Source organism: Dictyostelium purpureum (genome assembly GCF_000190715.1).
Source record: "Dictyostelium purpureum unplaced genomic scaffold DICPUscaffold_200, whole genome shotgun sequence".
Lineage (NCBI taxonomy): Eukaryota > Evosea > Eumycetozoa > Dictyosteliales > Dictyosteliaceae > Dictyostelium > Dictyostelium purpureum.
In genome coordinates this window covers 1-57,960 of record NW_003519536.1, presented here as the reverse complement: position 1 = coordinate 57,960, position 57,960 = coordinate 1, and the positions used below count along the sequence as shown (strand labels likewise).

The window sequence follows — 57,960 nt, the reverse complement described above, 5'->3', positions numbered from 1 at the left end:
TAATTGATAAAGCAAAATTAACTTTTAAAACAAAAATAATATTTATTTTGCTAAACAATAATAATTTATTTGTAAATTAATAGTTTCATTTTTTAAATAATATAATAATAATAATAACAATTATAATATAATTTAAAACAATTAATAATATTCAAATAATTTGTGTTCTCTTCATTTTCACTCAAACATAAACAAACAAACAAACAAACAAATACACCACCACTGCATATACAAATATTACTTATTTACATTTTCCTTTTTTCCTTTTTTTTTTTTTGTTTGTTTGTTTCATTTTTTTTTTTATTAGATTTTACATTCCCATGTTACACTTAATTTAAAAAATTAAATATTTATTTGTTATAAAAATAAAAAATATAAATATAAAATATATATTTTTTTTAAATATTATATTTATGAAAAAATAATAAATAATTTAATAAAATAGTAATACTACTACACGAAGATTAAAAACTCAAAAATAGATTGTTATACAAAGTGCTCACAAAACTAAACACCACACTTTTTTCAGCAACACAAAACAACAAAAGCATTGCAAAGCTTAATTAATTCCATATTTGTATATAACAAAAAAAATAATACATCAAAATTTTATATATATATATTTAAAAAGTTTTACACAAATATAATAAAGTCAAATAATATAAATAAACACCCACACAGATAGATATCACAAATTCATTCAACCCCAAACCCACAAATTAATATTTTAATTTTATTTTTTTTTTTTAAATAAAATTTTAAAAAAAAAAAAAAAATACCACATAGCACACAATAATACATAATTATACAAACATACATTTATAAAACTTCAACCAATTAAATATATATAAAATTAAGCGGAAATAATTTTTTAAAATAAATAAAAAATATCAAATTTGTTTTTAAAATAATAAATAGTTTATTATTATATATTCTATTTTTTTTTTATTAGCCCATACACACAATAATATAACAAATACACAAATAGTTTTTAAATATATATAACTTATAAAAATGAATAATAATAATAATAACAATAATAATAGTAATAATGAGCTAGAGGAACAATTAGCAAGTTTAATTATTGAAAATCATAAAACAAATAATATTTCAGTTGGTATGGCCAATAACTCATCAAGACCTCAATTAAACAACTGTAGACTTGGAGTTAATTCTTCATTGGGTGTACCATCCTCATCATCATCATATTGCGGTAATCAATTAGTCCCAGGCCCACGTTTTAGTAGTGATATAAAAACAAGTATTGGTAATTCATTGACCGTACCAAGCATTGTAGTAAGCTCAGATGAGGAAAGTAATGATAAAATGGATATTTCAACTATCAAATCATCATATATAAATTGTAATAGTAAACCAAATAGTTCAAGTAACATTGGTAGTTGTAATATACAACAGCAACAAGATTGTGGAATGACTGAAAAAGAAATACTTTTAAATCAAATGAAACAAAAGAAGATTCAATCACTTGAAAGAAGAGATCCATCAAATGTTTTAGTTATGGAAAATATTGATGAACATAGAGCGCAGTTGGTTCAAGCTTTGGTACAAAATCAAAATTTAAACTTTTCTTTTTCTGTTCAAATGGTTAGATATCTTTCAATTTTTAAATCTTTAATTTTAGTTTTCACTCACAGAAATGAGGCTGAATTATGCAAATTATTAGTAACAAGACAGGATGATATTAAATTAGATAGTGAAACTAAAGTTTATTTTGGAAAAGTAAGTAGTTAATAATAATAGTAACTAATATGAAAATAACATTTGATATTAATTGTTTTTATTATTAATTTTTAGGAAATGCCACTCACATCATTAAATAAGTATCAATTAGCAACACCATTCCCTTCAAGACAATATTTAATTTCACCACCATTAAGTCCACCAAATGAATGGGCTCCACCTGGTGATGGTATGGAATCTGCACCAAATGATAGTCATGACCCATTTGCAGTAGTTTCAAGAGTTACCATTGATAGTAGCAGTATTGTAAGCGACAGTAACAGCAGTCACGAAACCCCATCATCTTTATCACCACCCCATTCAGTGGACCAAGATCAATTAAATGATAGATTAAAGAAAATAATTTTTCAAGATACAACAAATAATAATTTACCTTCCATCACTCTTGAATTTTGTACATAAATCAATATAAATCCGAATAATTAACAAAAATAATAATAATAATAATTAATAATAATTAATAATAATAATAGTAATAAGAATTTTATCAAAAAAAAACCAACTACGTACGATCATTGAAATTTTTATGTGTTTAGTTAGCATACTTTGGATAGACTGGAGTATCAAATTTTTTTCTTTAGAAGGAAAAGAGTTATAACTCTTTATAAAAGATTTAAATCTTTTTTTTTTTACAAATTGTATAGATAATAAAATTTTTTTGTACATTACAAATTTATCCTCAATTTTTTTTTCACTTTATTTGTTATATTCATTTTCATTAATAAAAATTTAAAATCCACAACAAAAAATAGAGAGGAGCCATCTGATGAGAACGTTATAATTTCCAATCGTAGTCATAATCATCAAACTCCAACCTCTCCACCACAAATATATATATATACAATTAAACCATTTTAATTTTATTAGTTTTAATTGTTTTTCAGTTATTGATTTATATTATTTTATTTTTTTATATCATCATCAAAAGCATCATATGGAATGTTATCACACGCATCTTCGTATCTTGTATTATAATATATATTATTGTAGTCTGGGGTTTCCATTTCTGATGGGGAAGTTTGATGATCTAAACTAGTTTCTGGTGGATACAAATTGGAAAAAGAATGAAATTCAATTCCAATACTTGATGGTTGTGGTTCCTTTTGTGATTGATGTGTAGTTAAATTTTGGACATTGCGATAGTTTATATTAATTCTAGTTAATCTTTCGATTTTTTCACTTGAAAGGTAAAAATCCCTGCCAGTATATAGTAAATTTAATTTTTTGATTGTATTTTTTATTAAGAGACGAGAAAGCTGTAAAAAAAATTAGTATTTTTTTTTAAAAAAAATAGTGTAAATACTTACTAAAAAGAAAGTAAAAATTACAATAAAAGCTAAAACAGCTAAACTACATAAAATAATGAATACAAAAAGTCCAATTTCTAATTGTTTTTTCAAAACCTTAGGTAAAGCTAAAGCTATAACTATTATTACTATAAGAAAAATTAAAAAAGAAAAATATCTTTTGTTATAAGTACTTTTAAATTTTTTTACAATAAACAAATATTCTTCGAAAGTTAAAACATTATTCAGTTCTGGTGGTAAATTTTTTGGTATAAGTAACTTTGTGGTATTAGTACCGTTACAACCTGTTACATCCACTTGTAGTTGAAAACTACTATACATTGTATATTTATTTATTTATAAATATATGATTATTATAAAATATTATTTTTTGCTATCTAAATATATTATATTATTTTATAAAATAATTTTAATTTTCTCAAAACAATATTTTTTTTTTAAAAAAAGAATCTTGGGAATTTAGGAAAACACTCAACGCCCACCCTTTTTTTTTGACATTTTTTATAATTTCAAAAAAAAAATCAACAACCCAAACATCACTTTGTTATTAATATTATAATAATAAAAGTTATTTTTATAATAATAATAATTTAATTAATCATTCTGAAAAAAAAAAATTAAAAAAAAAATTGATTCATTTATATTTTTCCTTTTTATAAAGGGAAATTATATTTGAAATTAAGAAATTTTTGAGCTATGGATTTTTTTTATTATCTATTCTTAATAAACATTCTTTATTTCTAAACTACAGTATCAATTTTTTTTTTATTGATATTCTGATAGAAAATTATAATTTCATATCATGTTTAAAATTTATAATTAAAAATTAATATTTAATTTGATACTATATAAAAGCAATAGAGTCTTTCAATAAAAAATAGTTTTTAATCAAATGAAATCGTCTATAATGTAAATTCAAATGCATTTTATTTAGAGGGAAGAGGAATATTTTGAAAGTTTCAATTTTCAAAATAAAAATATATCAATATTAAAAAAAAAAAAACTTAAAAAAAACCAAAAAACATCGATAAATTTTTTTTTTTTTCTCTAATATTATTTAAAAACAAAAAATAAAAATAATAATGAAAAAGATAATAATTGTTTTTTTAATTTTTATTATTGGTTTATCACTTCAATATACACCAGAAGAAGGTTTGTTTTTATATTTTGGTCCCCCAAAAAAAAATATTAATATTATTTTTAATAATAGGTACTTGTTTTTCAAAATTATTAACTAAAGCCGGTATTACACCCCTTTCTGCAAATTTTTGTTCAGACATTTATTTTACATGCGATTCAAATCAAAATATAATTCAATATCTTGGAACACAAACTTCAAGCCAAGTAATACAGAATAGTGATGTAAATTGCTTGGGTCCTTCACTTAAAGTGTTAATTCTACATAGATTTATATTGGACAATGACTTTTTTAATTTTCCAACCTCAAACTTTGATAATATGTAAGTTTAATAATAACTCTAAAAAAACATAACAATAACAATAACAATAATAATAATAATGATTTTTGTTTTATAGAAATATTATATTATCACCAACTATAAGTTTCGAATACCCAATTTATTCAAATAGTCTTTCAGTCACTTTGGCATCAAAGCTTGAAACACCACTTTTATTATCAAAAATTGAAAAACCTTTAAAAAAAAATGTTAAAATGATTGTATCCGACCTTGTTACAGACTATAATTACAATAGTGTATATTTAAATAATGATTTAAAAAGTACCCCAGAAAACCCTTTAGAAATAAAAAATTTTGAATTTCCAACAAGAAATATTCCTTCAATGGCTAATGTTTATTCAGATGGCCCTGCAAATTATTATTTAACACAAGATTTCGATTTCAATTCTTTCAGTAATTTATCAACACACAACGCATTTTCCAGTATCATTTTAAAAGGTACAACACATCCACTATTACCATTATCAATATTGTTGGAATTAGAATATCCAAATAATGGCGCACCAACATCACTTACAAAACTGTTTGTATTAATTTAAAAGTTATTAAATATTTTTTATTAATATTTACAAATTATAATTTCTTTAAAAAACTCCCAGTGATATATCTTATGACGTTATGGCCCCAACCAATTATTTAGATTTTTCGGGAAAAACCATCATAGATGCCATGTATGTATTATTATTAATTAAAATTTAAAATCATGTCCAAAGTATTAATCTTTTTAATTAAATTAGATCCTTTTCATCAACAAAAAATTTCCATATAAAAGGCCAATTTCCTTTTTCAAAACTTCCAAATGGTATTATGCAATTGTTTGTATTAATTAAATTATTCGGAAAAGCCAAAATCTTTAGAATTTTATTCTAATTTCTTTTTCTATTTTAAATAAGCGAGTTTATTTCTGGGGGTCTAACAATTTTACCAGACAATAAAGTTTTTGATGGAACAGATATTAGCAAAACTTCATTTAAGGCAAACAAAATTGGTGAAGATCTACCAAAATGGGATGGCTCAAATAATAGAATTACAACACTAGATTTAAGTTTTAACTCAATTACTGGTACCATAGATGAATCATATTGCTCCGTATTATTAATGATAAATAATAATAAAATGACAGGTAAAATTCCAGAATGTTTTACATGCCACTTTAATGATGCTTACATGAAAGGTTATTTTATTGGAAATCAATTTGATAATTTAGATTCGATTGGAACATGTAGTAAGTTTATAAAGATTATAATTAGTTTAAAAACCATTTTATATCCTAATATTTTTTTTTCTTATAAATAGAAACTATTCCAAAACTAAAATACTTTATCCAAACTTTTTGGGATAAAGGTAAAGTTGTAACAAAACCAGCACTTTCAATTATAGGTCAAAACATAGGGTATGATGTTTCTGATATATATTCAAACCCCCAAATTTCTTTTGAACTTTTAATTGAAGGAAATTCAAATATTATTGCATTTAACTACAAACTAAATAGAATTATTCACAATATAAAATTCAAAAGTACTGATCAAGAATTTACATTAACTCCAGATCCATACCCCCCATTATTATCAAATATAACATCAAATAATCAGATTTTATTATTCAAAGGTTTATATTATTCATACGATATCGCTGAAATAACAATTACAATTGGTGGTAAATCTTGTGATGTAACCGATTCAACATTTTATCAAATTACATGTACTTTAACAACATATCCAAATCAACTGAATAATGTACTAGGTATAATCAGAGTAGATCAATTACAAACAAAATTCAATCTAAATTTAGATAAACGTGATGGTAACGAAGTATTCAACAATTATACATCATGTTTAGATAATTGTGAATCATATAGCGGTAATAAATGCAACTATAATACTGGTATTTGTGAATGCCCACAGTGTTTTAGTCCAAATCACTATGTGTCATCAATTTCACCAACATACGAAGATGGCGGATTGGTAATAATGAATGGATGGTTTGGAGATATAAATCAAGATTTAAATATAACAATAGGTAATCAAGAATGCAAAATAGAAACCATATCACCAAACACAATTACATGCAACATTGGGGCAGGTACAGGTAAAAAAGATGTAACAGTATTTCAAAATGGAATCACATGGAAATCATTCAACTTTTTTATTTACCAATTAAAACAACAAATATGTTTAAACAAATGTACTGATACAAGTCATGGTATTTGCGATACATCAAATGGTATTTGTGAATGTAAATCAGGATGGATTGGATTCGATTGTAGTTCACCTTCAAATTATAATAATGATGGCAATACCAACAGTACAGTTCATCCAGACGGTTCAACAACAATTATTAACCATCAAACAATATACAATATATTAATCACATCATTATTAGAGTTAGATATTAACAGTGACACAGTTAAACAATATCCACTTCAAAACAATTGGAACATAACTTCAAAAGATAAAAACGGAAAAAATGTAATATTCACACAAATATTAAACGAAACTGAATGTCAAATCATATTATCGATCCAAGAAATTGAAAATGATATTCAATATTCATTCGCAGGTTTAGATTTCAAATTGGATAAAGGTTCAATTAAAGTATCAGTATCAATTCACAACTACAACTATCAAAGTCCACTCAATACATTACAATTACATATGATATCAAATATATCAGATACTACATCGAACGACTGTAACAGTAAACCAGCATCAACATCAACATCAATATTTGATAATCAAGTATTAAACTATATCTTGATCAATAAAGACAACAAGATTCTATATGGTAGATTTATAAACAGAGCAATATCAGATGGACATACAACATTAATCACCACATCATTAATATCAAGTCAAAATGAATCAGTAACCATTGGTATTAACATTCCACATTGCGAAACATCATGCTATATCGATCCAGACTTTTCAGTATTGATTAATTCCAATTTTAAAACAAACTGTGACAAATCCAAAAACCATACTACTCTGATTGCAATTCTTGTAAGCTGTATCGGTGTAGCTACTATTATCATCTTAGCAGGTGCTTTTTATAAAAAAAGTACCAAATCTAAAGTTATAGTTTTTAAACTTAAAAAAAAAATTAAAATGGCTAAATAAAAACCTTTTTTTCTATTAAATTGGTTCGATCTAATTTTGCAAAATATTCTGCCGGAATATATATGAAGTCCCTTAATTTTATAAAATTATAAATAAAATATCATTTACCAATAATATTAATATGAATAGCCTTACTTTAATTAATAGTAGGTTTTTATAAATAAAAAAAAAAGGGTCTTATTTATTATTAATTAATAATAAATAAAAAGTTATAGTGCGCATTTCTTTTTATTTTTTTTTTTTAAAATTTTTTTTTTAATTTTTTTATTTTTTTTCGTTTTTTTATTTTTAAATTTTATTTATTTTAATTTTAATTTTTAATTTAATTGTGTTAATAAAATGGTATATTTCCTTAAACATTTGTTATATATAATAACCATCACTTTTAAATCATCCTATTTGTTTACATATAAAATGATGTTATAAACTATATATAAAAATTATAAACAATTATATTAATTTTAATACATATTTATAAATATTATATATATATAGAGTAAATTATCATATATTTCACCAGAAGGTTTAAGAATTGATGGTAGAAGAGCAAATGAATTAAGAAGAATTAATATTCAAATGGGTGTTTCAAATAGAGCAGATGGATCAGCATATTATGAACAAGGTAATACTAAAATTATAGCGGCAGTTTATGGGCCAAGAGAGATATCGGTCAGTGGTCAATCTATTTTTGATAGAGCAATCGTAAAATGTGAATTTGCAACTAGCAGTTTTAGCACAACAGAAAGAAAACCACAACAAAAAACCAAAGGTGATAGAGCGACCACAGAAATTTCAAATCTAGTAAAACAAGCATTCGAATCAACTATACAAACTCATTTATATCCACGTTCACAAATTAATATTTATATACAGGTTTTACAATCGGATGGTGGCCTTAAGGCTGCTGCTATCAATGCTTCCACATTGGCATTGATCGATGCAGGTATTTCAATGAAGGATTTTGTATGTGCTGTTAGTACAAGTTGTATCGATGGTGTTGCCGTTTTAGATTTAAATCATATTGAAGAGCGTTCAGGTGGACCTGACTGTCTTTTATCTATTCAACCTCAAATTGGTGGTGTTATCTCTTTAAATATGGATTCAAAAGTCCCACAAGATTTATTTGAATCAGTTTTAGAATTAGGTGAAAAGGGTTGTAAAAAAATATTTTCAATTTTATCAGATCAAGTTAAAAAATATTCAACTGATTTAATTTCAAATCAATTAAAAATATAAAATAAAATAAAACAATAAATAAAAAAAATTAAAAAAATTAAAAAGGAAATATAAAAAAAATATTCAAAAAAAAAAATTTGGTACAGTTTATTTATTTGATTTGTTTAATATTGTAGAATATATATAATATACATTTTTATTATACTATGCATTATTTTATATTACAATGTTAAATATAAATTATTTTATTTATATTTTATTATATTTTATTATATTATAAATTGAATATTGGATTATTACTATTACATTTTATTTTGATTTTATAAATAATTTCTTTTCTTTTTTTTTTCTTTTTTTTTTATTATTATTGTTCATTTAAAAATTTAGTAGATAGTCTATCAACTATTTCATAAGATTCTATCCATATTTCACTGCCATCATCTTTATCTTTATGTTCATCCTATAGATAGATAGATATATGAAAATTATTAATTTTATTAGTTAATGATTGATTGATTGATTGATTGATTGATCGATTGAATGATAATGTATACTTACTAAAAACTCGCCTAATGAAACAATATAGGATGTAACTCTTGAAACTGAATCAATAATCATTCTTTTGGTTTCATCTAAAATTTCTTCTTGTTTTTTAACATCGTAAATATCTTTTGTAGGGTCTGATTTAAATCTTTCAACTTTTTGATATTGTGAAATCTCTTCTTGTTTATATAATGTATAGTCTTTTTCTAATCTAATTAAATTTAATAATTATTAATAAAATGATTATTATAATAATCATCATTTTGTAATAACTGATATTGTGAAATAAATTACCTTTTAAGTGCATCTACTTTTATTTTTAATAATCTTTTAATGTCTTGATTCATATTTGGTATATTTTTTTTTATTTTTTGAAAAAAGAAACAAAATGAATTGAAAATGAAAAAATTAAAAAATAAATAAAAAAAAATAAAATTTAAAAAAAATTTAAATTTAAAAATAAAAAAAAAAAAAAAAAAAACGAAATCTAAAATTTTTTTTTATCATTTTTTTTAAACCCCATTACTTATAAACTACTATAAATAAATAAAACATGGCCGACGACGATGATGGATTACAACTCAATATTTGTTATTTAAATAAAGCACCACCAAAAAAGAAATCAGATATTGATGAAGATGCATTTTTTAAAGAAAATATTAGTAATAATAGTAGATTTTCAACAAATAAACTTTATAAAGGAAAACAAACAAATGAAATAAATAATAATAATAAAAATAATAATACCCAAAATAATAATTATAGAAATAATAATAATAATAATAATAATAATAATAATAATAATAATAATAATAATAATAATAATAATAATAATCAAAACAACAATTATAGAAATAATAATCAAAATAATAATCAAAATAATAATAATAATCAAAATAATAATCAAAATAATCAAAATAATCAAAATAATAATAAAAAACCAACATATTTAGAAAAAAGAATTGCACTTGAACAAAAGCAAAAAGAATTAAAAGAATCAAAAGGACCACAAGTTCATAGATATAACAGTAATAATAATAATAATAGTAATAATAACGAATCAAATAATATAAATACTACAAATTCAAAAAATGATACTATAAATAAATTTAAATTAGCAGAAAAAAATGCTGAAAAAGACGAATTAAATAGACCAATTTTAGAAAATATTGAACCAGCTATATCAAAATTAGAATCATTTGAAACTTTTAGTTCAATGAATTTTGGTTCATTACAATTATCAGAAACTTTAGTTAGAAATTTACAAGGTCATATGAAATTAGTGAAACCAACACATATTCAAGAGGCATCCATCCCAACAATTCTTAAGGGCAGTGATGCATTAGTCAAAGCTCAAACTGGTAGTGGTAAAACATTAGCATATTTAATACCAGTAGTACAAAAATTAACTGAACAACGTGTTTCTCGTGCTGATGGTTGTTATTGTGTTGTAATTTCACCAACTAGAGAATTAGCATTACAAATTTTTGATGAGCTCCAAAAACTTTTAAAACCATTCTATTGGATAGTTCCAGGTTTAATTATGGGTGGTGAAAATAGATCTGCAGAGAAAGCTCGTATTCGTAAAGGTATAAATATATTGGTTGCAACTCCTGGTAGATTATTAGATCATCTTCAAAATACCAAAACTTTCCCAACTCATAATATCAAGTGGTGTATATTGGATGAAGCTGATAAGTTATTAGATTTAGGTTTTGAAAAAGATATTACCACAATTATCAATATTTTAGATGAAAAAAAGAAATCAAATGGTGTACCAAGACAAAATGTATTAGTTTCCGCTACTCTTAGTGATGGTATTTCAAGATTAGCTTCCATCTCTTTAAAGAATCCGGTTTACATTGGTTTAGATCAAAGAGCATTGGAATCTGGAGAAAATCCATTCGATGCTGCAATGAAAGAAGAACTTTTAGCACCAAAACAGTTAGATCAATATTTTGTTGAAGTCGAATCAAAGGAACGTTTAACTTCGTTGGTTTCATTTATTAGATGGAAAACTTCAAATATCAATACCGATGGTTCAAAGAGTGTCAATAACGAGCAACAAAAAATGATTGTTTTCTTTTCTTCATGTGATTCAGTAGATTTCCATTTTTATGCTTTCACACATTTAAAAATGGACAAAGAAAGAGGTTTATCAAAGAGCATTAAAGAAAAATTAAGAGATGAACGTAAGAAACAACAAGCTAAACAACAAAGTTCAAAGATTTTCCATACTGGTAATAGTGATGATGAAGAAAGTGATGCCGAAAGTGATGGTGGTAATGATAATGGTAGTGATAGCGATAACACCGATGATGAAAAAGAAAAAATCAATACAGATTCAGTAAGAAATACAAGATCAAAAACAAGTGTATTCTCAGTACCAGTATTTAAATTACATGGTGAATTAGATCAACAAACTAGAACCAAAACATTCTTTGATTTTAAAAATTCATCCAATGGTATTTTATTAACAACAGATGTTTCAGCTAGAGGTTTAGATTTACCATCAGTCAGTTGGATTGTTCAATACGATCCATGTTCAGACACCAAAGATTATATCCACAGAATTGGTAGAACTGCTCGTCTTGGTAATGCCGGTAGTTCATTATTATTCCTTTTACCAAGCGAAAAGAAGTATATTCAACATTTAGAGAATTATAAATTACAAATTAGAGAAATGAAGGTTACATCCATTCTTCAATCATTGTTCTACACATCAGAGGGCCAATTAAAAAAGAATTCAAAAGCATCACAGTTAGAATCTATTGTTCACGATCTTCAATTACTCTTTGAAAGATTTTTAATTTATGATTCAAAAGCTAAAGAATTAGCCCGTTGTGCCTATCAATCCTCATTAAGAGCCTATGCAACCCACAAAGGTGACGTTAAATCAATTTTCCATATTTCTCATCTTCATTTAGGTCATGTTTCAAAAAGTTTTGCTTTAAGAGAAACCCCAACCGAATTAAACAAGATGTCTGCTGGTATTAAAGGTGCCAAAGCTGCAAAGAAAGGTGATGAAAGTACTCTTCAAAAGCAAACCATTGATTTCAAAATGAAAAGTTATAAATCAGTAAATGAGTTTAGTGATGGTTTAAATGACCAACCTTTACAAAAGAGCAATTTCCATTATCAATCCGAAAGTGGTACAATTCATAATATTTTCCAACGTCATTTTGATAGAAATAAACAAAATGATGATTCAGATAATGAAGACAATGATTCAAAACAAAAGAAAAGAAGACTATATGATAAAAAAATTAAAGATAATTCTAAAAAATTTAAATCTAAATAAAATCTAAATTTAATTAATTGTATATATATTTAAAATATATATTTTTATTTTTTTTTTATAATTTATTTATTAAAAATATATTTTTTTTTAAAATGTGTAAAATTTACCAACATCCATTCAAAAACTCAAATTTTTTTTTTTTTTAATCAAAAAAAAAAAAAAAAAAAAAAAAAACAAATACAAATAAAAGATATGAAATCAAATAACAACAAAAAACCATTAAAAGTAGAGAAATCTTTAAAAAAAACTCATATTTCTGCATGTGGTGTTACAACATTAAAAGGTAATAAAATTATTTTTTTTATTGTGAAATTGTTTTTTTAATTTAATTATAAATAAATTCACAGGTACAAGATGTATAAAGGAAAAATTGTTTGGTTTAAATACATGTGCAACTCATGATCCAAGTTGTTTTTGTGGAAAAGAAAATTTTAAAGGTAATTAAAAATTAGATGATTTTTAATAATGTTTATTTAAAATATAATATTAAAATATTTTATAGGTGAGTTATGTAAAGCAAGAAAAGGAAAATGTAAAACCCATGATAACTATGTTTCAGAAAAAAAATCAGACATTGTTTGTTTAGGATCTTATTCGAATGGTGAAGAATGTATTAATAAAGCTTTGAGGGGTTCTTATTATTGTGGTATTCATAATAAAGAGGAGTTAGGTTTGATTTGTGGAAGTACTCATACTGCTTCAAAAAAAGGATGTAAATCAAAAGTTGTAAGTTCCTTTTTATTTAATAAAATAAAACAATATTTATAATTTTAATTTAATTATAATTTTTATATTATCAAGGTCCCAGGTGAAACAAGATGCAGAGTCCATTTGCAATATCATTTAGATGAAAAAAAAGGAAAAGAAAAAGAAACTAAAGAAAAGCATTGTTTTGAGTCTTCTAATGATGAATTTAGTGATTAGTATATCCGCCAAACAAAAGCAACAAAGAAAATAATAAATGTTATAGTTTATTTATATTAAAATAGTTTATTTATTATAATTTAAAAACATCATATTTTTCTTCTGATGATTCTATTTTTACATTGCCAATATAAAAATAAGCTGGATTTTGGAATGAAAATTCGTTTTTTCTACCTTCAATATCTGTATAAATATCTAAACCTGTAGTAACATGGCTACCAATATCATGAGCAAAATATTTTTTATGATAAGGATTACCATCTTTGAAGGCGCCATCATATGGAACAAAACCTAAACCTTCAACATAAAATTGATTTTTAATATGAATTTGCTTATCTCCTGGTTTATCCAATAAACCTCCACGACCATATAATAAACGTACTGGTATGTTATTATAACGTAAAATACTTCCAAACAACCATGAATGGCAACCGCACTAAGTAAAATTAATAATTTATTTATTAGTATGATGATTTAAAATAAATATATTTCAATAAACTTACATCTCCATGACCTGCTTTAAATGTTGAAATTGGATCACCATTGTGTGAATATGGATTCTTGTATTGAATGTTTTTATAAATGAATAATGAAACTCTGTATGCGAAGCATAATACACTTTCCATGGTACCATCATCAAATTGTTTTGGATATAAGTTATTTTCGAATATAAATTGTTCAAACTCTGGTGTGTCGAATTTCATTTTATCGGATGGTCTTAAGTATAAATCGATTTCTTTTTCTGAAATAGGATCAAAGTCAATTTGTTCATTTGGATTTGTGACTTCTTCTGCCGTGACTGTGTAAAAATCGACATCAACTCTATATTTCCATGTTAATTCCCTATCAACTTGGCCAGGATTTGGTTTATAAGCTAAAAGATAGCAATCATGAACTAGTGACTTGACAATTGAAGCTTGACTTATACATTGGTCATTGCTATCATGAAGTGTGAATGATGAATATCGAACCTGTTGATTATTAATATTTAATGGTATACCCATATAAAATTTAATTTCATTTAGTTTGGAATCTGGGCTAAATATAATTTTTTTTGTATATAAAGTTGATACTGAATAGTTATATTTTTTGACTAATTTAAATCTTTTATCCCATACTGAAAAAAAAAAATTAATTGATTTAGTAAAAGAAAATAATTAATTTATAAATGATAAAATAATACTTACACTTTTTATGTAGATTATGATCATTAATTAATTGGTCAACATGGATTTTACTTGGCAACCCATTGTTACTAATGTTTAAAGATTTTGTGGCATTTGAAAGGAATGATGATATAGAGTTAGAAAAGCTACTATCTTTTTCCTGTGGTCTTTGGGAAACTGGTTGTTGTTGAGTAGGTACTGTTCTATTTGGAACTGGTTGTTGTTGATGGAATGAAACAGGTCTTTGTGAAGCTGGTTGTGGTGTTGATCGTTGTTGTTGTTGTTGTTGTTGTTGTTGTTGTTGGGGTTGTTGTTGTTGTTGTAAAACTGTGGGTTGAGATTTTTGGCCAATTGTTTGTATATGTAATTGTTGATATTGGCTTTGATTAATATGGCTAAATTGATCTTGTTTGGTTGGTGCTGTTAATTGAGATAGTTTTGAAGTATGCGATGTTGATTCGAGTTCTACATTATGGCCAAAGTGTATCATATTCATTAATTGGAAACTTGGGAATGGAGAATATTTCGATAGATCTTGAATATCAGTGAGGTAATCCATACCAAATGTAATATGGTCACCACTATCATTACCAATAAGGTGAGTATGTGGACCATTAAAGTCTTTACATGTTACATCCATTGGTACCCAACCAACCTGATCTAAATATATATCTGTTTTTACATGCCATTGTGGGTCACTGTTGTTGTTTAAATTTGCACCACGCCCAAATAATAATCTGGTTGGAATGTTGTTATATCTCATGATACTTGTAAAAAAGAATGAATGACATCCGCACTATTAAAAAAATATTATGTTAGAATTTGTATTTAAACTATATAAATTCGAGTAAATATGTATACCTACATCACCATATTTTGCTTTAAATGTTTCAATTGGTTTACCAGATAATGTATGTGGATATTTGTATGTAAAATTCTTTAATTGGAAAAGATAAATTCTGTATGCAAAGCATAAAACACTTTCCATTGATCCGTCTTCGAATTGTTTTGGATAAAAGCCATTCTCTTGAATAAACTGTTCAAACTCTGGAGTATCATAGTTAAGTTTTTCAGTTGGACGTAAATAAATATCGATATCTCTTTGGCTAATTGGTTCAAATTGGACAACTTCGTTTGGATCTGTAACTTCAACTAAATTAACTTTATATAAATCAACTTCAAAATTGGCTCTACAAATGAAATGAAGTTTGTTTGGGTGCTGAAAAGGGTTATATTTAAAACAAAATAGCTTTTGATGAGATGAATCTACTATAGATGGTAAATCAATTATTGAATTATTATTGCCATCTAAAACTGTAAATGTTGCTTTTCTGATAAATTGATTTTGAATAGTCTCTGGTATTGTCTGCCAAACTTGGAGCGTACTTAGCTTTGTATTTGGTTTATACTTTAATGTAAAGTCATAGTTTACGCTAACTGACCCATTATAAGTCTTGACCAATTTATATCTTTTGTTATCCCAAAAGAATTTATGATATTCATGATGATCGACTAATTGGTCCAATGGTGGTATTTTGTGAAACTTTAGTTTTTGAATACTTTCAGCTGATTTTTTAAATAATGAGAATCCACTCTTTGTTTCAGATGCTGCTGGTTTTGAAGGTGCTGAAACTGGTCTTTGTTGTTGTTGTTGTAATGGTGGTTTTTGTATAGGTGATGTTTTTAATTGTTGTTGAATTGGTGATTTGTTAATCTGTTGTAATGGTTTTGGTGGGTTAAGTTGCTGTGGTTGATTTTGATATTGGGATCGATTGATGTGATGAAGTTGCTCTTGTTTGGTTGGTGCTGTTAATTGAGATAGTTTTGAAGTATGCGATGTTGATTCGAATTCTACATTTTGACCATAATGTAACAAACCCATTAATTGGAAACTACAAAATTGTGAAACTTTACTTAGATCTTTAATATCAGTGAGGTAATCCATACCAAATGTAATATGGTCACCACTATCGTTACCAATAAGTTGAGTATGTGGACCACTAAGGTCTTTACATGTTACATCCATTGGTACCCAACCAACTTGATCTAAATATATATCTGTTTTTACATGCCATTGTGGGTCACTGTTGTTGTTTAAATTTGCACCACGCCCAAATAATAATCTGGTTGGAATGTTGTTATATCTCATGATACTTGCAAAAAAGAATGAATGACATCCGCACTATTAAAAATTATTATGTTAGAATTTTAGAACTTTCAACTATTTATAAAATTTGGGTATATATATGTATACCTACATCACCATATTTTGCTTTAAATGTTTCAATTGGTTTACCAGATAATGTATGTGGATATTTGTATGTAAAATTCTTTAATTGGAAAAGATAAATTCTGTATGCAAAGCATAAAACACTTTCCATTGATCCATCTTCGAATTGTTTTGGATAAAAGCCATTCTCTTGAATAAACTGTTCAAACTCTGGAGTGTCAAAGTTAAGTTTATCAGTTGGACGTAAATAAATATCGATATCTCTTTGGCTAATTGGTTCAAATTGGACAACTTCGTTTGGATCTGTAACTTCAACTAAATTAACTTTATATAAATCAACTTCAAAATTGGCTCTACAAATGAAATGAAGTTTGTTTGAATATTTTGGTATTTCATATTGAAATAACCAGAGTTTTTGGTGAGATGAATCTACTATAAATGGTTGTGGATCTGTAAAAATTGAATTATTACTACCATCTAAAGCTGTAAATGTTGCTTTTCTGATAAATTGATTTTGAATATTCTCTGGTATTGTCTGCCAAACCTGGAGCTTATTCAGTTTTGTATTTGGTTTATACTTTATTGTAAAGTCATAGTTTACGCTAACCGACCCATTATAAGTCTTGACCAATTTATATCTTTTGTTATCCCACAGGTGTTTATGATATTCATGGTCGTTGATTAATTGATCTAATGGTGGTACCTTAGCAAATTTTGATTTTTGATTAAATTGTTCAGATTTTTTAAATAATGAAAATCCCTTCTTTATCTCTGAAGGCTCTGGTGCTGCAGGTTTTAAAATAATTGAAACTGGTCTCTGCTGTTGTTGTTGTCGCTGTGGTGGTTGTTGTTGGATTGGTGATGATATTGGAGGATTTGGTCTTAATGGTTGTTTAACTAAAGATGGGGATGGTTGTTGTGTTATTGTTGAAGGGCCATCAAGATGGTTGTGTACAGGTTTATTTAAAAAGTCATTATTTGGGTATAAATTTAATATGTGATTATTTTGATTATTGATATGGGTTTGTAATAATGGTGAAGAGTTATTTAATATAGAATGAACTGATTGAATTAAGTTATTGAATGAGAGCTGTATATTTATTAATGGTTTTTCGAAACATTCTGCTTTATTATCAAATAACTGAGAAGTTTCATTAAAAAGGGACGATTTTAAATGTATATATTCACTTTTTTTTTGTTCATTATTTACTTCGCTGGATAATCTATCAACTTTCTGTATTGTTGAATGAATCTGATCTATTGATAAAGAATAGTCTAATATCTTTTGATAATGTCCATTAAATTCATTTATTTCCCAATTCTTTATTTGAGCATCTATCAATTGAAGTATAGAACTACTGTATTTTGATAATGGATGTTGATTATCATAAAATTGTGTTAAACTATTATAAATACTATTTGGTGATAAATATAATTCTGATTTAAAAAAAATATTAGTACATAATTATTACTATTATGATTTTAAAATAATAAAAACCCCACCTTTAATATAGGATGTGTAAGAAAGCAATGAGTTTTTAACACTATTACAATTTTCATATAATCTCTTGAATTCTCTTTTTAAAGTTTCATAATTTGGATCCTGTATCTGTTATATATTTACAATAAAAAAAATGTTAGTTATTTTATAAATTTGTGTGCATATATTATAAACAAAATTTTTAGTTATAATATATTCGATGTTACACACATTAGATATCATTATGATTTTTTTTTAATTGAGGTTTAAAGAAAATTTTATTGTTTTTTAAAATTATTATAAATTATTATTACAATGATTAATACTGTTCGATACAACAATTAATTAATTGTTGTAAACACAACTAAAAAAAAATTTTATTTTTTTTTATAAAAATTTTAAAAAAAATAAAAATAAAAAAATATAATTTTATAAAAAAAAAATATTTTAATACTTATAAGTATAGAATTTTTTATTATTAAATTTTAAACTGAAAGTGATTAAAAAAAATAATTATTTGTTATAAATATTTATAAATATGACAGATAATCTTAAAATTATTCATTTTCATAGAAATTAAAAAAAATAAAAAAAAAATAAAAAAAAAATAATAAATAAATAAAAATAAAAATTATTTTAGTTACCCCATTAACAAAAAAAAATAATTAATACAAGATTATTATTTCATTCCATTATATTATGCATTATATTTTATATAAAAAATAATTAGATAAAGTAAGTTACTATTTTAGATAAATGCGTATAATACCAGTACAACCTTTCACCTCGGAAAATAAAAATCTAAAAAAAACCATTTTTTTTATTTTATTTTTTTTTTAATTTTTTCGTAATTTATTAATCAACTTTTTTTTTTTAAACATATCATTAATAAATTAAAATTAAAAAAAAACCTTTTTTATAAAACATATATAAATAAAATATGACAATAATTGAAACTATTTCAATTAATAATACAGATGCAAATATTGAAAGTGTGCCAAAAGATATTGCAGTATTGTTTAGACCAATGCATATAAATGATATTAGAACCATTTACGAGATTCAAAAAGAGATGTTCCCAACTGATGATTTATACGAGGAATATGAAGCATTCAAAAGCAAATTTACAGTTTTCCCACAAGGATGTTGGTGTGTCGATTTAATTTTAGATAACGAAAACAGCGATGACATTAAATTCTTTCAAAATTATGAACCATCCGATGACTTGGAATTAAATAAAAAGAAATTATTAGGTCACTTTTTTTCTCACCCATGGTTTAAAGATCAATTCCCACCACTCAATAACCCAGTAGCAGTTAAAGCAGGTGTTAGTAAAATTGTAAATCCAGAAACTGGTGAATTTTATAGTGACTCTGGCGAAATCATGTTATATTTAAATGAAATTGCAGTTAGACCAAGAGTAAAAGGTTTCAATTTAGCCCGTATTTTAACCAGAAGAGTTTTACATCATCTCTATCAAAACAACCCATTATTTGACCACATGGGTTTGGTTTCAGTTCAAGGTTCATTCAAAGTTTGGGGTTCAGTAGGTTTTAGTATTGATAATAATTTACCGGAAGAAAAAAAGAAATATTTAATCAAGTCTTATGGTGATGAAGCATGCTATATGAAAATGAAATACACTTTATCTGACCTCTATATAAAAAATAAAAAAATTGAAGAAGAAAAAATTTTAATTTTATTAAACCAAAATAATAATAATCATAATAATAAAAACAACAACTTGGTTATAAATAATAATGTTTTTAATTATGGCAATTTATTTAAAGAAATCAGAAAAATATCAAAATTATAAAATAAATCATATTTTTTTAAAATAGTTTTTTATATTTCTTATTTCATTTTTTCATTTGTTTTTTTAAAATAGTTTATTTTTTATATCGTTCAATTACTTACAGATTAAAACAAGTTTACACCAATATCATAAACACAATCATTAAATATTACCATGGATAATTAACATCTGTTATTATTACCTTTACAAATTCAACAACTGAATTTTATGTTGTCTAAATATAGGTATTAAGAATTATCAAAAACTAAAAATACAATAGTTTTATTTTTGTTTAACCAATTTAAATTGGAATAATTAATATTACTACTAATTCATAAAAATTTTAAAACAAAATAAAAATTAAAAGATTAAATTATTTAAAGAATTGGTTATTGAAAAATTTAATTTTTATTTTAGACAGAGTTCGTTTAATTACTATTTTTGTGAATTTGATCATTTTTTGGTTTTATTTGACTTTTCATTTGCCTATTTTTTAATAATCCTCTTGTTTATTTTCAGCATTTTATTCATCATATCTATCTGAGTTATCACTGATATCATCATCATCTGATATATAAAAACGATGAAATCCCCCATTTGAGTAGAAAGTTACTCTGAAATTTCCTTTTTCTTTATAGTATTTACGCAAAAAATCTATGTATTTGGTAACTTTTTTATTTTTTTTAATTTTTAAATTCTGGTCGATTATTCCTAATTGCTCTGAAGTTTCATAATATTCACTAATTTTTTTAATTTTGTTTTTTTCAAAAATTTGGGAAATTTCCATTTTCCACTTTTATTGTACTGCATACCTTTTGATGTTCATAACCTGGGTATCTTTGATCATTTACATTTATTCTTTTTTCTAAAATATAACCAGAAATGAATGGCCCTTCAATAATATTATAAACTTTTGCTTGTTGAAATTCTTTATGGTAGTTACCAAATTCTTTATTTTGAGAGATTACTATATGTATCCTATCATTTAGATTTTGAAGTTCTCTTGCAGACAAGCAAAAATCCCTTATTAGAGTTGGTAAACTATTATTCTGATACCTTTCTCCATCATGTGGCATTACCCAATAGATTTTAGAATATTTTTTTTTTTTAGTTTTTGAACATCCAGATAAATTGGTTGCATTTAAGCCCAAAATAATTTCACAATTATTTTTGATCAACCAATCAATATTTTCTATTGTTTTAGCACAGTTGTTACATTTAGATTTAACATTATTATTATTATTATTTTCTTCAATACTCATCGAAGCTACAGAATTGATAATATCATTGACACTATTGTCAGAATCGTCACTATTGTCAGAATCGTCACTATTGTCACAATTACTACCGTCACACTTGTAAATATTACGATCTTCATGTATATGGATATTTTCATTTCTTTTATAATTATTGAAAACAGCTTTAGTAATATTCAAATCTGATGCAGTAACTTTTAAACTATTATCACACTTTTCATTGTGCTTTTCTACCAATGATTTGCAAAATGAAAAATTACCTTCACCTACAAACAAAATGTTTTTATGATTTCCATTACATTCCATAGCCATTTCAATTTTATTTAATTTAATAAACTATATTTATTTAAAATATTGAAAGTTTTTCACTTTATTTAATTATTTAAATTGATAAAGTTATGGAATAAATAAAAAAATTTTTAAAAAAAAAAAACAAAAATTTTTTTTAAAAATCAGATCCAAAAAAAAAAATTTTGATATAGTTTTCAAAATTTTTTTTAAATTTTAGTAATACAGATTAAATCTAACCGGAATTTGTATAAAATTTCTTTTTTATTTCAAACCCCAAAAAATAAACTTTTTTAGCTCTAATAAAATCAAAACCAAACACTGGTCATTTTCCATTTCAACTGAATGCTGCTTTATTGTAGTTGAAATTTTAACTTGCTATATTACAATATAACTTTATCTACCTAACAATTTATTTTAAATAAAATAACATAACAAAAACTATTAATGTTTAATTAAAATTAATTTTTATTTTTATTGGTTTTAGATTTTAGATTTTAAAGAATATTATTTTTTTTTATTCAGTTTAATGGTGTGTATATTATTTCTTTTTCTAAAGATCCAAAAAATTTAAAACATCACAAAACAATATTTTATTTTATTACAATATATCTTCAAAATTTCATTGAATTTTTAATTATCTTTAAAAAATAATTTTTTTTTTTTTTCAGATTTTTTTTAATTTTTTTTAATTTTTTTTTTTAATATTTTGTTATTAAAATGTTAAAAAAAATAAATAATGTTGGTATTATTGGTGGAGGTGTGTCAGGTTTATCAAGCTATTATTATTTAAGAAATGGTTTATATTTATCAGACAATCCAAATAGAGAAATAAAAATAAATATTTATGAAAAATCCAATAAACTAGGAGGTAATATCCAAACCAATATATTCAATAGCAATAATAATAATAATAATAAAACCAATAATGACACAAGCAATAATAATATTGTTGTTGAAAAGGGTCCAAGATCATTAAGAGCTGCAGGTAAAGGTTTAAATACACTAGAGTTGGTCAAACGTTTAGGTATATCAAACGATATTATATTCAGCAGTAAAAAAAGTAATGGTAAATTTTTATTAATTGATGGAAAGGTTCAAGAGGTACCAATGGGATCATTGTTCAAGATAGCACTATTCTCGTTAAAATATGGTCTTATTAGTGCAATTTTAAAAGAGCCATTCCAAAAGATACCAAAAGCAGTTAAAGAAAGAGATCCAAATTATGATGAGTCGATATTTGATTTCTTTTCAAGAAGATTGGGAAAAAGTGTTACACAGAGATTTATAGAGCCATTTTGTTTAGGTATTTATGCTGGTGACTTTAAGAAGCTTTCAATTAAATCATGTTTCCCAGCAGTTTGCAAAGTTGAGCCATTCAATGGTCTTATCCTTGGTAACATTTTCACATCAGCTGAAGAAAAAGCAAAATACGAAACTGCAAAAGAAAAGTTTGAAAAATCATTGATCCCAACAAAACTTTCGCTCAAAGAGGTCCTCGATAAAGATATCGATAAAACTGGTGTTTTTTCGTTCAAGGAGAATGGTTTATCGCAATTAATTCAAAAGTTTAGAAAAAATATTGAAAGTGATGGTCGTACCAAACTACACTTCTCTAGTACTATTAAGGAAATTTCAAAGACCAATAGCGGTGCCATCAAAATTATAGATGAATCTGGTGCAGCCCAAGAATTTGATAGATTAATTACTACAATTCCATTTGTCGAACTTGCACCAATGTTTAAAGAATCTGACCCCACTCTTTCAAAACTTTTAGAGGCCATGAATTATTCCTCAATTGCAGTTGTTAATTTTATTTATAAATCAAATGAAAAAGTTTCAAATAAAATTCAAGATAAAGGTTTTGGTTATTTAATATCATCAAAAGAAAATAACCCTGTTATTGGTGTTTGTTTTGACTCAAATACTTTTCCAGAATTTGTAAATAACAATAATAACAATAGTACTGCAAATGAATCAATTATCACTATAATGATTGGCGGTAATAAAGGAATCTCTGAAAGAAACGATAAATGGGTAGATGTCACCAAATCAACATCTGAAGAGTTAATCAATATAGCATCAAAACATTTAGATAAATATTTAGATATAGAAAGTAAACCAGACTTTACAAATGTTCAAATCTACAATAATGGTATACCTCATTACGAAGTTGGTCATCAAAAATTAATAGACGAAATTAATAAGCACATATACTCTAATTATTCAAATACTCTTCTTTTAGGTGGAAATTCATTAGAAGGTGTCGGTATCAATGATGCAATTTTTAAATCAAAAACCTTAATTCATTCATTAGGTTTATATAAAAAAGTTAAATAAATAATCATAATAATAATTTATAATAATAAAAATAATAATAATAATAATAATAATAAAATAATTAATAATAATAATGGAAATAATAACAATAGCAGTAATATCAATTGAATATGGATAATAAAATAATAATTAAAATAATATATTTTTATACAAATTATAATAATAAATAGTTAATAATTTAAAAAACTAAAATTAAAATTTAGCGGATATATTATTTTTCATAATACAGAAATATTGTCATATTTTTTTATAATAGTTTATGATTATTCTTTTTTTGTAAATCTTCATATTGTTATTTTGGTCATCTTGATATCATTTTTTTTTGTAATTATAAATTTTAATATGATATTTATTTTTAATTATACTTTGAAAAAATAAAATAAAAAAAAAACCCCACACACCCACACTATAATAAAGATTTAAATTAAATTTTTTTTTATTTTTATAATTTTCTATTTATTTATATTTATATTTTTTTTTTAATACTATAGTATTTTATTTTTTTTACATCTATGTTCAATAATTTGATTATTTTTATAAATTAAATTACAATACTATAATAAAGATTTAAATTTAAATTTTAATTTTTATTTTTAACGATATCATTATATATTAAAATAATAATAATAATAATAATAATAATATTTAAAATAATATAAAAACTATTTTAAATATATAAAATAGTTTTTTAAGAAATAAAAAAATGAAATTAATTTTCACTTTTTATTTTTTTTTAATTTATTTTAATTTTTTTTATCATTGTTCCTCAAAACAGCTAAACTATTATTCGTTATCCAATGAGGGAAGGCCCTATCCTCAGCCTAGGGAATGGAAAACAATAAACAGCAATGATGGTTACTCAAGTGTAGATTTGATCAAGTTTCAAAGCTATCCTAACCAAGTAGAGGAATTTAGATTAGAAATCAATGAAGATCTTTATTATAAAGATATTAATATCAATATTGCCTCCCATGACCCAAAAGTTCAAAGCAAAATTAAACTAGAGTTTGGTGAAAACAAATACATTACAGGTAAAACACCATGGTTGGTACAGGTTTGCGGGGTAGAGTCGATAAACTTTAATATTACATGCATTAATAAAATGGAAAATGAACCATGCTCATTAACAATTCTAATAAATTCAACTTCCACCATAGACCTATGCTCAAACGGTGTCGAGTTTAACTATGTAGCAATACTAAATGACTGGTTTGATTCCTTGGTAAAAACTGGAGATGTTATTTATTATATTTTAGAAAAGTTTATCCCAATAACAAAATAAAGAGTAAAAAATTTAAACTATATTTTTATTATTTTTTTATTTTGTTAAAACTTTTGTACAATTTAACGAAAATTTTAAAACACATTTACCCTTTATGCATAAATGTGAATATGGGCACATGGAGTCTTTCGTACATTCTTTGTTTAGGTCATATTTAGTGCAACTTGAATTCCTAAGGTTACATTATTGGTTAAAGGGACACTCTGAATCTGATTTACATCCACATTTCAATTTACAAAAACCATTAATACAAACAGTACCATTTGTGCAAAATGTATGATCCATTCCACACTTTTCACCGTTTTTTAGTTCTAACTGACACATATTACCCACAGATAATTTAAAACCATAGTTACCATAACACTGACTGTCCTTTTTACATTTTCCCCCCAGTTCTAATTGCTGTTGACATTTATTTTTAGAGTTGCAAAACATTGTATAGTCACATTTGAAATCATAAAATTTGCATTTCCCACCTAACCCCACACTTGACCTTACTTCACATATACCACTATCACCTAAAACTATATATACACCCAATATAAAAAAGAAAACACAATAATTTATAAGCTTTTTGTTTAATTTCATTTTTTTAATTTAATAATTATTAATTAAAATATTATTTATTTATATATTTAAATAAATAATATTCATTTTTTAATTGATAATTATTAACAGTTAAAAAAATAATAATAAAAAAACTATTTATCTTAATAAGTTATTATTTTACTGATTAAAAAACAAAAAAAATATGTACCCACATTATCCCAAAAAGCAATTATAATTTTTTTATAAATAGTAATAAAAATCTATTATCTTTTAAACCATTTGTACAAATCTAAAGAAAATATTAAATGAAAATAATGAAAAGTTATCAAAATATTTAAATAAAGTTTAGAAATAAAAAAAACTTCAGATATTATTATAGTTTTATTTAATACAAAGTTTCATAAAATTTTTATTTTTTTTTTTTTTTTTTTTTTATATTTTTTTTTTTTTTTTTTTTAATGAACAACAATAATACTATTTTTAATATGGAATAATAGTGGTGGTTGGGGTCTTTGTAGAAAGGCCATATGGAGGATCAACCTTGTTGTTTATTTGTATTAAATGGAGCAGGTAACTTTGATTAATAACCCTCAGCTATAACCTGATTTTATTAAAATTATAATTTTAATAGTCATCATGGTTACAAAAAAGCTGAATAAGTGGAATTGTCACTTCTATTTAATGTATCTATAAATAGTGAGTCGTGGTAGGTGTTCCTTAAATGTCTATCTGGTTTAAATACTATAAAAAAAAAAATTAATAAAATTTAAAAATATAATTTATCTATATTCATAGTTTTAGTTACATTTTTTAATATATTTTCTAAGTTTACAAAGCATATAAAATGAAAAAAATAATAATCATTTTAAAATTTCTTTTTTTTATAGCATTTTTTTTAATATGTATTTAATAATTATTTTTTTTTTAATTTTTTTTTATTTAATTAAATTATTTTTTGTTTAAAATTTTAAATTAAAAATTATAATAATTGTATAAATATATTAACACACATATGTTCCCTCCATCGCGATATTCTATTCACACACATAAACACACTTATAATAACTCGAAAAAATGAAAAAAATAGAAAAAATAGAAAAAATAAAACCAATTTTAAACCAATAAAATTTTTAAAAGAAGACAACTTAATTTGATTTAATTATTTTGGTTATTAAGTTATATAAATAATTATTTTATTTGTTTTTTTGTTGTTATAAAATTTTAATCAAATTATTTGCGTATTTTTAAATAATTTAAAATTTATTTTTTTTTTTTTTTTTAAATTTTTTAAAAAATTTTTTTCATAGTTTTTATTTTTTTTTTTTTATTTTCGAATTTATTTATTTTTTTTTTTCATATTTAAATCATATTAAATTAAAATGGGTTTTGATAGAGACGATAATCCATACAAATTATCACCAAGATTCAAACACAAAGTCCCAGTTGTTCGTAATGAAACTGTTGGATGTATCCCACTTTTTACCGATTTAGGTGCCTGTTTATCACAAAATGATTTTGATGCTTCAAAATGCTCAAAACAATTAAAGAGTGTCGAAGATTGTAAAAGAGAAACTGTATGATATTATTATTATTATAATAACCATAGCAATAAATTACAATAATGACAATAATGAATGTACAATAATTAGTAATCACAATATAATACTAACTATATTTCTTTTTTTTTAAAACTATTTGCAAAATAAAAATACAACCATCAAAAATATATTTATATTGGATTAAAATTATAACAGAGAATTCAAAGACGTATCTCACCATTCAACTTCCATTTCCATAATGTCATTAAAAACAAATATAGAATTCCAATTGGTAGATTTTAAATAAAGAAATATAAACAATAATATATTAGCGAACAACAACAACAACAACAACACAAGCAAACAACAACAATATAGCGAACAACATAATAATTATAATATGAATAAATAAAACCAAAAACGTTAAAATTTAAATAAATTGTCAAGATTTAAATGTTATAAAAAAAAAAAGATTATTATTATATTTAGTTTATTTTTAATTTTAAGGTTGAATTGTTAAAATAACAGGATATAGAGTTCTAGATTTTGGATTTTGGATAAATGCGAAACCTTTGGGTGTATAATTTTTTCTATATTATATAAATATTAATTAGTGGTTAGTTAATTTTAAAAAAAAAAAAAAGAAAAAAGATTATAGAAATATATTTACTCTATTGAATAGTTTTGAATTCTAACAAACTCGGTGGCTGAACAATAACCGATACCAGATCCGAAACCTCTAGCTAAAGATTGTTCACCATTTGTAACGAAACCAATTGGTTTTCTTCCCATTTGATCATAATATTCAAAGAGATCATTGGTTGTAATGGTTGAAGGTTTCTTTAGTTTTTTTAATTTTGGTGATTCTAATTGGATTGGACTGTAATCTCTTTTATAGTATTTATATTGCAACAATTCTACATCTGATTCTAATGGTTCATATATAACTGAATTTGGCAATGGTTTGCCTCTATGAAACATTTTAATACTAACACGTAATAATCCTCTATCGTTTGGTTTATTTATATATTCTTGATCAAATGGTATATATGTACTATCTAAAATAAAAACAAAATAAATTAATAAAAATATTACAATTAAAAATATATTAAAAATGTTGATATTTACTTTTCATTACTGGATAATTATCAGGATCGATTAATGATAAAGCCAATTTTCCTCTATAAACAAAATATGGTTGGGATTTTAATACAACTTCACCTTCGGTACCAATAATATTTTTTAATTTCTTTGATTTGTGTTCAATTTCTTTATTTTCTTCTTTTTCACTTTCCTCTTCTTTTTGTTCTGGTTCACCACTGATATTAAAATCTAAAATTTCATTTTTATTGAATTTTAAAACCCATTCCCAATATGGTGAAAATGGGAAGAAAATTGAATTTTTCAAATAATTGATTTTTTTAGATTTTGGAGTTCTATTATATTTTTCTTGTTTAATGAATGCTAATAATTGATTATACTCTATACCTGCTTTGCAATCTGGGAAATCCTTAGGATAACTTGGTAAACCTTGTTCTAATAAAAATCTATCCCTATCTTCCAAACCAATTGACCATGCACCACTATATATTAACGGTATCCAAAATGCTAAACCCCAACCTGCTGGTACGATAATATCCCAACCTGAACCATATCCACGTGTTAACCCACCATCTCTTTGAACTAACATAATACTTGGTGATGAATATTTACTACCAATTTCATTAAAATCTTTTAACTATAAAAATAAAAAAATAATTAATAAACCATAAATAATATTTTATATTTACAATAAATAATGATTTACATTTTTTCTTCTTTGATTAACAGAGTTATTTGGTTCAATATTTTTTGATATTGATGATCTTTTTTCTGAACACCATAAATCTGAAACTGCTACTTGTTTACAATAATGTGTCCAATTTACAATAATTTGATTTATTGAATGTTGTTGTGTTGGTTGTGCTGTTTGTTGCTTTTTAATTTGTGGTTTTGAAACTGTTCTTGCTGACAATGCTGTTTCTGTTGGTATTTTACATGCTAATCTAGGATCGTGTACCTTTAATGAAATTACTGTTCCTTTTGGTAAAGTTGCTGGTGTTCTTAAACTATTTAATAACTCCCAAACATGATTAGAGTCTAATTGATTACTATTATTATTTACTGAATCTTTATCTTGTCTTAAAAATAAAATTGAATTTAATACTGCGTGTGATTTTGAACCTGTTAATTCAAATCTCTGTAAACCATGTTCTAAATTATTAATATTTACTATATAAAATAATTAATAATTAGTAAGAAATTTAATTTTTGAAATGGTAAAGTTAAAATAATTACAATTATATTCGCCTGCATTCTTTTCAAAAATAAAAGTAATTTCGTTTAAAGCTGCTGGGTGAATCCAAATCCAAATCATTCTTTCTTTATTATTTACATTTTTATTGTCATTTTCGATTTCTTGCTTCCATAAAAATCTAGTAGGACAAATAAAATGAAATGGAAATCTATCTGTATAATATAAATCGATTGAACCTTCTCTGCTACCATTTAAAAAACTATATAAAAGTATAAAAAATAGTTAATATATTTATTATTATTATTATTATTTCACTATTTGAAAAATTAAATACCCTTTATTTGAAATTGAAATTGAATTTGGATCGGTAAATCTTTTAAAAAAGTTTATAATATTGGATTCAGTTCCTTTAATTTCTATACAGTTGAAATAAGAGCTATCATATATTGTGGATAAATGAGAGGATGCTCTAAATGTGGATCTTACACCTTTACGATTGATTGATTTTGCAATTTTATGACCCCACAAATTCAACATTTTCATTCTTTTAGCGTGCCAAATATGAGTTTCTAACCATTTAAATTGCTTTTGTCTTCTTTCATAATCACGTAATAAATAGGATGGTCTTCTCTTTGATTTTCTAACCATTTTCTTTTCCTTTGTTAAATTACCACCTGAAGAAGTTGCTGACTTTTCCATTTCGTATTTACCTTTTTTTCTTAAATGAACTGGTAATCTATAAACATTGTGACTCATTGTTCTTCTTCTAAGATATCTTGGTAAAGTTTGAAATGATCTTGAATTGCTTTTTTTAGTTTGAACCATTTTCATAAATTCCTTAATCTCTTTTTTTCTTGAATTAATAAATGGAATAACTTTAATGGTTGGTGGTGCTATAAAATTTTCTTTACTTGTATCAATTGTATCATTAAAATCATTATTATTAATATTGGCTGTGCTAGTAGCTGTACCACTATTATTTGTAGTGGTTGTGCTAGTAGATGTACTACTAGCATTCTCTAAACCACTATTATCCATTTTGCTAATGATGTTTTAAACAATAAAAAATTAAAATATGAAAAAAAAAAAAAAAATTAAAAATTTTACAAAATTTAAATTTTTTTAAAAAAATAAAAAAAAAACGAAATGGGATATCTTTTTTTTTTATCAGAAATGAAATATATGGTTTATTTTTATTCATTTGGAATATTAAAATAAAATATATGATTTATTATACTTGACATGAGCTATAGCAAGATTCTCTTGGATGGGGTTTACAGGTCAAATTATATCCACATGGAGGTCCTTGGAAATAAACACCGCCGCTAATTGGATAGGTTGAACAAAGAGTATTTAAATTACCCAAGCCAGTACATAAACTTCCTTTTGGTGTAAAAACACAATATTGTCCTGGACAATCATAAGAAGTTTGACATGCCTATAATAAAATAAAAAATTAGTTAAATTTTTAATTTCTGGAAACGTTTTCTTTTTTTTTTTTTTTTTGGTAAAATATTATATTTACAATTGTTGCATGAGAAGCAATTAAAATTGAAAGTAAAATAGCAATTAAGTTTATAATTTTCATTTTTTTTATTTGATAAAATAATAAATGTGAATTATAAAATGTATGAAATTTAGTTGTTTAAATATTTATTTTTTTTTGTTTTAAAACTATTTAATAAAATAAATTATATCTTTAAAAAAACTATTATTGAGGATTCCATTTATGTTAATAATATTATCTATAGTTTTTTTTTTATCTTTAATTTATTATTTTAGATTATTATTTTAAAAAAACAATTAGTATATATTAGTATTTATAATAATTATTATTTAATAAGCTTATTAAAAATAAAAAAGTGTCATATGACTATACTTTTACTTATAACCTACAAAATAAAACTATGATGTTCTTGGAATTCAAATCATAAATAATAATTAATTTTTTTTTAAATTTTTACGTTTTAGGGAAAAATAATAAAAAAAGGAAAATATTAATTTTTTGATTAAACAGTGTTTAATTTTACCTATTTTATTTATTTGAAAAAAAAAGTTTGAATGAAAATTTAATTACAAAAATTAAAAATTTTTTTTTAATTTATTTTTTTTTTAAAATTTTTTTTTTTTTTAATAATTTTCATTAATTTAAATAATTTTTTTTTTCATTAATTTAAATAATTTTTTTTTTTAATATTTTTAAACAAATACACACATACACATTAACACATACATAAATAAACTCACTAAATAAATATTCCATTTAATAAATAAATCAAATGATTTCAATTAGAATTAGAAGTAAAACAGGTGTAGAAAATTTAAAAGTTGATTCTCAGCTCCAAATTATTGATTTTCAAAAAATTATTGATGAAAAAACATCAACAAAACCAGAACATCAAAAAAGTAATAGAATCAATAAATATATATAATAATCACCAATCCTAATTTTTTTTTTTTGTTGTTTTTAGTATTACATGGTTTTCCACCAAAATCTTTAGATTTATCAAACCCAAATGCACCAATATCAAACTTTCTATCAAATGGCGATACTATAACAATTGAAAACACAACAGCACTAACATCACCAACACCAGCCCCAGCTGTAACCCTAAGTAGTAATAGTACATCAAACAAAAATAATAGTAATAATAAATCAGAACCATACATGTCAGAAGAAGAGGTAGGTAATGGATTTGCAACAAGAAGAATCACCGATGATGATAATAGTTGTTTATTCTCTGCCGTTGCATATGTTTTAGAAGATAAAAGCAGATGGAAGGGTGGTCAATTAAGACAATTAATTGCTCAAGTGGTTAGAAGTAAATATAGATTTTATTTTAAATTTATGAATGAATATCATAACTAACTTCAATTTTATCTAGGTGATCCATTTGAATATAACGAAGGTTTTTTAGGAAAATCAAATGCAGGTTATTGTAACTGGATTTTAAATCCAAACCATTGGGGTGGGGCTATTGAATTATCAATCCTATCAAATCACTACAAAGTTGAAATAGCAGCATTCGATATATCAACTCAAATAATGTACTGTTATGGCGAAGATAAAAACTATACTGAAAGGGTATATTTAATTTATGATGGAATCCATTATGATGCCTTATCAATATGTTTAACAAGAAATGGGGGTGAAGATTTTGATATCACAAGATTTAGTGTAGACGACAAAGAATCTTTAAATAAATTAAAAAAGTTTGTTGAAAATGAAAAGAAGCTAGGTAAATACACTGATACCACCAATTTTATGCTATTATGTTTGGATTGTAATAAAAGTAAGTAATATATAAATAAAAGAATAAAAAAAAAAAAAAATATTAATCCCATTTTTTTTTTTTTCCAAATAGCACTAAAAGGTGAAAAAGAAGCAGCAATTCACGCATCTTTAAGTGGTCATGGTAATTTTACAGAAAAAAAATAGGACCAACAATGTATAAAAAATTCATTTGTGTATAAGCACATAGAATTAAAAATAATTTAAATAAAACAATGTATATTATATAATATTTATGTAGTAAAATATTTAAGTTAATAAATCAATTAAAAAAAAAAAAAAAAAAAAAAAAAAAAAAAAATTTTTAACCATTAATAGTTGATTTTATAATTTATTTTTATTTTTATTTTATTCATTAGATATATAAAGTTTAAGTTAAAGTTAGTTTAGTACCAAAATTTAATCATGAAATAATGACACCAATGAAAATTATTCGCCATTATAATGATAAACGAATTACAAAAAAATTATTTTTTATTTTTTTTTAAAAATTTTAATTTTTTTTTTTTTGTTTTTTTTTTATTTTATTTTTAAAATTTTTTTTTTTTTTTTTATTTTTTTTAATTATCTGTGAAATAACGATAACAAATAAAAAAAAAGGTTTTCAAAAAAATTATCCACTTTCTCAAATGTAATTTTTGATTTAATTAAAATTTAATTTTTTTAATTAATTAAAAAAAAAAAAAAAAAACTAATTTATTTTTATTTTCCTTCAATAATAATTTTATATTCAAAAAACGAAACCCCCAAAAATCAAAATGGTGAAATTTTAAATCAAATTAAAAAAAAAAAAAAAAAAAAAAAAACTATCAAATTAAATTAATATCAAATCGTTAAATAATTATTTTAATAACAAAACAAATAATTATAATAATAATAATTTAGGTTTTACGTAACTATTCAACTCAACCAATTCAAAAAGTTACTTTAATTCCAGGTGATGGTATTGGTTTAGAAATTTCAGAATCAGTTAAAAAAGTTTTTGCAGCTGCTAAAGTACCAATTGAATGGGAAACAGTTGTTGTTGATGCCAACACTGGTATTTCAAAAGAAGTTGCTGAATCAATTAGAAAAAATAAAATCGGTTTAAAGGGTCCAATCTCAACCCCAATTGGTACAGGTCATCAATCATTAAATTTAGGTCTTCGTAAGACTTTTGGTTTATACGCTAATGTTAGACCATGTCTTTCAATTCCAGGTCACAAAACTCGTTACGATGATGTCAACACTGTTGTCATTAGAGAAAACACTGAAGGTGAATATTCAGGTATCGAAAATATGCCAGTTAAAGGTGTTGCTCAATCAATTAAAATCATTACCAAAGAAGCTTCAACTCGTATTGCCAACTATGCTTTCCAATACGCCTTAGCCAACGGTAGAAAGAAAGTCACATGCATTCATAAAGCCAATATCATGAAACAATCTGATGGTTTATTCGTTAAATCATGCAGAGAAGTTGCCACTCGTTATCCAACTGTTAAATACGAAGAATTAACCATCGATAACAACTGTATGCAATTAGTTTTAAATCCAGCTCAATTAGATGTTATGGTTCTTCCAAATCTTTATGGTGATATCGTCAGTGATTTATGTGCAGGTTTAATTGGTGGTTTAGGTTTAACCCCATCTGGTAATATTGGTGAAAATGGTACTGCTATCTTTGAAGCTGTCCACGGTACTGCCCCAGATATTGCTGGTCAAAATAAAGCAAATCCAACTGCTCTCTTATTATCTGGTATTATGATGTTACGTCATCTTGGTTTAAATACTCACGCCAATAAAATCGAAAGTGCCGTTTTAACTACTCTTGGTGAAGGTAAAATTATGACTGGTGATATGGGTGGTAAATCATCATGTACCGATTATACTGATGAATTATGCAGAAAGATCCAAAACGCCAACTAAATAATTTAAAAGTAATAATAAATAATAAATAAGTAATAATAATAACAATAATAATAAATTTTAAAATAAAAACTCTTTTCTAAAAAAAAAATTAATAATAATATTTAAAAATCTATAAAAATAATTTATTATTTTTTGTGTTTATTTTTTTATTTCTATAAATTTAAATTGGTTTTTAAAATTTTAATTGATGGTTCAATTAAATAATTTAATTGTAATAGAATTGCAATTGATTTTGATATACGATTGCTTTGGTTAGCTCCCAATGGCTTTAGGTTATCTAGTGGAAATAATGAATTGTAGTTTAGGGATGAGTGTGAGAAATAGTTCTTTATGGTTTGAAGAGATTTTGAAAATGGTTTAAACTCTTTGAAATCGAGTTCATCTATAATGGCTTCATAACAAAGATATACTAAAAATTCCACACAGTTTAAATCTTCTTGATTAACAATTGATTTAATCTCTTCTATACCATCTTCAAGCCATTGGGATTCATTTATTAAAGTAACTTTCTTTTGACACAAATTGATATTTTTTCTTATTTCAAATAATCCCAACCAATTGTTTTCTATTGAGAAGTGCAATTGTTTTAGTTTTTCAATGATTTCTGGTTTGGCTTTTATCTCTTCTATAAAATTGGTTTCTAAATTATTGATTTCACACTTCACAGAGTGTTTGGAGTTTTCTATGTAGTAGTTGAGATGATCACTAAGGTCTTGCTGACTTTGAAATAATGGTAGTTGGAATCTTTGAATTTGATACTTGCTTTGATAGTTTTCGATAAATCTATTGGGCCACTGGTTAAATATTTGTCTTTCGCTTTCATTTATATAGTTTGATAGGGTTTTTCTAAATACTAAAAGTTGGAATGTGGCTTTGATATTTGTAAATTGCTTTAATAATTCGATTATCTGCGAAATATTGATTAGCTTATCATAACGATATTTGTATTTATCTTGTAATGTTTTTATATTGATTTTATGATTACTATGAAATAAGAGTTCTAAAGTTGTTGGTTCATTATCCCAATCATAATCTTTATTTGCCTCTTCAGATGATATAATGTTGTTTAAGGTTGAAAATTTGGTTTTGTTCTCTTCAATAAATTTTTTATATTTTTTAGAAAATTTATTGGTATAGGTTTTTAATATTTCTTGATCACTTTGAAACTTTAGGTTGATTAAATCTTCTTTATTTATTAAAAGATTGTTTAATAAATACCCATAGATAATTTTTTCTTTTAATTCTTTCTTTTTATTTGAAATATCTTTAATATCACGATGATTCTCGCTTGAGCATTGCTTAATTTGCTTCTTATATTCATTGTATTGAATTCTTTCTGGATTGTTATCATCCTGGGGAATTTGATTTAGTTTTGGTAGTTTTATGGTTGTTGAGGGTTCTTTATTAGAGTTTGTATTATTTGTAATTTTAGTGGTGTTGGGAAATAGATTTTCAAATTCTTTTAAGCCATTAAATACTTTTTGTTGATCCTTGTCTATATAAAAAGTAATCTTTGAAATTTTTTCCCATGTAGTGTCTTCTATATTAATTTTTGATTCATAAACAATTTTCAAAATTTCGATAGTTTCTTTTATATCGTTGTTTAAGTTGTTGTAAAATTGGTGGCTTTGGCTCATTAGCATTGTTAAGTCTTTTGCTGACAAAATTGATATTATATTTCTTATGTTTTTATATTGTAATAATGGAAATAATACTTCTGAACCACAGTTAAGCAAAACAAATGGGTGGAAAAGTTTCGAGTATTGACCAATAAGTTGTAACTTTCTAAGGGTTTGGATTTTTTCCAAAGTTGGATATTCATTTTTTTCATTAAATTCCCATCCTTTTTCTTTTAAGTCGCTGAGAAAAATATTTCCTCCATAAAACTTGGCCATAACAATATAGTTGTACATTGCTTTATCTACTTGAGATCTAGTTAAACTATTCTTGTTACTTTGAAATATTTCTAAAATATCTACTATGGCTTCTAAATCATTTAAATAAATTTCTTCGATTGCTTTTTTCATTAACCCATCTCTTGGCTTTTTATAGTTAAAATATATCCTTTCATCTTTGAAAATTTCTTTTGAATAGTAGTTGATTGGTTCACCCAAATTGTTATTGACCATTATTCCTGATATTAATATTAAAGACTGTAAAATTGGTGAAAATATTATTTCATTAAATGCCTGTTCAAATAGCGTTTCATTTGTTGTATAAAATAACTGAATACCATATAATTCTTTAACTGTTTCATAATCTAGTATTTCTTTTTCAATAAAATCAGTGTTTATTTTTTTTTTTAATAACAATGGATCAAATTTCTTTAGTTTTATTAATTTTTTCAATACTATAATAATATTGTCTATTATTTCTTTTTCTTCTTTTAATTCTTGATTAATAAAAAAATTATTATTTGTTATATTTTCTATACTGATATCATTATTATTTGTAAAATTATTGTTACTATTATTCATGTTTTTTAAATTATTTTTTATAATTATTTTTATTAGTTGTATTTAAGAGAGACAATATTATGGAAATGAAAAAAAAAAAAAAAATTTATGTTTTAAATTTACATTTAAATTAAAAAAAAAAAAAAAAAAAAGTAAAAATTAATAAATAATTGAAATAATTTTATTTTAACACACATATTAAAAATAATTTACACCCCTCCATAATATTAAAAAAAATTATATAAAATACCACTATTAATTGATTTTTTATCTATTATATATAGCTATTATCATTGGCTAGTTTTGAGGTAGAGCAACAGAAAATTTTTTCTTATTTTTTTTCATTTTTTTTCAAAAAAAAATCTATAAAATTTTAAATATTAATTTAATATTTTTTTTTTTCATTATTTTATTTAAAAATGGAGTGCACCAACACTTTTAATACAGTACGTGTATCAGGTTTAAATTATGCCGGAGAAGTTTTTAAAATCCAAAAACATGTAATTTTACCAAATAAAATTCAACAATTTTGTGCAGTTTATAAATATAAAATAGAAGGCATTGGAAACATACTTTGCCATTTTTTTCGAGAAAGAACAATAAAGTCAGCGCTCACATTCAATGAATTGGTAGAGGTTATATCTTGGTATGAAGAATACAACGATATAGAATTAGTAAGGTTCATTTCTGGTTTACTGTTCTTTTCATACCACTCAGAAAAGTATTGTCATTATGTAGATTTCAATGGTTATATAAAATTTTGTGCAAATATTTTATTTGACCCATCAATAAAAGTATCATCACTTTTTAGAGTTAATTCACAAATTGGCCACAGGTGTACATCATCAACTTATTCGGAATATAATGTTGATATAGTTACAGATTATATTGTCAAAGATAAAAGGGTAAATATTTAATTCTAAATTAATTTTATTATAATCTTGATAGAATCTTTATTAACTTTATTATTTTGTTTTAAAATAGTTTAATGAATGGTTTATAAGAAACTCTCAATCAAATCCTAATCATTTGCAATTTATGATAGATAAATTCAAAACTAATATTGATAAAACCCCATTAATATATAAAGATATTCATGCAGAGTTAACTTTAAACCCAAATAGTAACAAGATACCAAAAATAATACTCTCCTATTTATATTACGTAGAACAAAAGGAATCAAATAATAATAATAATAATAATAATAATAATAACAATAACAATAACATTAACAATTATGATAATGATAATAATAACAATAACGATAATAAAAATAATATTAAACTTCCAAATATACTTTATAAAAAAATTTTAAATTACAACATAAATAACTATTTATATTCAAAGAAAAAAGTATATGAATTACTCTGGAGCCACACACAACCCTATACCCCAAGTAAAGGCGATATTTTAAAATATGCATTAGTTTCCAAATACTTTTTTAAAGCTTGTTCAGATATAGTCGGGGAGGGAAAGTATTATTGGTATTCGCCATTCAACATATCAAACCAGTTTTGTCTAGTAAAAGAGCCACCAAGATATTTCAACTACTATTCAATTAAAGGGTTACCATATTACCAAGATAAATCAACAGTAGATTATTATTTTTCGAAAATTGAAAAATGTTTTGTAATTTGCGAAAATTTCCCAATCGATGGATCAAGGCATTGTGTTTCCTCTAAAAAACACTACCCATTAGAAAACTATTTGGTATATCCTCCAAAAATGCCATCATTAAAGAAATTAAAAGTAACCAACTTTAAAAATGGAAATATTAACTATTCAAATCTTATTTGCTTTATAATTCAATCAACTGTAGATAATAGTAATAATACTAAAAGACAAATAGAAGCTAATGATAAAAATAATAATGGAATTGAATATTTTGTTTTTAAATTATGCAAACCTAATCGCTACATACCTATCCAACAAATAGATATTTTTTCACAAATACCAATTTTTTCAACTTTATTTAAATGTTGCTCAAAATCTTTAAAAAAAGTTAAAATAGAAATGCGAGATGATAGTGGATTACCTTTTTTAAAAAAGGCAATAGAAGAAAATAATAATTTAGAACACATTCTATTCATAGTGCATCTATTTAAGTATAATATAGAAAACTTTAGATCAGAAGTTCATAAAAAAAAGCGAATCTTACTTTTACATAAAGATTCATTCTTTGATGACATGTGCATGTTAATTTCTTCTACAACTCATAATGATTATTAAAATAAAGATAATAAAGATAATATTAATTTATTTTGTATTTATTTAATTTAATTTAATTTAAATTTAAATTGAAAATTTTATTTTTATTTTTATATTTATATTTGTTTTTGTATTTGTATTGTATTTGTGTGGTTTATTTATTTTTTGTTATTATTTTCTTTTACAATTTTATTTGATTTTGAAATTTTAGAATTTGTATTATTTGGTTTTAATTTTGAATTTGGGTTTTTGTTTTTCTTTAATTTTTTGAAATAGAGATAGAGGAAGGTTTGTGGAACGTGATTACCAGTGATTTTTAATTTTTCAGCTAAATCTAAAACTTCTCTACGACTTTGACCTTTGATTTGAATGAAATGTTTTTCCAACTCTTTAATGTATTCTTTGGTGACAACGATACCACTCTTTTCATACCAAACTTCGACAGTACGATTTAAGATTGCACCAATTTGATAACCTAAAGATAAAAGACCACCAATAGTTTTAACAGAGATTTCAAAGTTTAAGAGTGGACGAGTATTAACAGCACCATCCATAATTTCATTGTAAAAGTAAATATTGAATTGACCAACATCAGAACGACGAATACGAATCCAATTTCTCTTATCGGCTTGAGAGATACCATCGGCACCGTATTTTGGTGGGTATAAATACATATCACTAAAGTTCTTTTTGACTGGTTGTACATTTAATGATGAAAGGAATTGATCGAAATGAACCTTATTATTTTCATATTTAGCTTTGCAAACATATGTTGGTTCTACTACTTGGCTCATTGGATTGAAACTACTGTGGATTTTGATTTTAGCTTGATCGAGATCTGCTTCAACGAATGCTTTAAACATTGGGAATACTACATTGGTGATTTGTGATAATACTTCTTTACTTGAGTTTTTACTTGTAACAATACCTCTCATAATACTTTTAATGAGATCTAAATGGACACCACCTGTAATAGCAATACTAATATCTAATAATGGTCTAATACGTGCACTCAATGCATATGAACCTTCTAAAATAATAACCTTTGAATCTTTAAGTGTAACTGTCTTATCTTCCATTTTTCTATTTACAATTTTTGGAATAGTTGCTGTTTTATTTTCTTTTAATTCATTTAATGTTGACTATAAATAGTAATATGTTAGTAAACTGTTAAATCTATTATATATAATTATTTAAATAGTAATAGTAGTAATAGTAAAACTTACAACAACTCTATCAAAATCAATTAATACTGGATCATCATAATTATTATCTTTAACATTTTCGAGTTTAACAAAATCTTGAAGGGAAACAATAATACCATTGACAAGACCACCAATTTTATTTGCTAAAGTTGATTTACCAGCACCAACTGGACCAGCAATACCTAAAATAATAGTTCTTTTTGGGTCTTGTTCTGATAACAATTCAATAGCTCTAATGGCATGGAAAAAACCTTGATCAAATGATAATGTATATGGTACTGGTTTAATTTCAAATTTATTTGTTTGTGAATTAATTTCACCAGAAACATCTAATTCTTCTTCAAAATGTTTTTCTCTAGTAAATCTATATTCATTTTAAATTTTATTATGTTAATATTACCATTATTTGATATATCCATTTGTTATATTATACATACGATCCATCGGATTCAATTGTAAGATCGTGATCTTTTTTACTTTTTGGTAATGGTCTAACAAAAGTAATGGTTTCATTTTCGTTGGTGGTTGAGGAAACTTCATTGGTAGTTAATAAATGACCTGTTAAATTTTCGAGTCTATTCATATATCTATCCATTTTTTTTTTTCTATCCTATTTGTTTAAATAAATAATAATATAAAAGAAATATAAATAAATAAAAAAAAAATTGTATATTTAGTTTCGTCTACGAAAATAAAAAAAAAAAAAAAAAAAAATTAAAAACAAAAAAAATGTTATAAAAAACGAAAAAAAAATTAAAAAAAAAATTAAAAAAATAAAAATAAAAAATAAAAATCTAAATTGTGATGGATAAATAATTTAACAATTTAAAAAAGAATTTACATTTTTTTATATTAAGTTGAAAATTTAAATTTATTATTTAATATATATTTATATATAAATACACATATTATCTATTTTAAAAAAGTAAAAAATAAAATTTTTTTTTGTATCTGTTTGTGTGTGTTTTAAACACCAAAAAATTAAAAAAAAAAAAAAAAAAAAAATTTTTTTTAAAAATTTTTTTTTTAATTTTTTCTTAATTTTTAATTTTTTATTTCAATCAATATTTTTATATTTATAATTTAATAACCATCTATTTATAAAATATGTTTACAACTTCAGTACCAATTTGTTACAGTTGCAAACAACCAATCACTGATATTTGCTTATCAGCATTTGGCCTACAATGGCATCCATTCCACATTGGTAATATTCAAATAATTTATTTATAAATCTAGTTAGTAGTAATTAAAATCCAATCTAACCTCTCTTTTTCCTTATATTAAATCATTTTAATTTGTATTATCAATTTCAGCTTGTAATGTTTGGTAAGTCTGAATTGAAATAATTTAATAAATACAATTTAAAATATTAACTTTGTTTTTTTTTTAGTAACAAGGATTTTAGTGATGGAAGTAGATGTGAAGAGGGTCCAGATGGATTTGCATACTGTTCAAAAGATTTCTTGGATAAATTTGCACCAAAATGTAAAAAATGCAATCACGCTATTTTAGGTGAAATTACAAATGCTTTAGGTTCAACTTATCATCCAGAACACTTTCAATGTAATACATGTAATGTAATGTATCAAATAACAAATATTAGAGATCAACACTATTTTCAAAGAATAGAAATAATATAATAACAACAACTATAACAACACAAAAACAATAGTAAAAATATATTAATTTTAAAATTATATTCAGGTATTATTAAATGGTAATTTTTTTCATACAGATGACAAAACTCCATATTGCGAAAAACATTATTATGAAGCCATTGGATATTTGTGTAAACATTGCGATAAACCAATTATTTCAGGAAAATGTATTAGTGTTGGATCATCACGTTATCATCCAGAACATTTCTTCTGTACTTTTTGTAAATCAAATCTTTCAGGTGTAGCATATAAGAAGCAAGGCGATAAACCTTATTGCACAGAATGTTTCCTTAAACTTTATGGATAAAAACTCTGTACTTTCACAAGCTTAACAACTACAGCATCAGAATAAAAAAACAACACTAAAAATGTATTATAAATAAAATTAAAATAAATAAAATACTATAACATTTTTTTTTTAAAAAAGAAATATTTAATTAAAAAAAAATTTATCTAAAATTATAATTTTGTTATTTTATTAATTTAATAAAATGGCATAGTTGGGATAGTAGCTGGAGTATTGTTTTGATAATATTCTGGATTTTCTTCTACAAAATTACGATAATATAATAAAACGATTAATGGTTGACCAAGTACTATACTGATCCAAAAGATGACATTTCCTAATGTTCTGCCATTCATTAAGTTTTTAGTTAATGCAATTAAAACCATCTATATATTATAAAAAAAAAAAAGAAAGGAATTAGTATAATATATTTAAATATTATTCATTATTTAATTATAAATTTTAAATAAACTTACTTGGCTCATTATACCAAAGAAACCCCATAGTTTTAATGAATGGAATGGAATTGAAATTACTAATTCGTGGAAAATAGCAGAAACAAAGAAACACATAAAGTAACCTAAATTCTTTGAAAAACCTCTTCTTCTCATTGGAGTATAGATTAAAACTACCATCCAATGATGTACTGGCATGTTCCAAGTTCTCCAAAAATAATCTAAACCTGTACTGTTCCACCAATCTCTATAAAATTCTCTATCGCCAAATCTTGTAATTTCAGCAACAATATTTAAATATAAATGGAAAAATACGTAAAAGCCTAATAACCAAACATATAAATTTGGTAACTGTAGAATAAAAATTAAATTAATAAATGGTCTTTAAAAGTATTAAAAAATATATTGCAATCTACTTACAGATAATTTCATAATTCTTTCAGCAATAAATACAATATCGTATTGTTCCATTGGTAAAATACTATTTTGAACTAATGGTAACATATATTGATTGGCCATCCAAAGAATCAAGAGGGATAAACTAATAGCTTCAACGATTCTTCTGAGTAAATAGCCTTTTCTGATGGATGGTGATCTTGGGTATGAGAGTTGATAAACTAAAGTTGGAATTAACATAAACCAATATACGTTTTTGAGTGAGAGATTATTTGGATAGATTGAAGTATCACCATTTGCTATAAATTTCTTGTTATCTGGATTTAATTTACGTTGTTTGCTATTTTCGTAGGCATAGCTAATAATCTTCATACCAAAGGTACAGGTAATGATCATAACTACAATACCTGAAGCTGGGTTTGGATGGAATGCAATAATAGATGCACTTGGGATAAAGATAATACCAGCACAATTTAAAATTCTAAGAATGTAGCAAAACTTCTCTGGAATCTTTTGAAGAGCTGATGCTTTTTCGATAAGATAGGCTGCAATAATAAATAAATTAAAACTGAGAGTAATCATAACACCTGGCCATCTATGATATTCGGAAATTTTATATAAATCGAAATTAATTCTAACACCATATAGCATATGATTTAAAATTACTAATCTAAAACTAGCTGTAATCTATTAATAATGATTGTTAATATATATTTATTTGTATTGTATAAAATAAATAAATAAATATACTTACTAATAAAATTAATAAAAGATTTAAGAAACCTCTATAGGTAGCTCCAGTAGCTTCGCTGCTAAGAATTGATGGACGTAGTGTAAATAAACCATTCATTGTCATTTGTTTTTTTTCATTTTCTTTAGTTTCATCAGATTTGAGAGCGCCTAAAGGGGTAGATCCGTTTGAACTAGTGGATGATGAAATGGAGGCTGGTGGAATGACATTTTGATTATTGTTGCCATTGTTTGAACCAGTATGAATTTTTCTTTGGGTTAATGATTGTTTATTTCCATTGGATGAGCTAAATGATGGACTGGAATGACGTTGGGGTCTAAGGAAAAATTCAGAATCTGATTCCGATTCACTATCAGACAAAGATATCTTCGGGCCCAACGCAACCCTTCCTCCCCATTATGAATCCCGGAAAAAATTGTTCCACCCCCGGTCTGTTTCTTAAGTTCCGTAATTTCTCAATTTTTTAGTGGAAGGTGGGGTCGGTTCCCCCCTCCTCTCTCTTTGATGGGCGGGCACCGGAATTGGTCCCCTTTACCCAAAAGGAAACTGCTTCTTTTTCATTTTTTTAATCCGTTTCCAATTTCCTTTAAGAAAACCTTCCCTATTATATTTTTTATAAAATAAAAAAAAAGGTTTTTTAAAAATTTTTTTTTTTAATATATAAAAATTAAATTTTTTTTTTTTTAATTTTAAAAAAAAAATTAAAAAAAAAAAAAAAAAAATTTTGAAAAAAATTAAAAAAAAAAAAAAAAATAATTGTTCATTGAAAAAAACAAAATAAAAAAAAAAAATCAAAAGATTTTAAAAATGGAAATAACAACATATTTCTATTTGTTGTGAGGGTGTTGAAGAAATGGATGTAGTATTAAAGCTAAAAATAAAAATTAATCAATAATTACAACACCAAAATATATATATATAAAATAAATTTCAATTTTGATAATTGATATAAATTGAAATTTTTGAATTTACAAATAATATTTATTTGATTTTAATAAAATTTCATGGGTTGTTTCTTTTAAAAAAAAGAGTATATTTTAAAAAATCAAAGGGTGTCAAAAAAAAAAAAAAAAAATTAAGAAATAAAAAATTTTTTTTATTTTTTTTTTTTTATTTTTTTTATTTTTTTTATTTTTTTTATTTTTTATTTTTTTTAAAAATAATTAATTGCATTTAATAATAATAGTTTCATTAATCAAATACATAGTTTCATATTTTTATAGAGTCTGGTTTCATCTCTCCTCTATTAATACTTTTTAAAATATCATTAAACAAATAGAATGTCATCATTAATTCCAAATAATATTGGTGATAATTATATCAATACATCGAAAATAGTAGCAATGACAGTGATAGTATTAAAGGTAAATATAAAACACATAAAATAAATCAACAATAATTATTAATTATCATTATTTATTATTCATTTAATAGATACATCAAATATTAATTCAACATTAGAAAATAGTACTTCAAATAATAATAATAATAATAATAATAATAATAGTAATAGTCCAGAAAGATATAATAAACTTTCAACACCGGAGTTAAAACAACTTTTTGGTCAAATACTCAATTTAGAATATGAAAAGATAAATAAGTCGACTTATGATAAATTAAAACCAGATCAACATGTATCGTGTTTTAATGAAGATATTACAAGCCCACAATCAATTTATTCAAAAAGATTTTATATGGATATAATTTCAGTGAGAAACTATTTAATTACAGATTATGATGTTAGAAATACCAAGAATAGGTTTTATTTAATTGTAAATATTAAATATTATTTTAATATATATATTATAATAAAACTATATAGATAGATATCTAATTATGAAATTTAAATTACTATTATCATTTAGAGAAAGAATGTAGATAAACAACAATTAGATAAATTAAATGGTGAGTTGATAGAGTTACTAGCTTCAAAAAAGAGAAAAATCAACACAGCTATAGAGAATCAAAAAGTGAAAAAATTAAAGATTGATCAACAATTAAATAATGAAATTCAACAGTTAAATAATGAAAATCAAGAATTAATTAAAAAGATAGAACAATTAAAACAAGAAGATGCTCATTATCAAAATACAATTATTCAATTTAAGAATAAAGAAGAGGATTTAAAAAATCAATATCAACAATTACAGATTCAATCAGATAATCAATATCAAGAACTGAAAAAAGAAATGGACCAAAAGTCTCGTCAACTCGATCAATATAAAGCAACAATTAGTAGTTTAGAAGCTTGTTTTGATGAAAAGAATAAGAAATTGGATCAAATAACAAAAGAAAGAGATGAAGCAATTAAAATGTTTCAAATTTTAGAATGTGATATCAAAAAGTATGAAGATGCTCCTCACAATTCAAATAATCAAAATATTGTAAATCTTGAAGAATCATTAAAAGATGTTAGTAAGGTTGTTAATGATTAAAAAATTTAAAAAATAAATAATTGTTCATCGAAAACGAAATAATAAAAAAATCTTTTGATTTTAAAATGTAAATAACAACATGTTTCTATTTGTTGCGAGGTTGAAATGGGATGTAGTATCAAAGCTAAAAATAAAAATTATTCAATAATTACAACATCAAAATAATATATCATTTATTTGAAATAAATTTCAATTTACAAATAATATTGATTTTAATTTGATTTTAATAAAATTTCATGGGTTAATTTTCTTTTAAAAAAAAAGTATATTTTAAAAATTCAAATAATTATCTTTTTTAAAAAACCAAAAGATTTTTTGGTAATTTTTTTTATAGTTTGAAATAACATATATATTTTTGTGTATTTATAGATGTATGGTTTAATAATAACTAATTACTATTAAATCTTTATTATTGTTATCTTTTTTTTCTTTTTTTTTTAGTTTATATTTTAAAAAAAAGTATCTTGTTAATACTACAAGTATGATGGCAGCTGCAAATACTGTTACATTCCATTTTATATTTTTGGGAGCCAAAACGAATATTACAATGGTTATAATGATTGGTGTTGATAAATAGGGTAGTAACCATTTCGTTGGTATAGCTTTGTAGGGTCTTTTATAGTCAGGGTTATTGATATAGAGCCTTATATAAATAATACACTCAAATGCAATAACAATGCTATATGTGGCCATATCTAGGTTTAGTATAGATTCGTAGGGAAACAGTATTAATAGAGAGACTATGAAGGAGTTGAATATTGTAGCAATGTATGGTGTTTTTCTTTTGGGCAAGAGTTTTGAAAAGAAACTTGGTAATAGACCTCTAAGTGATAGACTGTAAAGATTATTGCTTATTGCTTTAAGGTTGCACAGAAACAAACCGACTGAAGATGCCATTCCACCAATGCTCATCAGAATTCCCAGCCATTTGCCACCAACCGAAATTGCAATATCAGAGAATTCCCCAGTATACCATTCATTTGGATTTCTTTCAAATTGCATTCCAACAATTAACGATAGCAGATAGAAACAAATAGAAAGTACCATCACTGTAATTACACCCATTGGATAGTTTCTTTTAGCATTCTTAACTTCACCTGCAAGCTGCCCAAATTGGTCGTAGCCGCTTATTGACCAGACCACTGTCGTTATTAGAGTACCCCATTTAACACCAGTAAAGTTTTTAATGCCGCCGTCTACCGATAGAATTTGACCCATTTTAACTTTACCAATTCCCATACCAATATAGATTATGAATGGCACCAATAGAATGATTGAAAATACTGTGCCAAATATACCAACCTTTTCAGTGCCCCAGATATTTATAAGAAATAGTATGATGATAACACCCATGGATATTAAAAATGTGCACCAATAACAATCTGATAGCTGACCGCCCCATTTACAGTTTTCATATTCGGTTCCAATAAAAAGTTTAGACAGATAATATACAAACAAGACAGGATAGAGAGACAAATCAACTGTGCATGCAAACCACGAAAATAGCCCAACCACTAAACTGAAATGCTCACCAAATGCTTTTTGTGCCCACTAAAAAAAAATGTATTAATATAAATAAATAATAAATAGTTAATTTAATTTAAATATAACCTACCAATGAACATCCACCATCTTCATTTACCATACAGCTAAGTTCTGCTGTGATTAATGCTGTTGGAACACACCAAATAAATGGTAAAAATATAAAAGTTAACAAAACGTACACATAGCTACCAGTGCTTGCAACTAATTCTATACCATACGGTCCACCCGATACGAGAAAATAACCAATCGAAATTAGACCTAAAAAGCCAATTGATCTTGGTGGACGAGTTACATTTGATTTTAATAATGGTTGTGGCTGTATATTTATATCATCATTGCTATTACTATTATTACTATTACTATTACTAATATCACCCTGGTTCATTTATTGTTTTAATATAGTTGATTTCTTTCTATAATTAATAATACTATCATTGGTTTTACATTATCTAGTTGATTTACTATTTATATTCTTTTTTTTTTTTAATTAAGATGGGAATTTTACTTTAACTTTTTATTTTTTTTATTTTTATTTTAAATTAATTAAAAGAATATTGATATTGGCACCCACCTTATCATGATTAACCATTATTACCTTTAAAACCAATGCAAATATTTGCTGATTGTTTATTATTGTTCCTTTTTTATTATTAACAACAAAGTGGTGCTATTCAATTTTTTGATTTTTAAGCTCTGATATTTTTAAATAAATTTATAACTTTTTTTTTTTTTTTTTTTTTTTTTTATTTATTAATTTTTGATAATTATTTTTTTTAATTTATGAATTTTTTTTTTTTTTGATGATCAATGAAAAAACAGTTTATAAATTTATTATTATTATAATTAAAACTGTTATTATTATTATTATGAGAGTTTAGTTTTGAGAAATTTGATGTGGTAGGTGGAGTGGAGTGTTATATAACGCCATTAATATACAAATAAAAAAATTTTATTAAAAAAAATTAAAAAAAAATTAAAAAAAAAAATTAAAAAAAAAATAATTTTGAAATTTAAATTTATTAAAATTTAAAATTTTTTTAATAATTTCTTTCAAACCAATCAATCAAAACAATAATTATAAATTTATCTCTCTATTTATTTCTCTATTTATTTCTATATTTATTTTTAAATATCTTTATTTATTTTCATATATTTTTTTAATCAATATAAAAAAAGTTTTTTCTTTACAATTATTATTATAATTTATTAAAAAGAATATAATTAAGGAAAATAACAGATAATATTTTTTATTTTTTATTTTTAATTTTTTTTAACACACTTTTTTTATTTAATTTTTTTTTTTTTTTAATATTAAATTTAATTTTCAAAATTTTTAAATTTATTTGTTTTATATTTGTTTTATTTGTATGTATATATATAAAAAATAATTATTTATATATATATAAAAATTAATAAAAATGGATATAAAATATACAATTAACGCAGAAGAAATATTTAAAGCAAGAAATAGTTCATTATATAAATATGGAAAGGTAACATATCTTTATTAAAAAACCAAAAAGAATATAATTTTAACCTTATTAATTTTATATTTTTAGGATTTTGCAGAAATTCAAGATGTTATTAAAAAGATTGGAAGCAAACCAGTAATTGATATGGTATCTGATGAACATAAGGCATTAACTGACAGAGATGCTAAGGAAATTGCAAAACTAGGTTTAATATCGGTAGAGTTAATAAGAGATGATCCCAAAAAGTTTTTAGCATACTTGAATTCTTTAGTCGTTATCGATTTATCAGTATTAGCCAAGCTTGTTATTCATTATCAGTTATTTGGTGGAACAATTTTAGAGTTAGGTACAGAACAACATCATAAAAAGTATTTCCCCGATATCAAACATATGAAGATAGTGGGTGGTTTTGGTATGACAGAAATGGGTCATGGTTCAAATGTTAGAAATATTGAAACTATTGCTGAATATGATCACCAAAGTAAAGAGTTTGTTATTAACTCACCAACACCATCAAGCACTAAATTTTGGATTGGTAATTTAGCAAGTAAGTATTAAATAGTTTTTTTTCATTTAATTATAAAATTAATATTAATATTAATAATAATTATTTTTCATTAATAGAATATGGTACTCATTGTGTATTATTTTGTAAGTTAATATATAAAGGAGAGGATAAAGGTGTGCATGGTATTGTTACACCAATAAGAGATGTTGATACTAAACAAGTATTCCCAGGTATTGAAATTGGTGATTGTGGACCAAAGATTGGATGGAATGGTATTGATAATGCTTGGATTAGATTTAGGAATTATCGTGTCCCAAAAGAAAATCTTTTAAATAAATTTGCAAATATCGATGATAAAGGCGAGTATACATGCAAATTACCAACACCAGGTAAGTTATTTCAAAATACAATTTCACAATTAGTTTTTGGAAGGTAAGTAAAAAAAAACAATTATTTTATTTAATTTTTAATTAACATTGTTATTTTTTTCTATTTAGAATGTTATATATTTGTGGACCAGTTAGAGTATTAAATATCAATTTAAAAACTGTAATCAATTATGCACTTTCTCGTAGACAATTTGGTGAAAAAGGAAAAAGTGAAGAGTTAATTATGAACTATCCATCTCATTACCAAGTTTTACTTCCAATGTTGGGACACTTGGTTGCTTTTGAAATAGCAAGAGACTCTGTAATTGAAAGATTATTTGATAAGAATGAAGAAAAGTTAGATGAAACTAATTCAATTATTAGTGGTGTCAAAGCTTTGGTAAATGAATATAACATGACATGCACAAATAAATTGAGAACTTTTTGTGGTGGTAATGGGTAAGTTTTAATTAAATACATAAATTCAAATTCATTTTTTATTAATTTGTTTTTTTCATAAAAGTATATCATCGTATAATTTATTTGGTTATTTTAGGAATGAAATGGATATTTTCCAAACTGCAGAAGGAGACGGAGCTGTATTATATCAACAATTAAGTAAATTTTTATTATCAGAGTACAAGAAATGGTATAAGAAGGAGGGTGTTACTGGTTATATTATTAAAGAGGTTCAAACATTTTTAGCAACCAGCAATCCAATCTACACACATTCAAGATCAATTCCATACATTTTATCGAATGAATTCCATCACCATGCTTTCTCTTATCGTTTTGAAAAAATGCGTTCAATAGTCATTGAAAAACTAAGTCATTCCAAATCAAAGAAAATGACATTCATGCAAAGTTGGAATGATACTCTTTTGTATATTATAGAATTATCCAAAGCCTATACCCATCTTTACATTTTAGAACAGGCTCATTTATCCATTAAAAGATGCACTGATCCACCAACAAGACAATTATTAAACGATTTGATTAAACTCTATGCTTTAAGTTCAATCGAAAACGATTTTGGATTTTATAGAAATTATAACTGTATATCAGCAGGTCAAGCATTAAAGATCTCTGAAGCCATCAAAGAGTTGTGTATTGCTATCAAACCATATGCTTTGGACATTATAAATACAGATAACTCAACATCATTTGATATACCATTAGCAAAAGATGGTAATTATATTCAACATATGGCAAGTCGTGTTGGTATACCATTCAGTAAATTATAATAAAATAAAATTTTTTTGATTATAATGTTTTTTTTCTTGTGTGATGGATCGTTTAATTTTTTTATTTTATTTTACAATTTTTTTTTTTATTGTTTTTTTATTAAATTATAAATTGATCCTAATGAAAATAAGAAAGAAGTTATTAGATATGGGCGGAAGGAATGTTTTCCAAGCCTAGATGATAGGGGTTTGATCTAAGAAACCATCAATAGGATATTAACAAATCTTTTCCCTGTATTTATATGTGTATGTGTATATGTTCATGTGCATGTGTATATTCATGTTTGTATATATGCATGTGCATGTGCATGTGTATATTCATGTATGTATATGTGTAAATGTATGTATATGTGCGTGTGTATATTCATGTATGTGTATGTGCAAATGTATGTATATGTTTATGTGCATCTGCATATGCATGTATATGTATATGTGTATGTATATGTGTATGTATATGTGTATGTATATGTGTATGTGTATGTACATGTGAATATAAATGTATATATGTATGTGTATGTGAGAGAATATGTGTTGTGTGAGAAAGTGTATGAATTAGGATGGGTATGTGTACTGGTAGGAGTATCAGTATCAGTATTACCGTGCCCATGTATGTGTTGCATTTTTATGTGAATGTGTATGCATGTGCATGAATATGCTCATATGTTTTTGTATGTGTATGGGTATGTTAATATGTATGAGAATGAGCACATGAATAAGTACATGAATGTATATGAATATGTTTATGTATATGTGTATATATGTAAGTATGTGCATGTATAGGAATATGTTTATGAATATGTGCATGTGCATGTTATGTGTATATATGTAAGTATGTGCATGTATGTGTATGTGCTGTATATGAGCATGTGCATGTGTATGTATGTATGTATATGTTTATGTGCATGTTCATACCTAAATGAGTATGCATTTATATGTGTATATATATATGCATGTGAATGAGTATGTGTAAATGTATGTGCTACTCATATTCATGTTCATGTATATTTGCATGGAAATGTTCATGTGCATGTATGTGTATGTGCCGCTCATGTGTATGTGCATGTACATATGTTTGTTAATGTGTATGTGCATGTGCATGTGTATATTAATGTGCATGTGCTGTTCAAGTTTTTGTGAATGTGCATATGCATGTGTATTTATATGTGCATATGTATGTGTATATGTTCATGTGCATGTGCATGTGTATATTCATGTTTGTATATATGCATGTGCATGTGCATGTGTATATTCATGTATGCGTATGTGCAAATGTATGTATATGTTAATGTTAATGTACATGTGCATGTGCATATTTATATGTTCATGTGTAAGTATGTGTACGTGCATGTGCAAGTGCATGTGCGTGTGTAAATTCATGTATGTGTTTGTGCTGCTCATGCCCATGTTCATGTACATGTACATGTGCATATGTTTGTTCATGTTCATGTGCATATGCATGTTCATGTGCATGTGTATATGCATGTGTATTTATATGTGTATGTGTATATGTTCATGTGCATGTGTATATTCATGTATGTATATGTGCAAATGTATGTATATGCTCGTGTGCATGTGCTGCTCAAGTTCATGTATTTATATGTGTATGTATATATGTTCATGTGCATGTACATATGTTTGTTAATGTGTATGTGCATGTGCATGTGCTGTTCAAGTTCATGTGCATGTGCATGTACATATGTTTGTTCATGTGCATGTGTATGTTCATGTGCATGTGCTGCTCATGTTCATGTGTATGTGCATATTTATATGTTCATGTGCATGTGCATGTGTATATGTTTATGTGCAAGTGCATGTGCGTGTATGTTCATGTGCATGTGCATGTGTATATGCTCATGTGCAAGTGCAAGTGCAAGTGCATGTGTGTGTGTATATTTATGTATGTGTATGTGCTGCTCAAGCTCATGTGTGTGTGTGTATATTCATGTATGTATATGTTTATGTATATGTTCGTGTGCATGTATATGTGCATGTGCATGTGCATGTGCATGTGTATATTCATGTATGTGTATGTGCAAATGTATGTATATGTTTATGTGCATCTGCATATGCATGTATATGTATATGTGTATGTATATGTGTATGTGTATGTACATGAATATGGTCATATGTTTTTGTATGTATGTTTTTTTGTTTTAAAAGTATCCATTATCATTATGATTCAATTTGAATATTCTGATTATGGTCAAACGATGTAATTAAATCATTTATTTATTTAATTTTAAAGGTTTAATTTTAATATTTTTATAGTTTTATTATTTTTTGCAGCTAAGAGGTATGATTGGAGGTGCTTTGGTAGGTTGATCTGTGTATGTTTGAGCTTCACTGTCTGTTGTATCTTCTTTGACTGATTGTGACAATGTATTTACATTGGTCACTGGTTTACAAAGTTGTTCTGAGGGATCGAATGACTTTGAGTTCTTGATCCATACTGATATGCGACATTTTTCGTGTTATTAATTTCATTTGTGACATGTCAAATTTCCAATAATTGGTTATTTTATAAATATACTACAATTTATTACATAAATTTATAATTTTTAGCATTATTTCATGGATATGTATGTGGTATTAGAAATTTATAAATAAGCTAAAATTGGTAAAATAAAAAATATTTTAAATTAAGATTTAATTTGTTAAAAAGTTTTAATTTATAAAGAAAATAAAAGTTCAGCAACCTTTAAGGTTTTTATTTTTTTTTAATTTAACATTATTGTTATTTTGCTGTTGAAAGGCTCCGACTTGCAGCAGTTAAAAAAAAATTTTAATATTCTATTTTTGAGTGAGTCCCTTAAGGATAAAAAAAAAAAAAACAAATAAAAAAAATAATAAAAAAATAAAAAAAAAATAAAAAAAAAATAAATAAAAATAAAAAAAAAAACCCAAATTTTTTTTTAAAAAATTTAAAATCATCACATTAATTTTTTGAAAAAATTTGGGGTTTTTTTAGGGGTTTTAAAAAAAAATTTTATATGAGGCTCCATAGAAAAAAAAAACTTTAAATCAATCCAGCTTTTGATGATTTGAGTTATACGGTCTAACAAAGGTATCAGCAGATAGATAATTGTTCCCTCTATCGTTTTTTAAAAAAAAAATGGCAAAACCTCACCCTCCCTGGATGAGGAAACTTAGATAACGCCAGATACCCCCAATTAAGGAAATACCTGACATTATCCAGTTTTTTAGCGGCTACTACTCTTCTGGACTCGACTTGTGGTACATTGGACGGTGTTACATTAAAATTTTTTTTTTTTTTTTTTTATTATTATTATTATTATTATTATTATTATTATTATTATTATTATTATAGATTATTGATTATCATTGATTATTATTGATTATTATTTATTATTATTTTTATTATTATTATTATTATTATTAAATAAATAAATCCAAAAATGATTTCTTCTTCATCCATTGATTGTTCTGAAATTTGTGAAAATGGTACATTTTGGTTGGATCTTTCTGCATCTTGTTCTTCATTTTGATTATGATGAGATAATTGTTGATTTTCTTCGGTTTCTTGATTTTCATTATTGAATTGTCCATTTTGTTCTTCCTCATGGTGATTGGATTGTTCTTGATTAATTTGGATTTCTTCTTGTTCTTGATTAACTTGTTCTTGATTTTGTTCTTGATTATTAAGGACTAATTCTTGTTCTTGGACCTCATTTTGATCTTGTTCGCTTTGATCTGATCTTGGTGGTGATGGAGGTGGGGTAATTGGAGTTTGGTAGCATCTCCAATTATAATCATTGTCATCATTATCACCATCTGATGATTCATCTTCTTGAACTTGGTTTTGTTCTTGTTGTTGTGGAGATGGGGTAGCGTAAATTGGTTCATCATCTTCTTGTTCTTGATCATCTTCTTGTTCTTGATCTTCTTCTTGTTCTTGATCTTCTTCTTGTTCTTTACCTTCTTGTTGTTCTTGATCTTCTTCTTGTTGTTCTTGATATTCTTGTTGTTCTTGATATTCTTGTTGATCTTCGTTGACTATATTATTGTTGACTAATAAATAATTTAAAACCAAAGTAGTTGGTTCTATGGTGGAAACTTCTATTCCTGCTAAAATTTCTAAATTTGTTATTTCTTTGATAACTTTTCTGGCTGTTTTTATTCCTTCATTAAAGAAGGCAATATTTAAGCCTCTTGCGTAATATAATTTTATTGATAAATCTTTTGTTAAATCTATTAAATGCTGCTTATTGTATTTCATTTTGAATATAATTATAAAAAAATAAAAGAATTGATATTTATAAGTTGTAAAAATTGATAAATGTGGAAATTGATATAAATAAGTGTAAAATGTATAAAATATATAAAGTTGTGATATAAAAATTATTAAATGCGATAAAAAATATGATAAATTAAAACGAATAAAATATGCAATATAAAATATGTAAATGAAAAATAAAAATATAATTTCAAATTAAAAAAAATTAATTTAAAATATTTTTTATTTAATTTTTAATTTTTTTTTTTTTAATATCATTTTTTTTATTTTGGGTATACAAAATGTATATGAATTTTATATCAAAAATTGTTTAATTATAATAAAATAAACACAAATATAGTATCTTTTATAATAATTTCTATAAAAAAAAAAAAACACACATTCATTAACACATACCAAGTTTTATAAAATAAACACTAATATTAGTTTCTAAAAAAACACAAATTATCACTACACTTACCAATTTACCCAAAATATTTATTGATATATGAAAATATAATATATTTTAATAATTAATTGTGATTTTTAACTCACTTTTTTTAGAAATAAATCAAACAAAATTCACTTCCAAAATTGCCACAATCTCAAAATAACTTTTTGGTGCTGCTTTTATTAGAATGCTTTTATTAGTTTTGTTGTATTTTATAAATATATAATATTTATATATATAATGAAATATCATTTTTATTTACTTTCTCCACACACATTTAATTTTTTTTATTATTTTTTTAAAATTTTCAAAATAAAATTCCAAATATAATAGTTTATTTTCACTCATTAATAGTTTTTATTATTTAATATTTTATAAATAAATATAATATCTTTTTATATATAATGAATATCATTTTCATATAATTTAATAACTATATTTTTTTAAATATTTTTTTAAGTTTTAATTTTTATTAAATGTTTTTTCACCATTCAATTTGATTGATGCAAATGTTAACACAGGTTTTATAAATTTTATTTATACAAATACACACCAACAATTACAAATTCACCATTAATCGAACTATTTTATTTGTAAATTTAAATTTTCTTAATATTAAATTAAATTTAATTTTTTTTAAAAATTTTTATTTTTTTTAAAATTTTTTTTAAAATTTTTTTTTTTATTTTTTACCTCCAAACAAATATTTTAAATTTAATTGTATGGATACATTAAAATTAATAAAAAATGAATCACTTTCAATTTTTTTTTATGAAAAAATTCAACTGCATAAAACACAAAAGCAAGACATAGCCGTTCAAATAGTAGATTTAGAATATTCAAAAAAAAAAAAATTATAAAATCAATGTATGTATTAAACTAATTACTCAATAATTATCGGAAATAAAACTCAAATATTAACTCTGAAATAGTATTGTAAATGATTTTTTATACAAATATAGACTTTTTATTTATAATACTCCTCAAGAATTATTAAGAAAAAATTCAATTATACTCATTAAATCCTTGGCATACCTTTCAAAAAAAAATAGTCATAAACTCATGAATTAACTCTATTAGATAAACCAATCAGTTTACACTTAATACCCCATCCATGTGTAAAATGTAAAAAAATAGTTGATAATAAGGAAATAATTCATAAAGAAAATTACAAATCATTTTTTTCAAAAGGTAAAAAGAAAGAAAATAAATGACAGTTTAGATGGTAATCATAAAAAGAAAATTAAAACATCTCAAGA

General features: G+C 24.2%; 27 protein-coding genes across 27 annotated transcripts; 15 read left to right on the top strand and 12 right to left on the bottom strand.

Moving 5' to 3' along the window:
- Positions 1-1,014: 1,014 nt before the first annotated feature.
- DICPUDRAFT_154464 (uncharacterized protein) lies at positions 1,015-2,163 on the top strand (the record flags this gene model as incomplete). Its single annotated transcript, XM_003289939.1, has 2 exons — positions 1,015-1,740; positions 1,816-2,163. 2 exons carry the CDS (start codon positions 1,015-1,017, stop codon positions 2,161-2,163), a joined length of 1,074 nt encoding a protein of 357 aa, XP_003289987.1.
- A 500-nt stretch (positions 2,164-2,663) lies between these two features.
- DICPUDRAFT_80743 (uncharacterized protein) lies at positions 2,664-3,389 on the bottom strand (the record flags this gene model as incomplete). The annotated part of the gene is made up of 3 exons (XM_003289924.1): positions 2,664-3,017; positions 3,069-3,196; positions 3,242-3,389. The coding sequence occupies 3 exons, from the start codon at positions 3,387-3,389 to the stop codon at positions 2,664-2,666; spliced, it is 630 nt and encodes a 209-aa protein (XP_003289972.1).
- Positions 3,390-5,560: 2,171 nt separating this feature from the next.
- Positions 5,561-7,662, top strand: DICPUDRAFT_36615 (uncharacterized protein; the record flags this gene model as incomplete). The annotated part of the gene is made up of 2 exons (XM_003289938.1): positions 5,561-5,795; positions 5,897-7,662. Coding segments are annotated over 2 exons (2,001 nt in total), but the record flags the coding sequence as incomplete, so codon positions are not given.
- A 339-nt stretch (positions 7,663-8,001) lies between these two features.
- DICPUDRAFT_88747 (uncharacterized protein) lies at positions 8,002-8,898 on the top strand (the record flags this gene model as incomplete). Its single annotated transcript, XM_003289937.1, has 2 exons — positions 8,002-8,004; positions 8,158-8,898. 2 exons carry the CDS (start codon positions 8,002-8,004, stop codon positions 8,896-8,898), a joined length of 744 nt encoding a protein of 247 aa, XP_003289985.1.
- A 304-nt stretch (positions 8,899-9,202) lies between these two features.
- DICPUDRAFT_80741 (uncharacterized protein) lies at positions 9,203-9,728 on the bottom strand (the record flags this gene model as incomplete). Its single annotated transcript, XM_003289923.1, has 3 exons — positions 9,203-9,298; positions 9,397-9,592; positions 9,676-9,728. 3 exons carry the CDS (start codon positions 9,726-9,728, stop codon positions 9,203-9,205), a joined length of 345 nt encoding a protein of 114 aa, XP_003289971.1.
- A 206-nt stretch (positions 9,729-9,934) lies between these two features.
- DICPUDRAFT_154460 (uncharacterized protein) lies at positions 9,935-12,682 on the top strand (the record flags this gene model as incomplete). Its single annotated transcript, XM_003289936.1, has 1 exon — positions 9,935-12,682. One exon carries the CDS (start codon positions 9,935-9,937, stop codon positions 12,680-12,682), a length of 2,748 nt encoding a protein of 915 aa, XP_003289984.1.
- Positions 12,683-12,874: 192 nt separating this feature from the next.
- DICPUDRAFT_80739 (uncharacterized protein) lies at positions 12,875-13,606 on the top strand (the record flags this gene model as incomplete). Its single annotated transcript, XM_003289935.1, has 4 exons — positions 12,875-12,965; positions 13,030-13,119; positions 13,185-13,408; positions 13,484-13,606. The coding sequence occupies 4 exons, from the start codon at positions 12,875-12,877 to the stop codon at positions 13,604-13,606; spliced, it is 528 nt and encodes a 175-aa protein (XP_003289983.1).
- Positions 13,607-13,679: 73 nt separating this feature from the next.
- DICPUDRAFT_36609 (uncharacterized protein) lies at positions 13,680-18,605 on the bottom strand (the record flags this gene model as incomplete). The annotated part of the gene is made up of 8 exons (XM_003289922.1): positions 13,680-14,042; positions 14,110-14,723; positions 14,794-15,568; positions 15,638-16,623; positions 17,147-17,341; positions 17,474-17,579; positions 17,814-18,439; positions 18,506-18,605. Coding segments are annotated over 8 exons (3,765 nt in total), but the record flags the coding sequence as incomplete, so codon positions are not given.
- An 817-nt stretch (positions 18,606-19,422) lies between these two features.
- On the top strand, positions 19,423-20,298 carry DICPUDRAFT_154457 (uncharacterized protein; the record flags this gene model as incomplete). Its single annotated transcript, XM_003289934.1, has 1 exon — positions 19,423-20,298. The coding sequence occupies one exon, from the start codon at positions 19,423-19,425 to the stop codon at positions 20,296-20,298; it is 876 nt and encodes a 291-aa protein (XP_003289982.1).
- A 743-nt stretch (positions 20,299-21,041) lies between these two features.
- On the bottom strand, positions 21,042-21,845 carry DICPUDRAFT_154456 (uncharacterized protein; the record flags this gene model as incomplete). The annotated part of the gene is made up of 1 exon (XM_003289921.1): positions 21,042-21,845. The coding sequence occupies one exon, from the start codon at positions 21,843-21,845 to the stop codon at positions 21,042-21,044; it is 804 nt and encodes a 267-aa protein (XP_003289969.1).
- Positions 21,846-22,541: 696 nt separating this feature from the next.
- Positions 22,542-24,161, top strand: DICPUDRAFT_154455 (uncharacterized protein; the record flags this gene model as incomplete). Its single annotated transcript, XM_003289933.1, has 1 exon — positions 22,542-24,161. The coding sequence occupies one exon, from the start codon at positions 22,542-22,544 to the stop codon at positions 24,159-24,161; it is 1,620 nt and encodes a 539-aa protein (XP_003289981.1).
- A 703-nt stretch (positions 24,162-24,864) lies between these two features.
- On the top strand, positions 24,865-25,443 carry DICPUDRAFT_80734 (uncharacterized protein; the record flags this gene model as incomplete). The annotated part of the gene is made up of 1 exon (XM_003289932.1): positions 24,865-25,443. One exon carries the CDS (start codon positions 24,865-24,867, stop codon positions 25,441-25,443), a length of 579 nt encoding a protein of 192 aa, XP_003289980.1.
- Positions 25,444-25,626: 183 nt separating this feature from the next.
- DICPUDRAFT_80733 (uncharacterized protein) lies at positions 25,627-26,031 on the bottom strand (the record flags this gene model as incomplete). Its single annotated transcript, XM_003289920.1, has 1 exon — positions 25,627-26,031. The coding sequence occupies one exon, from the start codon at positions 26,029-26,031 to the stop codon at positions 25,627-25,629; it is 405 nt and encodes a 134-aa protein (XP_003289968.1).
- Positions 26,032-27,371: 1,340 nt separating this feature from the next.
- On the top strand, positions 27,372-27,833 carry DICPUDRAFT_154453 (uncharacterized protein; the record flags this gene model as incomplete). Its single annotated transcript, XM_003289931.1, has 2 exons — positions 27,372-27,566; positions 27,747-27,833. 2 exons carry the CDS (start codon positions 27,372-27,374, stop codon positions 27,831-27,833), a joined length of 282 nt encoding a protein of 93 aa, XP_003289979.1.
- Positions 27,834-28,032: 199 nt separating this feature from the next.
- Positions 28,033-30,864, bottom strand: DICPUDRAFT_36629 (uncharacterized protein; the record flags this gene model as incomplete). The annotated part of the gene is made up of 6 exons (XM_003289919.1): positions 28,033-28,120; positions 28,201-28,588; positions 28,659-29,268; positions 29,338-29,801; positions 29,868-30,085; positions 30,161-30,864. 6 exons carry the CDS (start codon positions 30,862-30,864, stop codon positions 28,033-28,035), a joined length of 2,472 nt encoding a protein of 823 aa, XP_003289967.1.
- A 193-nt stretch (positions 30,865-31,057) lies between these two features.
- DICPUDRAFT_154451 (uncharacterized protein) lies at positions 31,058-31,414 on the bottom strand (the record flags this gene model as incomplete). The annotated part of the gene is made up of 2 exons (XM_003289918.1): positions 31,058-31,264; positions 31,352-31,414. 2 exons carry the CDS (start codon positions 31,412-31,414, stop codon positions 31,058-31,060), a joined length of 270 nt encoding a protein of 89 aa, XP_003289966.1.
- Positions 31,415-32,105: 691 nt separating this feature from the next.
- On the top strand, positions 32,106-33,265 carry DICPUDRAFT_88743 (uncharacterized protein; the record flags this gene model as incomplete). Its single annotated transcript, XM_003289930.1, has 4 exons — positions 32,106-32,232; positions 32,298-32,648; positions 32,712-33,119; positions 33,192-33,265. 4 exons carry the CDS (start codon positions 32,106-32,108, stop codon positions 33,263-33,265), a joined length of 960 nt encoding a protein of 319 aa, XP_003289978.1.
- Positions 33,266-33,876: 611 nt separating this feature from the next.
- On the top strand, positions 33,877-35,023 carry DICPUDRAFT_80730 (isocitrate dehydrogenase; the record flags this gene model as incomplete). The annotated part of the gene is made up of 2 exons (XM_003289929.1): positions 33,877-33,879; positions 34,004-35,023. 2 exons carry the CDS (start codon positions 33,877-33,879, stop codon positions 35,021-35,023), a joined length of 1,023 nt encoding a protein of 340 aa, XP_003289977.1.
- Positions 35,024-35,116: 93 nt separating this feature from the next.
- DICPUDRAFT_98542 (uncharacterized protein) lies at positions 35,117-37,550 on the bottom strand. Its single transcript, XM_003289917.1, has one exon. The coding sequence runs from the start codon at positions 37,501-37,503 to the stop codon at positions 35,179-35,181; it is 2,325 nt and encodes a 774-aa protein (XP_003289965.1). The 5' UTR covers positions 37,504-37,550; the 3' UTR covers positions 35,117-35,178.
- A 351-nt stretch (positions 37,551-37,901) lies between these two features.
- DICPUDRAFT_154448 (uncharacterized protein) lies at positions 37,902-39,711 on the top strand (the record flags this gene model as incomplete). Its single annotated transcript, XM_003289928.1, has 2 exons — positions 37,902-38,387; positions 38,467-39,711. The coding sequence occupies 2 exons, from the start codon at positions 37,902-37,904 to the stop codon at positions 39,709-39,711; spliced, it is 1,731 nt and encodes a 576-aa protein (XP_003289976.1).
- A 53-nt stretch (positions 39,712-39,764) lies between these two features.
- On the bottom strand, positions 39,765-41,490 carry DICPUDRAFT_98541 (uncharacterized protein; the record flags this gene model as incomplete). Its single annotated transcript, XM_003289916.1, has 3 exons — positions 39,765-40,832; positions 40,917-41,259; positions 41,333-41,490. 3 exons carry the CDS (start codon positions 41,488-41,490, stop codon positions 39,849-39,851), a joined length of 1,485 nt encoding a protein of 494 aa, XP_003289964.1. The 3' UTR covers positions 39,765-39,848.
- A 512-nt stretch (positions 41,491-42,002) lies between these two features.
- DICPUDRAFT_36620 (uncharacterized protein) lies at positions 42,003-42,863 on the top strand (the record flags this gene model as incomplete). Its single annotated transcript, XM_003289927.1, has 4 exons — positions 42,003-42,102; positions 42,212-42,224; positions 42,289-42,475; positions 42,603-42,863. 4 exons carry the CDS (start codon positions 42,003-42,005, stop codon positions 42,861-42,863), a joined length of 561 nt encoding a protein of 186 aa, XP_003289975.1.
- A 176-nt stretch (positions 42,864-43,039) lies between these two features.
- DICPUDRAFT_154444 (uncharacterized protein) lies at positions 43,040-45,005 on the bottom strand (the record flags this gene model as incomplete). Its single annotated transcript, XM_003289915.1, has 5 exons — positions 43,040-43,228; positions 43,319-43,648; positions 43,718-44,380; positions 44,448-44,793; positions 44,980-45,005. 5 exons carry the CDS (start codon positions 45,003-45,005, stop codon positions 43,040-43,042), a joined length of 1,554 nt encoding a protein of 517 aa, XP_003289963.1.
- A 719-nt stretch (positions 45,006-45,724) lies between these two features.
- On the top strand, positions 45,725-46,879 carry DICPUDRAFT_80724 (uncharacterized protein; the record flags this gene model as incomplete). The annotated part of the gene is made up of 3 exons (XM_003289926.1): positions 45,725-45,752; positions 45,879-46,216; positions 46,310-46,879. The coding sequence occupies 3 exons, from the start codon at positions 45,725-45,727 to the stop codon at positions 46,877-46,879; spliced, it is 936 nt and encodes a 311-aa protein (XP_003289974.1).
- A 378-nt stretch (positions 46,880-47,257) lies between these two features.
- Positions 47,258-48,809, bottom strand: DICPUDRAFT_36636 (uncharacterized protein; the record flags this gene model as incomplete). The annotated part of the gene is made up of 2 exons (XM_003289914.1): positions 47,258-48,430; positions 48,495-48,809. The coding sequence occupies 2 exons, from the start codon at positions 48,807-48,809 to the stop codon at positions 47,258-47,260; spliced, it is 1,488 nt and encodes a 495-aa protein (XP_003289962.1).
- Positions 48,810-49,481: 672 nt separating this feature from the next.
- On the top strand, positions 49,482-52,039 carry DICPUDRAFT_48894 (uncharacterized protein). Its single transcript, XM_003289925.1, has 5 exons — positions 49,482-49,917; positions 49,984-50,443; positions 50,521-50,836; positions 50,902-51,231; positions 51,296-52,039. Exons 1-5 carry the CDS (start codon positions 49,843-49,845, stop codon positions 52,014-52,016), a joined length of 1,902 nt encoding a protein of 633 aa, XP_003289973.1. The 5' UTR covers positions 49,482-49,842; the 3' UTR covers positions 52,017-52,039.
- A 3,326-nt stretch (positions 52,040-55,365) lies between these two features.
- On the bottom strand, positions 55,366-56,253 carry DICPUDRAFT_154440 (uncharacterized protein; the record flags this gene model as incomplete). The annotated part of the gene is made up of 1 exon (XM_003289913.1): positions 55,366-56,253. One exon carries the CDS (start codon positions 56,251-56,253, stop codon positions 55,366-55,368), a length of 888 nt encoding a protein of 295 aa, XP_003289961.1.
- Between the last annotated feature and the right edge of the window lie 1,707 nt (positions 56,254-57,960).

Coding starts and splice junctions, on each gene's coding strand:
- DICPUDRAFT_98542 (XM_003289917.1), bottom strand. CDS start 37,503: ATGAATAATAGTAACAATAATTTTACAAATAATAATGATATCAGTATA.
- DICPUDRAFT_48894 (XM_003289925.1), top strand. CDS start 49,843: ATGGATATAAAATATACAATTAACGCAGAAGAAATATTTAAAGCAAGA. Junction 50,444..50,520: donor TTGGATTGGTAATTTAGCAA/GTAAGTATTAAA, acceptor TTTCATTAATAG/AATATGGTACTCATTGTGTA. Junction 50,837..50,901: donor TCACAATTAGTTTTTGGAAG/GTAAGTAAAAAA, acceptor TTTTCTATTTAG/AATGTTATATATTTGTGGAC.